General features: G+C 36.5%; 1 protein-coding gene across 1 annotated transcript; it reads left to right on the plus strand.

The window, feature by feature from the left end:
• The first annotated feature begins 10,396 nt into the window (after positions 1 to 10,396).
• On the plus strand, positions 10,397 to 47,385 carry LOC148953181 (uncharacterized). The gene is made up of 4 exons (XM_089088349.1): positions 10,397 to 10,866; positions 36,302 to 36,636; positions 37,281 to 39,820; positions 47,096 to 47,385. The coding sequence occupies exons 1-4, from the start codon at positions 10,821 to 10,823 to the stop codon at positions 47,163 to 47,165; spliced, it is 2,991 nt and encodes a 996-aa protein (XP_088944475.1). The 5' UTR covers positions 10,397 to 10,820; the 3' UTR covers positions 47,166 to 47,385.
• The last annotated feature ends 24,704 nt before the right edge of the window (positions 47,386 to 72,089 follow it).

A 72,089-nucleotide genomic window follows, 5' to 3' on the forward strand; every position in this document is an offset into this window, starting at 1 on the left:
TGGTCTTGCTGTTCCTGTGGGGCATGCCTGGAACTCTATTCCTGTTAGGGTTCGGAATTCCCATACCCTTGGTTCTTTTAAAAAGTACCTAAAAAAATTTCTGTTGGAGAAGAATAGATCATTGAATTATTTTCTAAATATTGTAGTTGTAAATTGAATTTTTTTTTTCGGGGGGGGGGGGGGAGGGGTGGGGGTTGTTCTACCGTCGGTTCTTTATGTGGATGATAAAGTATGATTTGTTGTTTGTGTTAGATGATTTGGAGATCGATTGTCTTCGTGTGACTATTCATATGAACAGTAATTCTTAGTTATTTTTGTCTAGACCTAGTATAGTAACCTGCAAATGATTAATATGTAGTTTTAATTTTTTTTTCTCCCAGTTAACGGACCTCTGGGTCCTTTGGGATTTTTTTGAATTGTAGTGTTTTTTATATTTATTGAATAAAAGAACTTGAACTATTATTTACACATATATCGTTGTTACATAATAGTTTAGGAGATGTAATTGTTTACATATGGAAATTATATGTTTAAAAACCTATGGGCCCTGGTAAAAAAAAAACCTCAAGGCATTTTCCAAGCTGCTAGTGAAGTGAAAAACCCGCGGATGTAAAACAAAAAATGATCTTAGTACCCACTCAAGACGTTTTTTCTTTTTCTTAAAGATGTTTTTCTTCAAGCCAATTTTTCAAGACGTTTTTCAAGACATTTTTCTTCAAGACTTTTTTCAAGACGTTAGTCTAATGTTAGTCTAATGGAAATTAAAGCGACCTTGTCAATTATGTTTAATGTTTAATTGTGCAATTTTAAACCTGGGTTGCGTGTTTTGATTTCCCTTCAAATAATTTCTACGGAAGGGGACATTTCTGGAGTGTTCGAGAAACCGATTAGTGGAAATAAGTTTTGGCACGCAGATGCTATTGTCTACATATGGAAGTTCAAGCGACCCTTTCAATGCCGTGTAATGTCTACAAATGCGGATGATCTAATTTTGAGAGTCAACGAGACTTGTTTTGCTAAGGGCTTGTGAAAGCCTTTGTTTATGTGCAGGGTTTTGACGCATCACAACACAAATGTCTCATGGATACAAGCGCCCAGGTGGGGTTTTCTGCTACAAGGCTTACGCAAGACTTTTTTTGGTCCGAGAACCTTTGTAATCCGACGAGAAAGGGTTTTGACTTCTCCCAAAATGTAAACTGAGACAAAAGACTGGACCAGTCATTCAATTACGAGGAGTTTTTGAGAATGGGCATAAATTTATGAATCTCAAAAGGAAAACCAATTTCACATCCCTTTTTTTGAAATAACACTATAAACTTAAACAAAAATTTGCATAATGTTTCCTCTGACAAAAAATAATCATATAAACTAAAAAAAACGTATAAACTAAAATTACCCGTATAAACTTAAACGAAAATTCCCAATAGCGTTACTTCTGGCAAAAAATAATCGGATAAATTAAATAATGTATAAGCTAAAATTGACCATATAAACTTGAACCAAAATTTCCAAACTAAAATTGACCATATAAACTTAAACAAAAATTCCTAATAGTGCTTATTTTGACAAAAAATAACAGTATAAACTAAAATTGACCGTAGTAACTGAAACAAAAAATCCCCTATCGTTTCTTCGGACAAAAAATAATCGTATAAACTAAAAAAAGTATAAACTAAAATTGACTGTATAAACTTAAACAAAAATTGCCATAACGTTTTTTCTGTCAAAGAATTACCATTTAAACTAAAAAATCACTAACCCAAAGCCCGTCAAGCCAACCTTTGGAGGCCCCCATGCCATCCCTCCAGGGGGGCTTCCAATCTCAATGAATTTTATGCTAGCGAATATTGCTCCCCATGAATCGTATAATATGAATTTTGATAAGGAACATGTGATCCTCCATGCCCCACACGAACCCAGAGCCCCCACACAGCCCAACCTTCAGAGAGATCCCATGTGCTACTCAAGGAACCTCCCCCCCCCCCCAAATGTCAATACATCGCGTGCTAGTGACGGATTTGGAGAGGAAACCTATGATCCTCAATGCCCCTACACGGGCCAATGTTCTGGTCTTGGGAAGGCATAGGGGTTTTGAGCTCTACTCATGTTAATTTCTACTCGTTTTGAGTTTGACTCGGTTATTTATTGTAATTACTGTTCGTTTTGAGTTTCATTTATTTATCGAGGCAGATTTGTGCTAGTTCTGCGCTTGATAGATTATTTTATTTGTTTTTACTCATTTTTGTCAAAAAATATAGTCGTACATGAAAACCAAAGCATTTGATTGAAAAAATCTGGATCCGTTGAGGGAGGGAGGGGGAGAGCTATTAGAGGCAAATTCAGGGGGACATAATACATGTGACTTATTTCCATATCTTAAAAAATTTTCCATATTTTCAATATTTTCCAGGGCTTATTGGTCGAGGTTTTGAGAGTTTTAAGAGATTATTTTCCATATATTAATATTTTTTCATATTTTCGTTATTTTCCAGGGTTTAACAGATCCAAGACTTGAAAAATTTCAACCTCGAGAACAGAGTACCAGAGCGATTGACAGCAGTACCATTTTCACACACATCTTGGGGCCATTTTGACCAAGGACATACTAGCTTTTGAAGCTTTTAAGCGATTATTTTCCATATTTTAACATTTTATTTTAATTTTTGATATTTTCTAGGTTTATGGGTCGAGGCAATGGGAGTTTTGAGAGATTATTTTCCATATTTTGATATTTTTTTCATTTTTTACATTATTTTCTCAGGTTTAATAGATCCAGGGCATAACAAATTTCAACCTCGAGAGCGGAGTGGCACAGCGGTAGACGGCTATACCGTTTTCACACTTATCTGGGGGCCTATTTTACTAACGACATGCTAGATTTTGAGGGTTTTAAGCGATTATTTTCCATATTTTAACATTTGTTTCATAATTTTAATATTTTCTAGGGCTTATGGGTCGAAGTTTTGAAAGTTTTAAGAGGATATTTTCCATATTTAATTTTTTTTTTCATATTTTCATTATTTTTCCAGGTTTAATAGATCCAAGGCAGGAAAAAAAAATTCAACCTCGAGAGCAGAGTGGTACAGCGATTGACAGAGATACCGTTTTGAAACATATCTGGAACCATTTTGACTAAAGACACACCAGCATTGGGGGATTTTAAGCGGTTATTTTCCATATTTTAATATTTTTTTCATATTTTTCATTATTTTCCTTGGTTCAATATATCCAAGGCATGAAAAAACTCAACCTTGAGAGCAGAGATGCACAACAATAGCATTTTCACACACATCTGAGGGCCATTTTGACTAAGGGCATACAAGCTTTTAAAGGTTTTAAGTTATTATTTACCATATTTTAACATTTGTTTCATATTTTTAATATTTTCTAGGCTTATGGGTCGAGGATAAAATTGCCGAGGATCTGGAAGATACAGCTAGATGGCATAATAGTAAAGTATTGTACTAGCATGTTAATAAATTGAGAGGGAGTTGTTAATCCGGACTTGTCCCAGTTAACTTTAGGAACGGGGCCACAATTAGTGATAAGGAAAGTTGAAGAGACATGGGCGGATAATTTTGAGAATGTGCTAAACCGAGATACAGTTGCAAAAAAGAGATAAAGTGGAAAATGAAAAAGTTTTTGATCCCTTGGATGTGAAGGAAGATTTGTTTTGTGAGGAAGAATTAGCGACATCAATAAAAGGATTAAAAAAAAATAAGGCTCCGGGTCCTGATAGTGGGGTAAATGAGTTTTGTAAATATGGTAACTCTGAGGTTAGACATAAGTTACTGAAGATTATGAATAGGAATTTTGAAAAAGCGGAGGTACCTAATGATTTTAAGAAAAACTTAATTGAACCACCTTATAAGAAAGGTGATAAGAGTGAGTGTTGTAATTATCGAGGCATTAGTTTGGTCTCTGTAGGAAGCAAATTTCTTAGTAATATGATACTTTTTAGACTGAGAGATGCTGTAACGAAGTTTTAAAAGAAGAACTGTGCGGCTGTAAAAAGGGTAGATGATGTGTTGACCCAATTTTCACTCTTAGGTTAATAATTGTGAAGTGCCTTAGTTGTCAAACACCTTTGGTCCTCAGTTTTATACATTATGATCAAGCGTTTGATTCTGTTGATAGAAGAACTTTAGCAAATGTCTTATCCTTGTATCGTATACCAGACAAATACATTAAAGTGATTAGTGCTATGCAGGAGAATAGCACTGCTGGGGTTAGTGTAGGAAATGAGGTGAGCAGTTGTTTTTGTATAAAATCAGGATTTAAGCAGGGTTTTGTTCTATCCCTCTTTATATGGATGAATTTGATCGACTTTGTCTTAAGGAGCACAGGAAAGGCAATGGAAGACCACGGAATCAAATGGGGAGGAAAGTCTCCTGGACTTAGATTATGCTGATGATTTAAGCATCGTAGATGAAAGTGTTGAGCAAAATGAATGAACTTTTAGAGGTTTTGCGAGCTCAGGGTGCTAGAATAGGTATGAAAATTAACGTTAAGAAGACTAAGTTACTAAGGCTAGGAATTAGTGAAGATGAAAAGGTGACCTTGGACAACGAAAAGATTGATCAGGTGGCCAGCTTCACTGACCTTGGTAGTATTATTAGTAAAGACGGTGGGAGCACTGAAGATGTTAAAAGTAGAATAGCCACGGCTCAGGGTATTTTTTTTCACAGTTAGAAAAAGTTTGGAAGAACAGGAAGATGAGTCTGCAGACCAGGATTAGAATATTGGAAGGCACAGTGGTCAAATATGGCTATGAAGCATGGGTGGTCCGGAAAGTGGATGAAGATTTACTAGATGTTTTCCAGAGAAATTGCCTATGTATTGTTCGGGGTACCCGGCTGACTGACCGTATTTCAACAGTAGGTTGTACGAAAAATGTAGTTCAATCCCGCTGTTTAGGGCTATAATGAAAGAAGGTTTGAGATGGCTAGGGCACGTTATGCGAAAGAAGGATGACAGAATGATTGCCGAAGATTTTCCTTTTCGACCAACCGTGTAGGGATAACGGGAGGCAGGCCGTCCTCGTCTGGGGTGGGAGGATGTCATAAAGCGGCGTTCACGAGCCTGTCTAGCTAGAATACCATGTCTAGACATGTGTCTAGGCAACGACCGTTCATAAGTTAAATTCGGTGCTTAGCTAAAACTACAAATTTAGTTTCAAATTGTCATTTCTAGCCAATGAAGAGAGCTTATGCGGGCAAAACTTTCAAAATTGTACTCCTTATTTTTACTGTCACAAGATAATGGTTAAGATAAACGAAACAATTGCCTTAGTATGCTTCACTATTATGTCTGGTGTTGCATATTTACCTAAAATAAAAAAAAAATTAATAAGAAAACAAAAATTAAATTTCAGTTTAAAAATGTAAACATAAATGATGAAAATCGTGGAACTTGACACATTCTGATTGGCTGCAATCGAAAATCCTTGACATTGAGTTCTAGAGTCTAGAACTCGATGTCTAGCCAAGCGTCTTGTCTAGCGTGTCTAGCTAAGTGCCGAATTTTACTGCCTAGACATTGAATTCTGGCTGGACACGTGTCTAGACATGGGATTCTTGCTAGACACGCTTGTGAACGCTGCTTAAAAAAAGATTTAAAGGAAATGGGAACTTCCTGGGAGGGTGTAAAGGTTCAAGGTTTAATTTTAAAATATCTGTACAAAATAGACATAAATACAGGGTAAACGCCGGAGACACAAGGTCGAATGACAAAAACCCGGTACATTAATCGGAATAAACCTGTTTGACAACAAAAAAATAAATAAGAGTTATTCCATGACTCACCAATAGACGGACACCCACCCCACAAACCCACCGACATCGGGCAAAGATCCACCGAAAATACCAATAAAAAAAAAAAAACCAACGGGCGAATAAGGGTAACCGATGACCGGCATCTCACAGGGCAAAACACCCAACAAAACAGTATTATCAAATGTACCCAGTTTTTTAATATATTATTGATTCTTAAAATTATTTATAAGGATAGAATGAAGTGGCTTTTTTATATTTGGAAGAGATTTGCTGCAATCAATAAATGGTAGATAAAGACACCATGAACCCGTGATTGAAAATAAGGGCGAGAACCGTGATCTCTCTGTGCTGAATTTTAGGTGCTGAATGTTCCATTTATGACGGGTTTCATAAGAATGGGCATGTTGCACAGGGAAAAAATTATTCGAACGAAAGTACGTAGGTAGTTCCGACCGGTCATATTTTACCTTAAATAAAAAAGAATTGAGGGTGAATATCTGTGAAACAGGCAAAATATTAGTTAGAAGATATAGCTTCAGTTTTACTCTTATTAGGATACGAAGACGGTGATGGTAAATATTTCTTTAAAATTAGAAAGCCCGGTTTTGAAGAATTTGTATCGGTTTCACATGACATCTGAATGTTGCCAAATATTTCAGGGGACAATACGTAAGATGGGAATGAACCAACGCAAAATAAATTAGACGTAGGATTTCATATGGAAAAAAATGCTGAAACCTTCGCATTATACCAACCCCTGAGCAACTTTAACCCGTAATCTATTACAATGTTCTTTATATGACAGATTTTCATCAATAATAATACCCAGATACCGGAACGAAGTTACCCTTTGAATTTGAATATTTGTAGCATGATCAAATATAGTTGAAATTCCTTGTGCATTCTGCCCAATTGTACTATAAATGATAAATTTGGTTTTTGAAGCATATAATGACAAACGATTAGCTTTTAGCCATAGAAGAAGTTATGAAAATACGATTTGCAGATTCTCATTGAGATTTTCTTCCGAATATCTAGTAAGTGATGATCCGGCATCATCAGCAAAAAGAACGTTCAGACCAAGGTTTTTTGTCGCTGATGGAAGGCCATTTATATATATTATAAAAAGCAGTCGTCCCAGGATGGAGCTTTGCGGGACACCAATATTTGACAACAGACATGGATCTGAAACTGTGTCGCTGATTATAGTCACTTGGGAGCAACGACTTAGGTAAGATGCGATAAAATCGTGCGCTGGTCCTCGTATTCCACCGTGGTTTAATTTATACAACAATATTTCATGGCTTAACGAATCAAAGGCCTTCTCAAGTTCCAAAAATATACTCGGTGGGATCCATTTTTTGTCCAGACACTCGTGAATAAATTGTACCATAGTTAATATAGCATCCTGCGTGCTATGCTCTTTTCTAAATCCATATTGTGTTTTTGAAAAATAATCTTTTGAACAGAGAAAATTATATATTCGATTATAAAAACATCGCTCCATTACTTTAGAAAAACCCGAAAGTATAGAAATGGGTCTATAATTTGAGCAATTATTCCGGTCTCCACTTTTATATAGCGGTAACACTTTCGCTTTTTTAAAAGAATCCGGAAAAGTTCCCGATCTAAATGACAGATTTATTAAATGACACATAACTTTATTATTACTAGGTAAAATGGCTTTAACAATATTGGTCGACGACTCATCAATCCCCGGGGAATTTCCATTATTTAAAAGCTTAACAACCTTAGCAAGCTCTTCTTGTGTTACCGGAGTTAAAAACATAGAATTCTCAGAAGGACTTCCTAGGTACGTAGGATAATTACATTGCCCATGGGACTTATTATGTTGGAGCTTATTAGCTATTGACTGCCCGATTGACACGAAATGAAAATTTATGTAATTTGCCATTTCTAGTTCCCTTTCAATTGTATTACCATGGGCATCCCGTATTTTTGATGGTGAAGAAGACGTCTACGATCGATTTAAACATAAGTTGATTAGTTCCCAAATTTTCTTTGGGGATTTACTTACTTCATTAAAAGAATCGAAATAAAATTTTAGTATTGCGTATTATTGTTGAAAGTAGGTTTTTATAATTTTTGAAGGTTCTTCTGTTTTCTTCACTTTCGAAAGATATTAAAGTTTTATAGAGATTTTTTTTTATGTTTTATTGACGTCAAAAGGGCTGGCGATATCCATGGTTGGATGGGTTGATTATATTTCCGTTTTCTTTTTTTTACTCTTGGGCACGACTCATCAAGTGCAGCATGAAATCCCTCTAAAAAATAATCCGTCGCAGAGTTTATTTCATCAGCATCAAATACAGGAGACCAATCAGTTAAATTCAGTTTATCCTTTAAACATACTAGATTTTTTTTTATTAATAATCCGGGTTGCTGTTTCTGGTGATTTTATTTTATGAATCTGGTATCTCACATCAGAAATTAAAAAAAAATGATCAGAGAAATCCGTCAGAACAACCTGTAAAGACGTGGCTGGTGTTGTTAAAAATATGTTGTCAATGAGAGTTGCACTAGTCGATGCAACACGCGTTGGAATTGTACACGAAGGAATTAGGGAATTCGATGACATTAATGTAATAAATTCTGTTGTATGGGTATTTTCATTAAATTCCAGTAGATTTATATTAAAATCCCCCATAACCACAACATCCTTATCGTCCAAAGATGCTAGTAAAGATTTCAGAGATTGCAACAAAAGAGGTATTGGGGCCGACGGGGGCTTATACACAACACAAACTTGAATTTTTTTAGTCCCAAGCCGACATTCAACCGCCAGTATTTCACACACTTTTTCAACATCATATTTTTCTAGTTCTGGCAGTCGCTCAAACTGCGCTACATCATTCAAAAATAACCCAAGACCACCTTTTTCATGGACTAGTCGATTCTTATCAACGAATTTATATCCCGGGATTTTCACAGTATAATGTGTCTTATCATTAATAAATGTTTCACAAATCCCCAAAATGTCAATTTGATTTGCTGGCAATAAATTTGTTAGTTCATCAATAGAACTCATGAGTCCTTGTACATTTACAAACCCCATTCGTAATGAATTATCTTCAAGTCTGTTTATTTCAACAGGAGAAACGTACGATGACGGTTTTATTTTAGAAAAAGTGTTGTTTTCTCTTTGACCGAATACATGAAAAGTTTCAGAAAGTAAAGATAGGTTAAGGGGTTTCCCCTCCAAAGCCACCAGTCTATCGGTCCCCCCCGCACCCGCAAACTTTAAAGTCAACTAAGTAATAATCGAAAGATCCCACCCCGCGCCAGTAAGCCCGCGTGATAAGGAGCCCCTACCACTGCCGAGTCATGAAAACCAACTATGCTTATCATCCTTCGAGAAGACACAAGTTGAGAAGGTATAAGTAGAACAGAAATAACTGGGGTAGAAATAATCAAAATAAACTTGAACCGAACTAGCTTAAATAACACATCAAAATAAAAAATCAACATATCTCAAACACAAAAACGAAACAATTATCAATCTAGAGCGGGATTGATCTAACATCATACACTAGTCGCCTTTAATATTTTTTATGCTTTTGCCCACTGCGACTCAGAATCCGATGTATACTCTAGCCAGAGTTTAGCCCCTTTTTGTTTCACTCGTGTGAGTTGAGCGGATCCATTCTCACGCATTTCCTTACCCTTAGACAGTAACTCGTTTCTAATAGAGTTTAATTTGGGTGGCAAGTCCGTGCAAATCCGGACCCCAGTTCCTTTCAGCTTTGATATTGAACTGAAGATTGATAGAATATCTTTTTCTGTCGACACTGTTACAAAAACTGGAGGGGTGATCGGCTTACGGCTAGACACATTTGACTTCTGAGGCACTCGGTAGCACTGTGGTGATTGGATTTTATCCGTAATTTCCATTTTTGATGTCAGAAACGTAGACACATTCACGAGAACTGACTGTTGGTTTTTCTCTTTCATTAATCCGAAGATGATTAAGTTAAGTTTTCGGTCTTTTACTTCGATTTCTAGCAGTTTCGTTTCGACTGTGTCACACTTTGATTCTTGCTCCTCAAGCTGGCTTTCTAGACAAGCAATCTTCGCATCACGAGGCTTCGATTCATTTTTCAAAGTCTGAACCTCATCCGAAATCGAGGACAATGTAACAGCAAACTCTTTTTGTTGGTTAATTATGAGATCCAGTTTCTGTCCCAGTGCCTTCATTCCATCATCAAACGCTTTTTGGATGACTGACAACATATTTCTTTAGCTATGAAATCCGCTCTCAGGTGAGATTTATGTTCTCATTTAGAATTTCATCAAATACGGATTTGCTGGCAAGTATCAAAGCAGTATCCAAATGATGGAGTCTAAGACCGGTATAACTAGTCAATATAGTTCACTTGTTGAATAATATATTGCTATGTCTCCAATTAAGCGTTCCTGACGACACAGCTATAACAATTCACTAATACACAGTAGTGGTCAAACTTGTTATTTACACAAGCTAAGTTGTTAAGATTTTAAGCATGTGTTTTATCCGACTGAATTGAAACTTATTTAGCTGTTAACTCTATGAACTCTAATTCAATGCTGTAAAGAGGCGTTGAATAAATTGGGATGGAGGAGGAGCGTGTGTAGCCGTGTCAGCCTCAGGTGGCTTGGTGCTGTGGTGAACTGTTAGTAATAGTAGTAGTAGTAGTATCTTACTGCTAAAATAAGTCTCTCAGAAATCTGTTTAAATCTTTTTAAACTTCTTTCTCTGACGGTTGCGTTTTGACGCATAAGTTGAAATATTTTAATACATGCATTTATCTGTCATAATGCAGAAATGGGCATCAGACAACGGACGGAACTTGACGTGTCACGCAAAATGCTCATTTTTGCTTGAAATCTTATCTCTGTGAACCGAGGGTTAAAGTCGGCGCTCATTTGGTAAATCAGCGCCAATATCAGCTACGTGTGTTCAGCCCTTGAAATCTCCATTGACGTGAAGAAGAAATAATAATCTTGGATGAAGATTCAAAGTAAAGCCTGGACATAAGTTATTAGAAAATGAATCAATATCCACCTTTTCAAGGCTTCAGATTCATGCAATCAGGTATGTAAATGTATAAATATGGTGAAATTTTACTGCAAGGTATCTTCTGAACTAAACTTTATGATATCTAAAGATTCCTTGTAGGCTAGCCTACAATGTGGTAGGCTATAATTCTGCTCAACACTGTTTCCAAATATAATGGTTGCTGGGTCAATATCTACCAAATCATATTATTGAGTTAGGACTAAAGTGAATACACCATTCGATGCCTTTTTTTATGCTGATTACGAATATACTAATCATTTTTATCGGAAATGAATTTCAGCCCCCCCTATATAGGCCAATTCAGGGTTAGGTTAGGTATAGCCTATATAGGGGGGGGGGGCTGAAATTCATTTCCAATAGAAATGCTGATTATATTTGTAATCAGCATAAAAAAAAAGCATTGAATGGTGTATTCACTTTATTCCAAACTCAATAATATGATTTGGTAGATATTGACTGGTTGCTGCTCTGATGATTGCTCCCTTTCCTTTTATTAGGACATATCGGTAAATATCTACCAAATCATATTATTGACTTATGTATAAAGTGAATACACCAATCGATGCCTTTTTGGTCAATATCTACCAAATCATATAATTGAGTTAGGAATAAAGTGAATACACCATTCAATGCCTTTTTTATGCTGATTACGATTATAATAAGCATTTCTATCATAAATGAATTTCAGCCCCCCCCTATAGAGGCTACACCTAACCTAACCCTTAATTGGCATATACAGGGGGGGTGGGGCTGAAATTCATTTCTGATAGAAATGCTTATTATATTCATAATTAGCATAAAAAAAGGCATTGAATGGTGTATTCACTTTATTCCTAACTCAATAATATGATTTTGTAGATATTGACCACCTTTTTTAATGCTGATTACAAATATAATAAGCATTTCTATCGGAAATGAATTTCAGCCCCCTCCCCTATACATGCCAATTCAGGGTATATATTTCTACATTAGGGGGGGTGGGGGGGGTGGCAAATTTTGTTTCTGATGTAAATGGGAGGTAAGTTTAAACTTTAAACCCGCCCCCCCCCCTAATGTATAAATATATACCCTGGGTTGGCATTTCTCGGGGGGGGGGGCTGAAATTCATTTCCGATAGAAATGATTATTATATTCGTAATCAGCATAAAAAAGGCATCGAGTGGTATATTCACTTTATGCATAAGTCAATAATATGATTTGGTAGATATTTACCGACATATCCAAGCTTAACTCACTTTGTAAAATTTATTCACTCTGACTAGCCTAGCATATTGGTAAATATCTAGACTAGCAGAGTATTCAGAAAGCTAAAAAACAAACTCACCGGTCAATATTTACCAAATCATATTATTGAGTTAGGAAGAAAGTGAATACACCATTTGATGCCTTTTTTTATGCTGATTACAAATATAATAATCATTTCTATCAGAAATGAATTTCAGCCCCCCCCCCCCCCAACCTAACCAAACCCCCATCCCCAAATGTGCAAATATATATCCTGAATTGACATATATAGGGGGGGGGGCTAAAATTCATTTCCAATAGAAATGATTGTTATATTTTTAATCAGCATAAAAAAAAGGCATAAAATGGTATATTCACTTTAGTTGTTACTCAATAATATGATTTGGTAAATATTGACCAACTCACCTTCATCCTTAATCCAATTATGACATTAACTTTTTTTTGTAAATTCAGTAAATTTTTTGCAGATCATATTATTGACTTGAGAATAAAGTGGTAAATTTTTACCAAATCATATTATTGACTTATTAATAAAGGGAAAATACCATAAAAATTTACCAGAGTGGTAAATTTTTACCAAATCATATTATTGACTTATGCTCTTTCCAAATATAATAATCATTTTTGTCAGAAATGAATTTTACCCCCACCCTTATATACCAATTCAGGGTATATATTTGTACATTCGGGGTACATTCATGTCTAATCAAGGGTGCCACCAGAAAATTTTCCAGGGGGGGGGGGGGCAAACATCAAAATATTAATGGTGGTTGGGTGACAGGGAATATATTTCAGGGATTTTTTTTTGTAAGAATAAGTTTAATTTTGAATACTTTCAGGAAAAAAAACTCCCAAATAAAAAGAACAATTAAATTGCATTCAAAATGAAAAAAAATACAGTAAATTTTAAACGACAAGGATTCCAGGCAAAGGGATCAATTTATTTAACCAAAAATATATTTAATTATTATGCATTTGATCTTAAAAGAAAACCAAACTCAAACCAAAATTACTGAAAGATTTATTGCTTCTGTAGATTATAACAGATATAGACTTGTCTTTATGCAATTTTGTATGCCTTAGAATAGTTTACAGAAGGAGTAGATTTACTCAAAAATCATCCTGCCTGCATAGATACCATGTTTTGATTTTATAACACTCATAAAATGGGGTAAGGTTTACACTAACAGACTAATCAGCTAGATAAAAAAAAAACAACATACCACTAGCATCAGAATTTCATCCTGAGTCCAAATATAACACTCATTTCTGTCGCAAATCATTTTCAAAATTACTTCTAAGCTTCTTTAAGTTTCTTGTTTTTTTCACAGAAATGTCATGGTGGCAATTCAATTTGAAAAATACTAAATTTTGCTGAAAGCTGCAATTTGAATTGAAATATACTAAATCTTGTTGATCAGTGATTTGATATGAAAAATACTAAATCTTGTTGAGCAGTGATTTGATTTGAGAAATACTAAACAGTTTGAATTATTCATTTTTTGGGGAAGAAAAACTTACCACTAGCTTCAGAATTTCATCCTGAATCCAAACATGACATTCATTTCTGTTGCAAATTACTTTCAAAATTGCTTCTAAGCTTCTTTAAAAACAGCAAAACTTCTTTCATCAAAACAAATACTTTATGGCAGCTTCATATACAGTTTTATAAATAGCACTTGCTGCTAACAAACTAATCACTTATACCTAACTCTCATCATCACTTTGTGATGCACTAAGGGTGTTACTTACTGGGGCTCTAGGGGTCCTATCGGTTCCAGGGGGATAGAGCTTTGCAGCTTCAATCAAAAAATTATGAAGTCAGTCTTTTTGCTCAAAATTTTGCAGAAATAAGAAGCATGACACATACTGCTCCATGTATGCTGTTTGCATCCCTGGTCTTTTAGAGTGCTTTTTGAAGCATCTTTACAGACTTTCTATATTTTGAGTATGAATGGAACAGTCCTGTGGTTCAACAAAATTGGCTGAATGACTGATTTGGTGATGAGTATATCCATGGCAGGACAATTTACTATAAGCTCCCCATTTATGACTGTAAATAATGCTTCCAGGCTTAATATATTTTTTTCTATAATAGGAATTAAAGTTTCCTTGTTTCTTTGGAGGCCTTCTTGGCCATCAGTCAGGGCTACAATATATTTTCTTTTGCTCTCTCTCTCTCTATTCCACCAAAAACCCAAACTTGCCATGAAATCCTTCCCCTGTTGTACTTTCTTCTTGCCATTAAAGTTTCATCAATTTCAACTTCAACACCCTGCCCTCCTATAGGTTCTTGGTTTCCTTTCCAAGCCATCAGAACTTCTGAGCAGAAAGACCTCCAGTCACTATTTGTTTTTTTACTTATCTGGAGTTCCTCAATAACCATTTGATGGTCCCAATGATCCAACAGAAAGTGATTTATAAATATCAGGATTTGATGAGGCTTAATCTTGGCCTGATGCAAGAAACTCCCTTTTCTATTGGATACTGAATAGCTGCAAAATCTTCTCTTTTTGGTCTTTGGGATGACATAGCTCTTGCTGCATTTCCACATATTTTCATATGCATAATAGTAGCATGGTGTATTGCAGCTTTTGCACATTACTAGTGATGGTAAGACACCATGAGTCCTGAAAAAGTTGTTGCTTGCTTCATTATTATTTATAAATCTGTTTATTGCAGTATAGTATGACATTTCACATGACTGGCACATAGACATTTTCTAATAACTGGCAATATACAAATCAGAACAGTTGAAAATGATATTTTTCTATCTGAGCAATCTGAATTTTTTCCTAGCTTTCAGCCTAAATATAACCAAAGTCCAAATTCTAAACTGTATCTTAGTTCTGAATCAAGAACAAACTAAACAGGGAAGAACTATTTTGTAAAACTTTGCCCAAAACTAGGTTAAGTTATGACTAGTTCACTTGGATAAAAATCTGATTCTATTGTTGTACCATTGGTATCAAATCTTCAGTTTTTTAGAGTTTTGATTACTATTGAGCTGGGTTGCTCCTTACTTACAGTTTGCTACCACGAACTGTTTGAAACTGGATGCTTTTAGTGCCACACATGTCACATGTGGCGCTCTGGCGGCATTGCAACACTTTGGTGGTGGCACCATGATTGATTGATTTTTGGGGATTTGGGGAACCAAATATTTATTTTGTGTTGGCAGCATTGCGACACTTTGGCGGCAGTCAACTGAGCCTTTTATTGGCAGCGTTCAATTGATGCACTGGCGTGGTGCCAGGGTCTAATGTGCCAAAGCTGCAATACACCATGCAACTATTACGCATCTGAAAATATGTGGAAATGCAGCAAGAGCTATGTCATCCCAAAGGCCAAAAAGAGAAGATCTAGCAGCTATTCAGTATCCAATAAAAAAGGGAGTTTCTTGCATCAGGCCAGGATTAAGCCTCATCAAATCCTGATATTTATAAATCACTTTCTGTTGGATGATTGGGACCATCAAATGGTTATTGAGGAACTCCAGATAAGTAAAAAAACAAGCATTGACTGGAGGTCTTTTTGCTCAGAAGTTCTGATGGCTTGGAAAGGAAACCAAGAACCTATAGGAGGGTAGGGTGTTGAAGTTGAAATCAATGAAACTTTAATGGCAAGAAGAAAGTACAACAGGAGAAGGATTTCACAGCAAGTTTGGGTTTTTGGTGGAATAGAGAGAGAGAGAGAGCAAAAGAAAAGTTATTGTAGCCCTGACTGATGGCCAAGAAGGCCTCCAAGGAAACTTTAATTCCTATTATAAAAAAAATATATTAAGCCTGGAAGCGTTATTGACAGTGATAAATGGGGAGCTTATAGTACATTGTCCAGCCATGGATATACTCATTACCAAATCAATCATTCAGCCAATTTTGTTGATCCACAGGACTGTTCCATTCATACTCAAAATATAGAAAGTATGTGGAGATGCTTCAAAAAGCACTCTAAAAGACCAGGGATGCAAACAGCATACATGGAGCAGTATGTGTCACAATTCTTATTTCTGCAAAATTTTGAGCAAAAAGACCAACTTCATAATTCTTTGATTGAAGCTGCCAAGCTCTATCCCCCTGGAATCAATAGGGCCCCTAGAGCACCAGACAGTGACACCCCTAGTGCATCAGAATGATGAAGAGTTAGATATGAGTGATTAGTTTGTTTACATTAAGTGCTATTTATCTGATATTTATAAAACTGTATATGTAGCTGCCATAAAGTGTTTGTTTGGATGAAAGAAGTTTTGCTGTTTTTAAAGAAGCTTAGAAGCAATTTTGAAAATAATTTGCAATGGAAATGAATGTCAAATTCTGATGCTATTGGTTTTTTTTTTTTTTATCTAGCTGATTAGTCTGTGAATGTAAACTTTACCTGTAAAATGTACCTCTTTCATAACAGGACAATTCTCCCTCCCTCAAATTTAAATCCCTTATATATTCAGACATTAAAAAAAAGAATACCAAAAGAAAAACAAAATTTGAATTTACTATCCAGCTGGCAAATTAACCCTCTTTCTTTTTAGTATCCTATTCAACTAAATAAAACAAACAGGTTAAAAAATCAATTTGTAAGAAGATCCTCTTATCAAATAGTTTTTTAAAAAAAAAAAAAAAACAACTGGAAATAAAAAGTGACTTAAATGAATACTCACCAAAACTAAAAATGAAATTCTCATGGCAATTGCTACACTGGCAGTATTGGCTTCTTATGCTGCCTCTAAATATATAAAATTCTTTCAGTTTATTGTTACCTATGAAAAATCTGAGAGAATTTGCCTGATTTTTGAAAAAACAGGAAATACCCACCCCCAAAAAGCAAGCAATCTTATTGAAAATCCCTTAATTAGATACATCATATCAGAGAACCTTACCATAGAGGTTTTAAGCTCCAATTTTCAAAATGTGGAATTTTGAATTTTTTTCAGAAGAAACATCATCAATGCATGTTTATTTGTTTTGTTTTTCACAGGGGTGATTGTATAAAGCCGAAGGTCCAAGATAATTGGGAGGGAGCTCATTCAAACATGAATTTAAAGCTATTTTTAAGTGACCATACAGATTGGGCCAGGGGGAAGTCTTGTTTTCTTGCTATTTTAGGGCACCAAACTACAACTTTACCCCAAAGAGGACAAATTTCAGCTGCCATCAACCAAAAGGCAATATCTGACATAAACTAAATTTTACAGGAGAACAAAAAAAAAGTTTGAAGCCTTAAAAAACATGATAGGAGGTGCCTTTTTGCCAAAAAAAAGAAATACATCAAATCTAGGTTTCAGAGCAAGACAAATTTGTTTGTTGAAAAAAAATAGACAATCTTTTTTTGTTCTTGAGATAATTGCAGATATTGCCTTTTAACCTACTTTTGAGTCAACAAAAGGCAGTATCTGCAAGAGTGCCAGAGTAAAATTCCATAAGAAAAAAAAGATTACTGTTTTACAAAACAATTTTAAATCAAAGCAAAATGCAGTTTCCAATGACCACATTTGCTTGCCAACAACATCAGCTATGTCATGGTGTAGAACAACCTTGTTTTCAGGCTGTAGTTTGGTCTTGGTCTTCAATGGTTTCTACTGCAGGAGAAAGTGCATCTCAGAGGAGCACATCAATATCAAGTCAAACTACAGCACAAGTGTCTCCACAACATTGAATTTGTTTATTTTATAAAGGTAACAAAGATGATATTCATTTATGTTATAAAAAAAAGTCTATGTGTTTTTACTCATCTTCTGGTTCACTGCCCTCAAATTTGTCAACCAAGTCTTGCACATTGGCTGTAGGAAGGTTCTTCCAGAAAGACCTTTTCTGTGTGTCTGCAGTGTGGGGTACAAGTTTTGTCAGGATTTTTCGTTTTTTGTCCCTTGAAGTCCCCCTTGGGACCAGTAGCTTCTTTAGGCAAACCTTTGCCTAGAGCACTTTTGGCTTTCACTGTAAAAAAATCTGCAGCTTTCAGTTTGTCATCAAAATCATATCAATAATATAGTTTTGAGTCTTTTTTCATGAAACTTGCCTGAATAATCTTTCCAAGTTGTATATCAACTGACTTTTTCCCAGACTTCTTATTCTTCCATTTGTAGAAATCACTTATTTGAGTCTCTTTAACTCAGGTATTTTCTCTGGAATCCTGCATAACCTTTTTCAACTTGGGAAAGTCCTCAACAACCTGCTTGACATGGATTTTCTTCTCTATCACGTCATGCAAGCTGTCAGCTGCCATGTGTGTGTGTCCCTTTGTTGGGACTTGATGGAGATCTTCTCTGGACCCCATGCTTTGTTTACAATGTGTGCAAACATGGAAAAGATCATCCAGTTCTTGTTCTGTGATGAGCAGTTATTGGCCCAGAATGTAAATTCTTTTGTATCCTGTAATTCATCCACAAGACCAAAAACAGCAGAGGTGACAGCATCCCTGGTTCTACCATATGTTGCTTTGTGCCATACTACACAGTATGCCACTTCTGGTGATGAGCAAGTAAAAGCACTAGAAACCAGTGGAACAAAAGTTTCATTGAAACACACTAGCCTGCTTGTGAAATGGAATTCTTTAGCTGCTGGCTGTATGGGAAGAATTAGGACTTTTTGCATATCAACTGTGAACACTGCCTTCTCCTTGCTGTGGGGGTGCTCAGTATCTTTGTCAAGTTCTCACCTAGCTTTTTCTGCCTGATTTCTATGCTCCTGTTGCTTCTCCCTTTCTTTGTCTGGCACACCTTGCCTGGATTCCTTTATTTTGAACAAGTCACAGATTTCACATACATCTGACCTTGGCATTTTTTTTTATATGTTTATTTCTTGCAAAACTTGAAGGTAAGAACTCTGAATACAATGCTGCTCAGGAAACTTCTCAAAAGTCAGTAAACATAGCTTCAAACGTAATATCTTCTGGGATATATCTCACATGCAGACTTATATCTCCTGTAGTGGGGCTGACATGGCTTGAACGATTCTATATGCATACATATACGAGGGCTATTCAGAAACTAGGGAACGTTTCCGTCTGACGCCACTAGACACACGGCAATCACGTATGTTTTTGTATGCGCGTGCTCGTAGCTTTAGTCGACATCCAGCCGTGAGAACAAGAAAATCTCCGCACTGCCCGTTTTCCCAATATTCCAATTTAAAATGTGCGCTGCAATTGCAAATCCCGCCAGTTGTGAAGTGCGGTCCGTAATAAGGTTTTTGTTAGCAAAAAACCGATAGAAATTCATCAGCAACTGTGCTAAATGTATGGCAACAAAGTAATGAATGAAAGTTCTGTGCGAAAATGGTGTATCCGGTTTAAAAATGGCCAAACCAACGTGCATGATGAAGAGAGGAGTGGACGCCCGACCATTGTGACTGACAATCTTCTCGCCAAAGTTGATGAGAGGATTTGTGAGACTCATTCAAATGGGAGATTTTCCCACATCCACCCTACATTCCTGACCTAGCACCAAATGATTTTCACTTTTTCCCGAAGACGAAGAACTGGCTAGCAACACAGCGTTTTGATGACGACGACGAGCTCCGAGCGTGCGTCACTGAGTGGCTGAGATCGCAGGCGGCGGATTTCTATGATGAAGAAATTTCGAAGCCTGTTCACCACTACGATAAGTGCCTTAATTTGTTTGGTGACTATGTAGAAAAGTAGCATTTTAGTCACTCTTTCGGATGCATATAATATAATATTTTTCCTGTACCTAGTTTTTGTTTTATAACAAAACGTTCCCTACTTTCTGAATAGCCCTCATAGCTTCACAGGCCACATCCACCTTTCTAGCACCTCCTCTTTTTTTCTGAAGGGGAAAATCCAACACCCTTGGTCTTTAGCTTTTCAATATCACCTTGATGACTTTCAGACTGGTGTAACCCAAAGTTGAAAGAAATGTCTTTTGGCCCACTACCAACATGAGTTCTCCAGCAGTAACAGGTAGATAATACACAAAACTGTAGTCTGTACAATTCGTATGTTTTGAGTCTTTCATGATGATCCTTTTTTTGCATGTCACTAACAAAACGACTTGATGTATGCAATTCTTTCTCCCTGGCTTAATTCTTGGAACTTGTCATAGATCTGTCTCTTCTGATTAATTGCAAGTTCTTTGCACTTTGTCTTACACTTTTTGGGGTTGCACCCATTCTTTATGAATGGATGTTTTTGCTTTTTCTTTTCAATCTGCTTTCTCCTTTTTTCTAAGATTGTCCTTTTCTTTGTCACAAAAGCAGGTTCTTCAACATCTAGTATTTTTTGTCATTCAGCACTGGCAATAGAGACTTTACTCACAGGTAATAATGAGATAAGCTCACCTTGTACATCAGTACTTTGTCTTGCTGCTGTTCAAATACTACCACCTGTAGAATCAGAATCCTTTGATTCTCCATCTGGTTGATACTCATTTGCTGAGTTGGTCTCCAAGTCTTTGTCTGAATCAAGTAAATTTTGATGTAGGCTTTGTCTGGTGTCTTTGTTACTAGCTGCATGATGGTTAGATTGGGCTGACAAGCCTAAAACTATTTCACCATCTCTGTTACTAAATTTACTCTTATCTGCATACATATCTTCTGTAGTGGTCTCATTGTTTTCCACACACATCAACAAGAAATTGCCATGGCTCATGATTCTGCTCTTCAGTTTTACAGAATCTTGTCTTCTAAATAACCATGACTGTGACAAAAAAATTGGCCTTATTTGGCAATATCTGCTCTTGCATTGGGAGTAAAAGCAAGATCTAAAAGGCAATATATGCTTGTGCAGATATTGCATTTTGAGTCAAAAGAGAATGGAAGTTTTCCAGATAACGCCAAATAAAACTACCATATATCTTGGCTATTTTTGCAGATATTGCGTTTTTGACTCGACCAATCAATAGAGTGGAGTGTCTTTACTTGGGATATGCAGAATCTCAATTTCACTTGTCATATCAGATATTGCCTTTTGATTGATGGCAGCTGATTTGCAATCAATTTAGAATTATGAGAAGCTAATTGATTTAAAAGTATCAATAACTATATTTTAGGCTTCCCAGTTGCAAAAGGAGTAATGCCACACAGTGGCAGTACTAGATTCAACCAAGCTGATTTGCTTTATTTGTAATGAAAATAGCCTACATTTGGTGATCTATAATTGCGTATCAGCTATAATGAGGGGGGGGGGGGAGAGTCATTTTATAGGTGGGGGTAGGGTAGATGCCTAAAAAGGTACGTTTTAATGGAGAAACTGCTTACTCTTCATGATGCTTCAGGTAAATGTTGAAAGAGGTAGGGGGAGTAGGAATTAATTAAATTGTTTCTCTCTACAGCTAAAATGTTAGATTCCCATATCTACCAGCACAGAGGTGGAAAATGCAAGGCAGGTTATCATCAGCCCCACTAGGAAATTTCTTTGGGATGGCAAATACTGCTAGGAGCTTAGTTTTCAGCATTTTGAAATGGTGTTATTTTCTTTTTCTATTTATATGAAGTACTTGAATGTATTCTAAAAAATGTATGTAATGTATTTATCAATAAGAAATCTTATTGTAGAGGTTGTAATGGGTTCAGTTATGTAGAAGATCAAAGGTCTCACAGAATTTCAATCCATACAAACAATAATACTCCTTTTCATCCAACAAAAATTCTTTTGTAATAATATTAACAAGCACTTTTTACCAGAATTACTATTCATTGCCAATTTTTTAATTATATTCAAATTTTATCCAAAATTGATATTGCAAATTTAAACATAGGATTGTACTAATCAATTTACAATTACACTGGGTAACAGACAAAAAATTGTCAGTGGTTTTTCATCTGATTTAGACTAATTTTTGTGTTTTGAGTCCAAATATCACATTCATTTTGCTCTATCAGGTCAACTTTTTGAGATACAGTCATAGGCCTACCTGATGAGTGGTACATATGCTAATATCAAGGGTTTTTATTTCAATCATATTTTGCTTGTAGAATATATTGAATTACAACATTAGTTTATTTATCTAAATTATATGCATTTGTGTATGCATGAGTGCAAGGCTATTTAGTTAACCCTTAGCCAATCAAATTGATTCTAAATTTCACTGCCTGAAATTAACCTGCATGTTTCTATTTCTTTCACTTGATTGATATAACTTCAGCGTGATGGTCATGCAGGAATGATCCTGACATTTTCTGCTAAATCTGCAGAGATTACACACTGTCAATGGACAGGAGAAACATCATAGGATTTGTAAAGTGAGCCTACAAGGCTTACTTTCAAGTCAAACTGGGTGACTAAGATAAGTCCTGGGCACCGCACATGGCATTCAAGACGTGCATGGAATACCTCCAGCAGTGGACAAATGGTGCAAAAACTTCATTGAAGGTTGGGATTCCAATGGTTTTGAGGGAGCTGTTAGACTATGCATTGGATTGTTGCTTCTGTGCCATTAATACTACTGGCATCATCTGGAAGAACTGACACAGCCTCCAGTATTCTGACCTTCCATCTGCCCACTGTCCAGTTGCTCATTGTAAAAAATTTCTATACCAGCATTCACAGACTTCCCAACAGTGACAATAAGGCCACCACTGCAGGTGAGGGAGGATATACAGAAGAGGAATATAAGGCACAAGATAGTCTTCAGCCCTTTTCGCAATGTGAGCTTAATGATTTGGTTTGGGATCTCAACTTGTCAAAGACTTTCTCAGAGCTGTTGGCCTCCAGACTCAAAGAGAAAATCTGTTTGATGAAGACACACATGTCACTTTCTTTCATAGAAGGCATGAGGACTATATGGGATACTTCTGCCACGAGTAAGACCTTGTGTACTGCGAAGATGTTGCCAGTCTTCTTGGTAAACTTGTTGCTCCTCAACACAATCCAAGGCATTGGCATCTATTCATTGACAGCAACAAGCGCTCTGTAAAGTGTGTGCTCCTCCACAACAGGAACCAATTCACCTCAATCCCTCTTGTGCACTCCACAACTCTCAAATAAAAGTATGAAGCAGTGAAGTACGTGCTCGACAAAATCCAATATGAGCATCACCAATGGATCATCTGTGTTGACTTCATGACTATGAATTTTTTACTTGGTCAGCAGTCCGGGTTCATGAAGTAACCATGCTTTATATGCATGTTAAACAGTCATGACAGATCCCAGCACTATTTAAAGAAAGGGTGACTGGCACCAGAGCAGTTAGTAACTGGGGCGAGAAACATCATAAACGAATCTCTTGTTGACTGGGAGAAGATATTGATCGCACCGCTACACACGAAGCTTGGATTAATGAAGCAGTTCACGCGCGCTCTGGACAAGGATGGAAGGTGCTTCACCTACCTGTGCTGAGCCTTTCCTTGACTGACCATTGAGAAGCTGAAGGCCAGCATTATAGATGGCCCTCAGACTCTGCAGCTCCTGTAGGACACAAATTTCGAAAATTCAATGAAAACGCTAGAGTGTGGTGCATGGAAATCGGTTGTGCAGATGGTGAACAACTTATTGGGGAACACAAAGGCAGCAAACCATGCCATACTCATAAGAAGCATGATAGAAGTCTTCCAAAAACTCGGGTGTTTGATGAGTATAAAGGTGCACTTACTGTTCTCACACATAGAAAAGTTTCCTGAAATCCTTGGGGTGATGAGCAGCAAGCAGGGAGAAAGGTTCCACCAGGACATGCGCTAAATGAAGGAGAGGTATGAGGGAAGATGGGATGCAGTCATGATGGCGGACTACTGCTGGTTGCTGAAGATAGACAACCCAGCAGCTGCTCACACACGGGAATCAAAGAAACACCAATTTATGCTGTGAACTCTAAAATTTCGTGTCATGTAGTGCTCATTCTATTATTATTATTATGAAATATGCTTATCAATTTTGATGGAGTAAATAAAAATTAAATCTAAATATGTTGACGGTTATTTTTTTAGGAAAACGGAACGAATCGTCAGGGGCTTCTCAGCTAATGATCTGCTGAAATTTGTTTTTTTTTCACAAAATTAATTTTTTTTAAAATTTTCGTAGCAAAAAATTCTGACCTGATTGAAAAAAACAAGGTCATTTCAGACTTAGAGCATCAAAATTAGTCTAATTCAGCTGGAAAACCCTGGACGATTTTCAAAAAGTATATTTTGTTACCCTGTGTTATTGATTTGTACATTTTAAAAGTACTTAACCAGGAATTTAAGGGACCAGTACCTCAAATCATATCCTGGTTAGGCCTGGGTATGATTTGGAGAACAATCAGAAATTAAATAAAAAAAAAGAGCTTTTCAAATGAAAACAAGGAATAGATTGGAAACCTATTTGAACAAATTATTCTTTATACGAAGGGAGTTTTCTTATCCTTAGCTCCTTACTCTTTATTGTCAAGTTTGGTTTTTTTCAAATTTTCAAAGAAATGGTGCAGTTGGAAAAGAAAAATTTTCCAAAGCACTAAAAAGCTTTGTTTAATGAGCAAGGTGTTGAGAAGGGGGCAATCCCCGTTATATACAGAACAATTTATATTAGTTTTAGGTTTTAAACTTGCTGCTTACTTCAGTTGAAAGACCCTTTCTATTTGTTTAATTACATTTCATGAAACTGTAAAATTTTATGAATACAATATTTTTGGTAACACAAAAAAGATCAATATTTCAATGATCTCTGTTTGAATTTTGAGTGGTAAACAAACAGTTTGCGGTAACAAGCTGTAAGTAAGGAGTGATCAGGCTCAATAGTAACCAAAACTCTATAAAACAAATTTTTATACCAATAGGTATATCAAAAGAATTGGCTTATTATGCTGATTCCAAATACATAAGTTTCATTAAGTTTAGTCTTACCCATCCAAAGCTACAAGCCTGAGAAAATTCGGCCGATTTTCGAAAAAAAGGAGAAAGACCCCCTTGAAGTTATAGAATTTTAAGGAAAATCATACCATTGGATTCACCATATCAAAGAACCCTACTATATAGGTTTGAAGCTCATGTCAGCAAAAATGTAGAATTTGTATTTTTTGCCAGAAGATAGATCATGGATGTGTGTTTATTTGTTTCTTTTTTTTTTCTATGGATGATCATATTAATCCAGCGGGCCTAAAACGTCAAGAGAGGGCTGATTCTAACGGAAATGAAAAGTTCTAGTACCCTTTTTAAGTGACCAAAAAATTGGAGGGCAACTAGGCCTCCTCCCACGCCGGTTTTTTCACAAAATCGTCTAATCAAAATTTTGAGATAGCTTTTTTCTTCAACATAGTGGAAAGGTCCAATAACTATGTTTTTAGAGATAAAATGACTCTCTACAGCCCCTGGGGAAAGGTTTTTAAGTTATAAAATTTACCTATTGTTTTATATGTTGTTGGAAAGTATGCATACGTTTTTGAGTAGGGAGGGGAGGACAAATTTTTGGCTGGAAGCATTTTGCACGGGGAGAATTTTCCATGGAGATGGAAGTTTCCAGGGGGTGAAATTTTCAGGGAAAATTTTACACTGGGTGAATTAGCCAGAATTCCTATATGAAATTTCTTTATACATCTTGCTTTTTCTTTACAAATTCAATTTTAGCAGTGGAGATGTTAAGGGTAATTCTCCGGGGTAAATTTTCGCCAGGATTGAATTGCCCAGAGGATATTTCTATGGGAAAGGGGATTTTTCCGTGGAGGAGGAGCCAGGTAACCTGGCGTTATTTAAAAACGATCAGAAATTAAATAAAAAAAAGTTTTTCAACTGAAAGTAAGGAGCAACATTAAAACTTTAAACAAACAGAAATTGTTACGTATATCAGGGGAGTTACCTCCTCAGCACCTCGCTTAACGTTTAAATGTTGTCCCAATTCTTTAAAAACAACTCCTGAAACACAGGAGTTGTTTGATTAGAACAATAAGTAACTTTTTTTAAAGGACCAAAAAAGTAGCAGGAAGAGCAAGGTGTTGAGGAGGGGGCAACCTCCCTAATATATGTAGTAATTTCTGTTCGTTTTCAGTTTCAATGTTGCTCCTTACTTTCAGTTGAAAAAACTTGTTTTTCTTAATTTAATGAAGCCTAGAGAAAAAGATTTTTCTAAAGGTAATGGAAAAAATATGTCATTTAAAGTAAAAGTATATAAAAAAACAACAACAAAAAAACAATTAATTACAAAAAATACAGAAAGCAATTGCCTACTTACAAAAACTCAATTCAATTTTTCAATTCAATTGGGTAAAAAACAAATAGAAATAAATAAACTTCTCTATGCAAAAAAAACGCATGTTGAGTCCCTTAAAAAAGTAATGATCCTCTTAATCATGCTTTACGACTCTTGCTTTACTCTTCAGCGCAACCACATCCCTCATCCATACATTTCATTATCTAATAGATTCCTCCCCCCCCCCTCCCTCCCCGAAAGCACAGCTACCTTAACCTTACAAAATAATAAATAAATAAATAAAAAACAAAAAAAAACAAACTGATATAATGCTAATAATAAAAAAATCTTAATTATTAATTAACTCTATTTTTTGAAATTCAATAAGATATTTTTTAAAAGACCCAAGGGAGTTCCTACATCTCAGCTCTTGTGGAAGCAGGTTTCACACTTTCGCGCGCGCCACATCTGGTACAAAATCCGACTGTACTATAGGTGTTTGTCTCACCAAAAGGTTTGAGGCGGACCTCGTGTTCCTAGGATGTTATTCCAATACCAACTGGAATAGACTGTGGAATGCTGATAGAAGTAATCTGAACAAAAATTTGGAAACGATAACTGAGCATGATAAAGTGATTCACGGGAAAGAAAATCGTCCATATTTCCGATTATTTTCAGGGCAGGTTTGTGGATTGAATCAAGCCTTTCCAGTGGGATGTAAATGTTGACTGCCAAATTGATGCACAATACTGCAGATGAGGCTTGATAAGTCCATTATAAAGTAGACAAAGGATTTTTTGAGGGAATGTGTGTTTCAGTTTCCTGATAATCCCAAGACTGCGGGAGAGCTTCAGCTCCACAGCGTGGATGTGATGTGCAAAGGATAAGTTTTCGTCAAGGAGTACACCTAGGTACCTGGCATAGCCAGTTTTTGGTCGTCTGATTGTTCCTCAAGAAGTCGTTATTTCTGATACTTCTGGGCGAAGAGTTCCAATCCTTGAGAAGAAGAGAACACAAGATTTTTCAAAATTTATAACAAATCAATTGGCATCCATCCAAATGTAAGTTTCTTCTAAGCTGACCTCAAGTTTACTCTGGAGCGCTGACATGTCAGTGTCACAGGAGGCCATTGTAGTGTCATCCCCGAACGCCACAAGTTCATCCAATTCATTATTGTTGCTCAAAATTTCTAGGTCGCAACATAATTTGCAGCACCGTGAAGTCCTTGAGTTAGGGCTTATTACGAGACTTAGGTCATTCACATGAGTGCCATCGACTTGACACACGCTGGGCCCATAAAGTCCTTGTAGGACTTTCTGGGGGGTAGGACTGTGTTAGCTGTTTTTTCTCCAATTTTGGCGAAGAAGGTACCAAGAGCTTTTGCAACTTGTGCTGGTTCAGTCAAGGTTCCCCATCAACCGTAATTCTGGATGGTAGTTCAGGCTGTTGGTTATTCGGTCATAATGCTGAATTAACTGTCTTCCACACTTTCCTTCCATACTTCCCACTTTCGGCTAGCCTTTGATTAAAGTAATCCCTTTTAGCTTTTCTGAGAACAGACCATAGGCATTTCTTAAATTTCATAGGTATGCAGGCTAGCTAGATTACAATATTCTGCCCAAAGATAATTCTTTTGATTGATACACCTGAGTAAACTTTCTGTAACCCACGGGCAAATTGATGCGTTGTTTCTTCCACGTTCTTTATTTTTTCTTTAAAACAACATGCCTCATATATTGTTGTAAATGTAGGCTACTGTAAAAATTTCAATTCCTTCATTGAGATCTTCCTTCTCCATAACGATATCCCAGGTCGTTCTCTCCAATTCCTTTTTAAGTAACCGTAAGTTTTCTTCATTCAGATCTACAACCGGAATATCATCCCTAGTTTTTGAAAATGACCTTGTTGCCTTTGATGTTTCGAAAACGGTACACAAGGGGAAGTGGTCCGACATGTCACTGATGATTACTGAAGCCGAGAGTGGAGGTAGAGTAGAAAAGTATTATCAATTAGTGAACGAGTACTCTCAGTTACTCTCGTTGGGATAGTTGTCAAGGGGTAAAGATTAGATCCAGACATAAGAGTGACAAGTTCTTTAGCGGTATTAGTTAGGGGATAGGGTAGGTTGATGTTGAAATCACCCATGATGACCACATCATGATTCTTTTTTTCAAGCATTTGGAGTGTTTCCAATAAATATTCCATAAACAAAGAAATAGAACCTGATGGTGATCGGTAAATTTCTCCAATGATTAACTTCCATTGTGAAGGAAGTGACATATCAAGAACAAATGACTCAAAAATACCTTCTACATTTCGAGTCAGTTGGCCATTAACACAGACTGGGTATTCGCTCTTTGTGTAGATTGCCAATCCTCCTCGTGATGACTTTTCTATGTACGAAATTAGATGGATACCCGGGGATATCTACCAGGATGTCAGTCTGTCTTGACAGGAATGTTTCACACAGTCCGGGAACGCCAGGCCGTATTTGTCGGCACATGGTCATTATGTCTGTCAGTGATGAACATAATCCTTGGCAGTTGAGCGTAGATCCAGAGTATTGCTGGGGCATACTCATATACTGAATATATTTACTTCGAGGAAATTCATTTTCACTAAAAAAAAAGAACGATCATTTTCATTACCAATTACTCTATCAAAAATTTCTTCCAAATTTAAAAACAACTTTTCTAACTGTTTTAGCTTTTTTTTAGCTACTGGTAAGGTAGTGGGAGTTTTAACTAAGATATAAACTCCCAGCAATCAGTTCTGCTGAGCAATGCAAAAGTGTTTACAGATATTTTTTTAAACTATTGACAGTTTTGAACTTGGTTACCAAACACCAATTTATTTAATGCCTTTAGACTCAATTGTTTATAAAAAGTAACCCATTATCAAAGTAGTTTGTTCAAAGTAATTCAATATTTTTGAATACCAAATACCAAACACCTTTATGCTTCAGAAGTGTAAAAAATTAAATCTTTTTCAAAGTGGCAGCTAGATAAATACAATCAATCCAGGAAAAAATTTATAATATAACACAAAAAACGTCTCCATTCAAGGGGAGAATACAAAAATTTCCAGCATTCCATTCAGGAGAAACATTTCTGGTTATAGTGGCTTCATATATCAGCTCATGGGTACTCTTGCAATGCAAGCAAAAGTGGACGGCATATTTTTACCCAAATTGTCCCATATTAAGTTGTTTTCCTTGTGTTTTCTATAATTAGACGAACTTTCTTGTGTATATACTAATAGCTGCACTAATTACTAATAAACAAATAAATATTTAGGATCGCCATAAAATGTTGATTCTTTGATTGAATGTTATCAATAGTTAGGCTCTTACACTTTCGTTATTGACAAGGATTGTTATTTACTTACTATTCATTACAATGAAGAATCCGATTTTTTTTTTTTTTTACTCAAAACCAAATCATATAGAAAAAATGTTTGTGGAAAACTGAAAACAGGTCACTCAGTCAGAAATTGAGCTTAAATTTTCGTTATCAAGGGTCAAAATCTGTTGTGGGGCAACACACATTTTGTCAATGTTTTTTCCCTATTCTGCTCTTTTCCCTTTGGTTTCCTTATAATTACTTTATAGTCCCAAATTTCCAGCTTAGTTCAAACTCCCCTCAACCTTTTTAAAACCAATTTAGTTCAAAACTCCCCTCAACCTTTATTTTTAGAGTGAGTCGGTAATTTTTTTTCACTTTTGTACACTGAGTAGACAATAATAAGTGTCTTTCTTTTTACTGTGCCTATATATTTTTCATAGCATAGATTTCAGGTATTGGATGGTTTTGACATGACTTTTGCTTTAGGAAAATTATTTCACCTGTATTGGTATTAAGGAAATATGTCAAAGAAATATATTCAGGATGTGGCTTATTTTTGAGCATAGGTAAAAGCTACCTGCTTGGTTTTATCTCGTAAGGTACCTTTCCAATAGCCTAGTATTGAGCGTGTCGGCCAGAAGTGGCAATTGAGTTGGAGCGTCTTCTTCTTCTATTTGACAGCAGGCGGGCTTTTCAGTGATACTATTTAGCCCTTTTCCTTTTGCTTCACTCTGTGGGCTACAGAGCAAATGGCTTCATTGGCTCATGATTATTAGCTATTTTCAGATATCTTTCAGTAGATCTTTCAACTCTATGATTTCAATTATGAGTTGATAGATGTCGATTTCTATGCTCTGTGTGCAGGTATAGTTGGCTCTTGGCTGATAGTGAGATTTTGTGGTGTTTAAAGCATTTTAACAGTTTGCAAAGCAAGGTATGTTGTGTAGACGTCAGCATATTACATTCAAATAGGCAATGGTCAATTGTTTCATTATTCATATTGCAATGCCTACAAAGAGGGGACAGGGGAACTGAACCACTTGAATTAGAAAACTTATACGAGAATGCAAGAAAATTTAGTCCATTTGTTCCAGAGCGAATTCTATGAAAAATTTTAGAAAGTTACTTATTGGGAAAGGGGGAAAGGATAGGATTAATCTTATTAAAATCAATATCTGATAGCCTCCATTGGTAAATATCTCTACTCGGGATTGGGCTCCCACTTGGCTTGTCAATATTTATAGCATTTTTTGCTATTTCATCAACCTGATGATTACCACTTCTGCCAGAGTGGCTAGGAATATACTGAAAATAAATTTTTATGCCACTTGAAGCAAGATTATCTATAATACTGAGACAATGATAAGTGTCAATGTCCAACTTATACTGAGGAGCTGAGGCCAGCAACTCAAGGCTGGATAAAGAGTCGGAATATACAATAATATTATTTGAATTTGCAATCAAAGGTTGCTTTTCCTTAATGTGTTATAATGCCATGATTATGGCATTTAACTCAGCAGACATTATAGATAAATTATTATATAATCTCTCGCCAATTACTATTTTCAGGTGAGGAAGGAAAGCGCCACTTGCTACCTTCTCATTCATTTTTGACCCGTCAACAAATATTTGGAAGTGATTTTTATAGGTAATTGTATTAAGTTCAGCAAATTTTTTCTGGACAAAAGCGATGGGGGTTAAATCTTTAGTCCACTTTGAGAAATCAGTATTTATTATGGGACTTGACCAATTCCATGGAGGGAATTGGGGGAAAGTGGATGCAATAGACTTTGCTGGTACGGGGAACTTCTTCTGAATGCTGGCATACTCATCTGCAATGCCTTTATACATGCCTGGATTTCTTAACCAATTATGTAGGGTGTGTGAGCTGTTTGATTCAATTTTTGTAAGATGTTTTGTCAAGAGAAAGCTACGTCTCTACCTTATTGTTGTTAATCCACTCTCCATCAGCAGAAACTTGGTGCTTGTGGGTTTCCTAAGACCAAATATGAGACTTATTATATCATTTTGTATTGTTTAATTTTTTTGCATCTGGGCCTCTGCACATGCACCATAGACGATGAGCCCATAGACACTATGGGGTCTTATATGTGATTTATAAAAATGGAGTAAGGTTTTCTCCTTACATCCCCAGGGTGTGGAAAGAAGTCTTCTTAGTATATTTGTTTTTCTATAGCATTTTTTTTATTTTGTTTGAAATGTGAAGGTGGAAATTAAATTTTTGGTCGAGCATGAGACCTAGGTAATTAATATGATTATCTTCTGGAATAGTTGTTTTATTTAGAGTTAGTCTTACATTAACATGGTTTCAATTCCGGTGAAATTGGATTATTTTTGACTTGGTAGGTGCAATGGGTAAATCTGAATGTTGAGAGAATTTTTCAAATTGGAAAAGTGACTTTTGCAGATTTGACTGTGCTATCTCAAAGGTGTTGCCAGATGACCATAGCACCATATCGTCAGCAAATTGTAGATTCGTGTTGGGTAGGTTCATGTCCCAGAGATAAAGGGAAAACAGGAGGCAACTGAGGACTGCTCCCTGAGGTGGGCCTTTGGTTGTTGTCTTTTGGGGTGAAGAGGCTGAACCAACACAAACAATGAAACTTCGCACTTCTATGAAGGATTTTATAAAAGATACTAGCACAGGGGGTAGTCCAAGGTTTGCATGTTTATTTAAAAGGATTTGGTGGTTCACATTGTCATATACCCCTTCAAAATCTAGGAAACCTGCGACTAGGACATTATTTTTTGAGAATGATTCATTTATTGCATTTTTTAGCAAAATGAAAGCATCTGTTGAGGAGTGGTGTTTCCTGAATCCAGTTTGAGTGTGAGGGATCATATTGTTTTTTTCAACAAACCAGAGGAGTCTGTGATAGATCATTTTCTCCATTATTTTCCCCATCACAGGAGTAATGATTATAGGCCTATATGACTCAGGGTTCTCTTTGGGTTTATTTTTCTTTAGGATTGGTAGGAGGGACGAACATTTCCATATATTGGGGAAATTAGAAGATGCCCAAGCGTGATTATAACAATTTAGCAGTTCCTGTTTGTGTGAAGGGGTGAGATTCTTTATCCATGTAGGGTGTATATTGTCATAGCTGCCGCTAGTATTGGTCCTAGTATGATGTATTGCATTAATCAGTTCCTGGATTGAAAATAGAATACTTATATGCTCGGATCCAGGGCGCGGTTGGTAACTTGGGTTGGTAGAAATTGGGGACATTTTGCTTCGATTATTTGATGTTAGCTTATTAACAAAACGAGTTGCAAATAGCTTAGCTTTTTCATTATCATTGACATAGTGGGTATTATTATGTATAAGCTCATACAGGAGTGGGTTGGGGGAAATCTTTTTCCCACAGATGTGGCTTATGACTTTATGTATAATTGGCTCACGTGTTTCTCTGGAGAGATTATTTGCAAAATTATTCCAGTAATTATATTTAGCATCTATTATAGTTTTTTTAGGTTAGATTCTGCTTGTAATTTTTTTAAATATGTAGTAGGTGATGGTTTTTTTTATGAATTCTGTCCTAGCTGCCTTTTTTATTCTCCATTTATTTTGGAACTCATTTGTCCACCATGCTTTAGGAATGCGTTTAGGGTATGTTTTCTTAGGCGTTGTCCTGGGGATAGCATGATTAGCTGTATTTAATAATAATGATGTCAATACTTCAGCATGTGTGTCAACTGTTGTGTTTGAAATGTATGAATTTTGGGGTGAAACTTGTGATTTCATCATTTAGCTTATTTTGGAACATAGACCAATTTGCTTTAGTGTTGATATATTTGGAGGTATGTGATAGAGATCCAGGAGGTTCATTTAAGGAACAAACTACAGCAAAGTGGTCATTACATACACTATCAATGTTATTTATGTACATTTTATTCAAAATATTTAATGACACAATTGTAGTTCAATTGTGGCGAATCTGTTACTTTTGGCGTTGAAATATGTATTCAGGTTTTGAGGGGTAGCAACAGCTAATTCATTATTATTTGAAGTCATATACTCAATCAATTTGCCAGCTTCATTTGCTGGTCTATTCCCCCACAAAAGGCTGTGGGCATTGAAATATCCACAAATAATGATATTTTTTAACATATTAGAATTACTTATATAATTAAAGAAATCCATGGCATCTGTAGTTTGGCCATTAGGGTTATAAAAGCTTATTATGTAGGTTTTTATATTATTCAGCCAAACACTGATACCAATTGCATCAACATCATTAGCAAAATCTGGAAAATTGATGCCACAGAATTTTATATTATTTTTAACTAATAGAGCTACTCCACCTCCTTTTCTCTCTGACGATCTATCCTTTCTCAGGATAGTATATCCCAGAGACTTAATTTGTTGATTTTGGGTTAAATGAGTTTCCCGGAGGCAAGCAATATTAATGAAATTATTATTCATAAAAGATATTAGTTCATTTAGCTTATTTTCTGTGAGTGATCTTATGTTCCACTGGAGTATTGATATGTGTTGTGTTGGTGATTTATTTTTCATATGACTGTGTATCAATGTTCAGCTTTGTTAAAAGTAAAGCAAGATTTTTTTTGCTTGAATGAGCATATCATCAGGGATGTAGATTTTTGCCAATTCTGCAATGATTTTTGTTTTCTGTTGTTGATGTATGTTCATGGCCTGAACTGCATTACAGTTTAGAATGAATTAGCATATATTTGGGGATTGCATTTTTGGTTGTGCATCCTGTTTGTCAGTTAAGGGATTAATTCCTGGTAGTGTTTCTGGTTTATTTCTTCTGGGGCGGGGGGGGGCAGGCTGACCTCATCTCACCGGACAAGGAGGCTTGTTGACTTGGTGATTCCTTCTGATAGGGATGTGAGCTAGGGGGCTTAGAAGATGGTGTTTTATACGGGGTACTTGATGCATTGGGGGTTTTGGTTGGTTTTATTATGGGCTTTATTTGGTATTGTTGGGCAGCATTTGCTTCCATTGCTGCAAAGGGGTATGGGATGGCCTTCTCTGTTACTATTTGGAGTATTAGAGCTCTTTTCTTATATGCAGGGCATAGTGATTTATTTGTAGATTCATGTGGGCCTTTGCAATTGATACATGTAGGCTGAGTGTTGTTGCAAGTTGTCAACTCATTAGGATGGTATGCTTTACAATTACTACACTCTAGGAGAATTTCATTGCATTTGTTTGTTGTGTGTCCCAGTTTGAGACACTTCTGACACTGGCTAGGCTTAGGTTTGTATTCCTTGTGTGGTTTGATTTGCCCAAATAGGAATAACTTCTGGGATATTAATTTTTTCCTTCAGTGTGAATAAGAAGGATCTACTAGTTTTTAGGCCAATAGAGTTAGGTTTGCCAAGTTGGGTAACATCTTCAACTGGGATTGTGTTGCCAGCCATATCTGAGAGTCCTTCTTTTAACTCCTGAATGAATATCTCTGGGGGAACATTATAACTCCTATTTTTGTTGCTGATTGTTTTGGGTTCCATTTACATGCATTAATTGGGGTATTCAGATGGGATTTTAGGTTCAAAATTGTTTCTGCTGATTTCTGATCTTGGACAGCTATTAGCAGAGATCCATCACGATTAATATTAAGAGAGAACATTGATTTTAGCAATTTAAAAATTGCAACTCTTATTGCAGTAATCTGTTTTATTTCGAAGGGTGTAATAGGAGAAATTTTTAGGTAATGTCCTAAGTTCTGGGAGGGAGGATCTTGAGCAGGGAGAGGGGAAATGCTTTTGGTTGGGGATATTTTTTTACTTTTTTTAGAGCTTCTAGAAAGGATCTCTTGAAACTCATTATCATCATTTATGGTGACATTAGCCCCTACACTTATCATTGTCCTATTCTCAGAATTGGAGCTATCATTTGAACTTTGAGATAGTGTGCTTGACCAGCCAAAATGGGTATCACTTTCACTGGCATTTGAGGTGGGATCTGGGGAGACTTTTTTTTTGGAGGACTTCTAATCATTGCCTATTGGAAAAAGCTTTAAACAAAAACAAAACTAAAAACAAGAAGGGATAATAGAATGATATCAAACCGTCTGCACTATACTATGGGGAGGAGAAACACCACAGTATAGCCTTGAAGATGAATTGAGCAGGATTGGGTTGGTACAACTGCTGATTAAATGCGATAATATTTCACAAGAAAATTTATTTTAAATTTCTTATAAAGTTGCTGCTGTGTTATGTCAAATGGAAAAATGGAAATTGTCAAATGGAAAATGGAAAATTCCAAATGAAAGGTTTTCTTCTTATCCGGGACGGTTTTTCTTTGGGTTATATGGATATAACCGTACAAGTCGTAATCTGATAGGTTGTTTTGCACAGGGAGCGGAGTAAAGCTGTCTTGTTTGTCTTGTTAGTCTTGCTACTGCTGTGTTCGATTATCAAGCTAACATCAAACCCACTGCGCTACTACCAATCGATGAAAAACAAATTCCAAGGAAATTTGGAATATTTTCGCTCAAAAGATAGCTTGTTTGTATATAGACATAAAATGAGTTTCGTTTTGAAACTTTTTCTCATGAAACTCGTAGAAACTAACTTTTTTTTTTACTCATGAAACTTTTAAGGATTTTTTTCAGGCAAATTATCATTTTCTAAGCATTGTTGTTCAAAATTTAAACTTTGGCTTGAAGAGTGAAGGGTTGAGTGGAATGACAGCCCCCTCATGTTTTTGATAACCCTGGACTAAGATTTACTTATCTTGTTTTGCCTCTGTTATTGTTTTTTGTCATAGTCCTCACTCTCTGTCTCGGAATTGATAATGAGGTTAAAAATTTCTCATTTAGAAAGATCTGGAGGCTCTCAACAAAGAACTGCTGCTTCTCATAGAGAAATTCCCATAAATCCTGATCAACTTGTACCACCACCTCCTCCTTCTCTAAGTGGAACTGGAAGGCAAAAAGCACCTTACAGAGCAGACATGGATGACTTCTATAGGAATAGAAGTAATGAAATGGTGGCTCCTGTCCAAAGAAATTTATATCAACGAGAAGAGAGACCGTATCAAAGAGAAGAAAGAATGAATATAGGTCAGAGAGAAGAAAGAATAAATGAAGACCGAATAATGCAAGAAATTTTTCAGCTTAAAAAGGAAATGAGTCGAGTTTCTGTTGAACTGCTGGTGAGCTTGTTTTTTTTTCATTTTGTATGCTTGTTTTCCTTTAAAAATTTTATTTTGGAACTGATTGATTGGAAATACCAATACAAAAAATAATTTGTGCTAGTTCCTTAGTGTGACTCTTATTATTTGATTTCAATTGCTTAATTTCCTACTGTGTTCTTACCTCTCCTTGAAATAACAAAATACTGATCAGCTTAAGATGTTGCATATCTATATAGTTTATATTTCCTTGTGAAAGGAAGTGATTCATTATAAGCGATGTGATATTTTTATATTTATTACATTTTATATTGATACTATCAAGGCTCATAAAACTGAGAGAAAAGACTGGCAATCGTAACGAACCTTTTTCTTTGTGAATTGGTAAATATCTTATGCAATATTTAACGATATAGTGTTTGTTTTTTCTTTCTTCTTTTAGTTTGCTTCATAAAGGTTGAAAACGTTGTGTAAAATTTGTTCATGCTTCTTATGGATAACAAGTGTCTTATTAGTGATGTGTTGTGTGCAATATGTTCAAAGAAGAAAACTCCAGAAAATTTGCTAACAACTGCAGAACTAATAATTTGCTTTAATTCTTTTTCGTGCATTTTGCATGAATACTTTGAACTGTTTAAAGACATACTTTTTTTTTATATTTTTAGGCTGTAAAGCAACAAAATGAAAGTCAAGAGGCAGTGAATAGTTTGAGAAAAGATGTTTCAACCTTGCAAGGTGAAATGCAGATGCTCATTGCTGGGATGAGTGAAATATCGGGGAAAGAAGATCGTTTTGAAAAAATGCTCGAAAGATATTCTGAAAAACATGATCAGCTAAAAAACGAAATCAGGTTTCTAGATAAGGAATTCAAAAGTATGAAAGAAAACCAGAAGGGCCTTGGTAAAGATTTCAAAGCTTTGTGGGTGGATACAAAATCTATGACTGCTGTACATGGGGACTTTATTGGCCTTGAGAAAAAGTTTGAATCATACAAGGCTATGGAAGCTAGAATGGTGTCTAAGTTTGAAACAATGTCAAAGCTTAAGGCGGACGTGGATCTTGCTTCACGTGACATCTATTCGTTACGGGAATCTCTCAATAAGAAGTTTGTAGCTTTTTATGAATTGGAACAAAGATTGACTAAGCTCTCTGCAGTTGACCACCGTATTAAAAGATCAACTTCTCCTGAAATTTTTTCATTACGTTTAAGGAAAGTGGAGGAAGCATTTTCCAAAAAAATCGCACGTCTTGAAAGCTACTTTGATGAGAGCAAACGGTCGAGAGAAAAGACGTTAATCAACGATTCAAACAACTTTTCTAAAGAAAGCATGGCAGCGCAAGAGGAGCTGCCTGAGAGGACTACAGACGCACCAACTGAAAGAATTGTCAAACTGCTTGATAGAAAAGCCAATGAACCCGTTGCTGCGAAACTGGAGAGCGTTGTCAAGATTGTAAAAAACAAAGCAAATGAAACTACCACTAAGGAACCAGAGAAGGCTGCCAAGATGGTAAAAAATAATGGAAATCCGCCTGCGGGTGGAGATACGAGTAATATTGTCAAAACAGTGAAAAGAAAAGCAAATGACCTTGCGGTTGAAGAAGCGGAGAAGAAAAGACAGAGGAAGCAAGACCAGGGTCAAATCCAGATAGAACACAACTTAGCAGCAATTACTAACATCAAGCCATACAGCTCGGCAAGCTCGGACAAGTCACATCAGCTGACAAGAGATTTTAAATACAAGCTCCTATCAGATACAAAAATGCAAATTTTTGGCAAGATTGGCATTTGCAGAAAAACGTTGATATTACCAGTTGGGAAAGTCTATTGCAAGCAATGGTTGTCATTCCCAATTGAAGCTGTTGGGGACATTCACTGCATGTTGCACTCATGTAAAAAAGGAGATGAAGTCATAGAAACCGTTCTGTTTGGTTGGATTGGTAAAAAACCCCTGATGCTGTCATCTAACAGTATTGTTTATGCAAAAACTCCCTTTCGTTCACTTGGTTTTGAGCTTGTGAATGACAAAATCGCAAAAGTTAATTTTATTATTGATAAACAACCTGTTTGGCTTGAACTGAAAGTTGAAATGTTGAAATTTGAAAGTTGTATTGGAAAGAAAGCATGTTCCAACCTGAATACAATTCCGATGTTGGCCTTGAAACGAGTAAAATATGTCCTTGATCTAGATGAACGCCAAAAACCTCATATTATAAAAGCAACTTTAGGTGAGCATGAATTCAAGAGAGAAAGTTTGCGTCCGGGGGTGTTGGAAATAGAAAATTCTCTATCGGTCACGGAATTGGAAAGGACATCTAATAGTTTGGCTGCTGAAGTAACTGACAATTTGAATCCGAATGAAATGATAGTTTTGGATGCAATTTATGAAAGTGAGATGAGCCAGAAAGATGACAGTACTTCAATTAACGCTTCAATTGAAGATGAAGTGAATTTGAAAAATAATCTACCCGTAGCACCCGAAAGTGTTTCGCCGATAAAAGATTCCGTTTCGAAGAATCCAAAACAGCCTGAAGCCAGAGGACAAGAACCTTTTAAAGCTGGTAATTTGAAAAGTTCAATGAAGTGGCGCCCAAAGAGTCTGGACAAGTCTGGAGATGTATTCCATTCCTATGTAGGTGCCCCTCAAAAGTACGAAGATCCTTCTGATAAGGAATCCGTACCTCATGGAAAAGTTGCAGTTGAGTCACATCTACCAGCACCTTCAATGGATGAAGTGAGTCCTAAATCAATGAGCCAATTCGCAATTACAAGCGACGATATCGAGATAATTGATGAAAATATACCTCCTAAAAATCTGTCGAGTCTGACAAATATTCCTGGCCAAGAACCAAGTGAAATATCAGTTTTACAGAATACCGCAATTACAAGTGACGATATCGAGATAATTGATGAACACAAGTCTCTTAAAAATCTCTCGAGTCCGAAGAATTTTCCTGACCAAGAACCAAGTGAAATATCAATTATACAGAATACCGCAGTTACAAGTGACGATATCGAGATAATTGATGAAAATATACATCTTAAAAATCTCTCGAGTCTGAAAAATTTTCCTGACAAAGAGCCAAGTGAAATATCAATTATACAGAATGATTCTGCCTCTGAAAAGTTGCTTGTGGATTCTGCACAAGAAAGCTGTGGTGACAAAGTCCTGCATGCTACTTTATCAGAGACAACAGAACAGCAAAGGTATAGTACATAGTATATTATGTCTTTTTTACGGGTTAAATAAATTTAGTGACAAGCAAATACTTTTTATATGAGATAGTTCTACTGTCTTTTTAACTTTGCATTAAGAGATAAATTGGAAGTTAATTTGCTGGAAGGATCTGATCTAACTAATCCCGAAATAAATATTTAAGATTAGTCCTTATAAAAGAGAAAAAACAACTGATATCTTCAGTCATTTTCGAGATTTCGAGACACATTATGTTACTCCACTGTTTATATATATTGTACAGTGGGTTACAAATAAACTATTATAATTCCATCTGCATATATTTACTAATATTTCTCGACTATAACGGTTCAAATATCTTTTCTATCCAAGGTTGCTTAGCCTTTTGCTTCTTAGGGTAAATAATTACATTTTGGACGTGACCGAATTCCAAAAACTAGTGTGATCATGAAGATGCATTTTGATGGCTTTTTTTATTGATGTGATCGCAGTTTATGCAATGGCAGACAAAGGAGTGATTTTATATATTAGAAACATCGATACACTTCAAGAGTATCAATCCACTGATATGATATTGTTGAGCATTAATATTTTTAGGATTAATGAAAAAAAAACTTTTCCCACACAACAGGTTTTTCAAAGAAAGGTAAAGGGCTCCACTAAGCCAAAAATGAGCAGAAATAAAGTCAAATAACCTTCAAAGTGTAAAACTACCTCAAATTATTATCAATGAATAAATGAAACAAATAGAAATTACAATAAATAACCAAGTTAAACTCAAAACGAGTGAAAATTAACATTAGTATGGTGAGAACCCCCATGCTTACCAAAGACCATAGCATAATTTGCACTTTGCTGAAAAAAAAAATGACCGTGGATTGTCAGTTTAACTTACAGTTTCTGATATATATTCCTTAGAGTTTTAACAATTCTTTTTTTTATTAAAGTAAAACAATTGAAAACATTTTAAATTATTTTGTTTTCAGTAAAGTGCAAATTATGGTCTGGTCTTGAGAAGGCATGGGGATTGTCAGCCCTACTCATGGGAATTTTTACTCGTGTTGAGTTTGACTCGGTTATTTATTGCAGTTTCTGTTCGGTTTTGAGCTACATTTATTCATTGATGATGATTTTGGTAGTTTTACACCTGGAAGGTTATTTGACTTTATTTCTGCTCATTTTTGGCTTAGATGAGCTCTTTACTTTTCTTTGAAAAACTTGTTTTGTGGGAAAAGTCTCTTAAATTAATTTCTGTTCGTTTCATGGAAAAAAAAATCGTTTTTTTTTCTATTAGAATCCAGTTTGGCTTGCGATCTGTATTTTAGAGAAGCTTTTTTAACGATTTTTGCTAATGCTTTTCACCGGTCTTTTGCTGATATATCCTTTTGATAACCTGTATATTTACATACCTTTCTGATTTTCATCTTAATGCTATTAGCCTTACAAGTAGTTGCAATAGAGGTAGTAGTTGAAGTAGGAGCAGTAGTAGTAGTAATAAATGTAGTAACATTAGTAGTAGCACGCACATATTGCCTTTTGGTCTATTGATCTTCCCATTTAAGTATTTTCTGAAAGTTCCAACTTAATACTCAAATACATTCTTGATATACGCTCTTTTGACATAGCGCATAGTGTCTGTGATCGCACATAGTGTATTTTGATTTAGTTCAAACTTTCCCTTAGCATTGTAAACGGAGTACTGTGGTCGTAGTAGTAGTGGTAGCGTACAAATATTACCTTTTTTGTCAATTGATCATCTCCCTTGTCATTTCCCTAAAAGTTCCAAATAATATACTCAGTCCAGAGTTACGCCCTTTTGATAGCCCGCATACTCGTAAAATGTTTTGATTTAGTTCAAAACTCCCCTCAACCTTTTCTGAAAGGCTCACCTGAATGCCCTTTGTCTTTTTGAAAAGTAAAGGTCAGACATTCATACCTTTTTCAATAACATACTATACGTAAACAGTGAGCGAATTGCCTAACTTACAGCTCTTGTTCTGGAGACTGTGAGGGGGTTGTCGTCCCCAAAGGCATAATTACAGGATCTTTGAACAATGCTGAAGAAACCAGACGTCTAAAAATTTTGATTGGGTGTTTTTTTTTGGAAAATGATGGTCATGGGAGGGGAGGGGGGCTGGTTTTCCTCAATTCACTTTTGACTTTTAAAAAAGAGCACTATAACTTCCAATCAAATGAGCCTTATTCAAAGTTTATACAACCACCCATTGCATAAAAACCTCATATGCCTTGGGAGCATAATTTGTAGACTTTGCTCCCAGGTTCTGAGGGGCTATTTCACACCTAAGGCCTTAATTATGATCTTTAGACTATTTTGAACAAAATGGCTATCTCAAAATTTATATTGGATGCATTTGGGGAAAAGAAGACGTGGGGCGGGGCTAACAGCCCTCCTTTCACTTTTGACTCTCAAAAAGGACACTAGGCCCTTTTGACAACCTACATATAGACGGCGTTATGTGATATAGCGGGCACATATTGCCTTTTGGTTAATTGATCTTTTCCTTTAAGCATTCTCTGAAAGTTCCAACTTATTATTCAAATCCATTCTTGAGATAAGCTCTTTTGACAATTTGCATGCACGTAGTGTCTTTTGATTCAATTCAAAATTTATGCTCAATTTTTTAAATGTAGTAGCGTGGTAGTAGTAGTAGTAGAAGTAGTATTGGTGGTGGTAGTTTTAGTAGTATTAGTAGCATGCAAATATTACCTATTTGGTCTATTGGTTATCTCCCTTATCATTTCCTGAAAGTTCCAAATTCTTAGTCATTCCCGAGTTAAGCCCTTTTAACGACCCGTATAGCCTACACATGACGTGTTTTGATTTAGTTCAATACTCCCTTCAACCATTCTCTGAAAGGCTCACTTGAATGTCCTCGGTCTTTTTGGAAAGTAATAATAATCTCTATGTCATTAACATATGCTATATGTAAACAATGAACGAATTGCCTAACTTACAACACTTGCCCTGAGGGCTGTGAGGGGTTGACATCCCCAAAGGCATAATTTCTAGACCTGTCAACAATGCTGAAGAAAATAGATGTCTCAAAATTTAGATTGAATTTTTATTTTGGGAAATGATGGGCGCGGGGTGGGGAGGGGGTAGTTGCCCTCAAATAACTTTTGACCCTTAAATAAGGCATTATAACTTCCAATTTACTATCAAATGCCCCATCTGAAGTTTATAGGACCATCTATTCCATAAAAGCCTTAGATGCCCTAGGACATAACTTACAAGCTTTGCCCCAGGGATTTGGTGGGTTGCGTCAAACCTGGAGGCATTGTTATATATCCTTTGGATTATTTTGAACAAGATGGCCATGTCACAATTTTGATTAGATACGCTTGGGGAAAAGAGGTTGTCTGGGGGGGGACTAGTCTCCCTCCATTACTTTTGACTCTTAAAAGGGAACCAAAACTTTGAATTTCTAATTAAAAGAGCTTCCTCTAAACTTTATATAACCACCCATCCGAAAAAAACTTACAATCCTTGCCCCCAGGCTCTGAAGGGTTGTTTCAACTCCCAAGGCCTTGTTATATGATCTAGAGACTATTTTGAATAAATGACCATCTCAAAACTTTTTTCAGATGCATTTGGGGAAAAGAGGACTTGAGGGGGGAGAGGGATAGTTGGCCTCAGATCACTTTGATTCTTATAACGCCACTAGAATTTCTGATTCCCAGTCCAATCAGCCCCCTTTGAAGTTTATACAACCACCTTTCCATATAAACCTTATATGCCTCCGGGGCATAACTTACAACCCTTGCCCCGAGGGCTGTGGGGGAGAGTTATCATCCTCAAAGACATAATTTCTGGACCTTTCAAAAATCGAATGAGCCTCTTTCGTAGTTTATACGACCACCATTTCCCATGAAAAAATACCTTATATGCCCCCGGGACATAACTTAGAACCCTTGATCTGAGGCCTCAGGGGGGGGGGGGCGTCATCCTCAAAAAGATAATTTCCGGACCTTTCAACTACGTTGAACAAAATGGCTATCTCAAAATTTTGAGTGGATGTGCTTGGGGAAATAGTTGGCCTGGGGGGGGGCCGGTTGCCCTCCAATCACTTTTGACTATTAAAAAGGGCACTAGCCCTTTCAATTTCCAATCGAATTAGCCCCTTTCGAAGTTTCTAAGACAAATCCCTCTATACGAAGTGGCCTGGTCAAAAAATAAATAAATAATACAGTGCCCACATTGCTCTTTATTTAGGCAACGCTATTGCGCTGCCCATGATTGTATCAATTGTCGGTAGCATTCTGTTTAATCGATAGTAGCCGCCCTATACACAGTATACATTTGTCAGTTGTTGTTAATTTCAAGCGTGGGGGGTTGTCATCCTCAAATACATAATTTCCGGACCTTTCAACTACGTTGAACAAAATGGTTATCTCAAAATTTGGAGTGGATGTGTTTGGGGAAATAGTTGGCATGGGGAGGGCTGGTTGCCCTCCAATCACTTTTGACTATTAAAAAGGGCACTAGCCCTTTCAATTTCCAATCGAATGAGCCCCTTTCGAAGTTTCTACGACGAATCCCTCTATACGAAGTGGCCTGGTCTAAAAATAAATAAATAATACAGTACCCACATCGCTCTTTACTTAGGCAACGCTATTGCGCTGCCCATTATCGTATCGATTGTCAGTAGCATTCTGTTTAGCCGATAGTAGCCGCCTTATACACAGTATACATTTGTCAGTTGTTGTTAATTTCAAGGGTGGTTTCATTTGCTTAAAGTTTCGGAGGTGAACATTGTGTCATTATAGCGAATATTAGAGGCAATAGTGCGGAATCGTTTGTAAAAAAAAAAAAATCCCCATTCATTTTCTTTGGTTTGCTACATGAATTTGATAAAATATTAAAGAAAGTGTTGTCAGTGATAGAAGGGGCTAGGTGTATCCATCAAAATAGCATGAGAGGCATATTTTGAAAATAATGGAAATTACAGGGTAGAACATAAAATATCCAGACGGTCGAGCGCTTCTTTCTTCAAATACCTGCCTGCCCTATTTCATGAGTTGTTACTCTGAAATTAAAAAATAGGGCCATCTACAGACATTCCATAATGAGACCAACAAGGGAGGTTTTTCTCTGCTGGGAAAAAATATCTATTAAAACCACTGCCAAATTTTAGATTTTATGGGAAATTTTGGTCTTTCCTGGGAATATTGGAGGGGATTACAACAAAACTACTTTCAAACGACCTATATCTTTTTTATTCATCTTAATTTATATAATGTTTTGCTTTCGCCATGTTTGGTGATTCTACCGATTCTTGACCTTTACAGTTAATCCGGCTTGGGAAGGTTTTTCTATTTCACATTTGGTTAACAGGCAAATTCTAGTGATTATTTTCCTTAAGTAATTACCCGTATGGCAGTACTTTTTTGTCTGGATCGATTGAGATAAAACCCACAATCTTCAGTTTATAGAGGACTGATCGAATATCGAACATACTACTTCTTCAACTAATCTGCAAAATGGCGTAGATGATGTTTATCCGACCTCATCGACATCAGGTTATTTAGGTGTTGAAAACAGAGGGTTTTTTTTTAAATTAAGGAATCGAAAATATTCTTTTGTGATTGGCTCGAAAACAGGAAAAAGGAGATTGTGGCTTTTTAATGCCAGTCAACTTATGTATAGCCATGATTCTTGATCGATAAATCAAGTAGAACTTGTGTGTAATAGCAGTTTTTGTCGGTTTCTTCAGCTAAGATCTGATTTTTAAACAAGCGAAATGATAGGTTAGGTTCGGCCCTGACTCACAGTGATAGATAGCGATTGACATCACCTTGATGGAGTCATACCTACCTGTTGGTAAGTGTGTGAATTTAGAATATTTGGTAATATCTGTATTTCCCTCAATAATTGCTGTAAAATTTGTTAAGTTCTTTTTTTTGGGGGGGGGGAATGAAAATTCTATATTCTTAGAAGGGGGTAGAGAGCAAATTTCTTGAATAGGCAGGGTAGCAAGACTGAGGGAAATTCGCATTGCTGTCCGCTCCAATCACATTTTTTTTCTGGGGGGAGGGGGAAGGCCAAAGTTTAAACCTTAGGTGGCATATGCCTTCCTCTGTGGTGCTCCTGCTCAATTTTCAAGTTAACTCCAAATTTGAAATGGATTGGCCTCCGGATGACGCTAGATTTTTGTTTTGATTTTCGTTTTCAGAGTGAGATACTTCTTAGAGAAGCAGGATTTCATCTTAGAGAAGCAGGAATTCAGTATTTTGCAAACAGACTTTGAGTAAAGCTGAAAAATCTGATTTTGATCGCATGTGAAAATTCGCGATGCGTCTAAAAAAGTTTTGCAAAGATTGCGATGTTTTTTTTTTTATGAGTGTGAATATTGCATTGTGATTGCAAATTTTGATTCTGATGAGAACCAGGAATTATTTATAGTTCGTTATTTTAATCTTTGCGACACTTGTCCGATTACAAAAAAAAAATCGTTTAATGATTGACATTTGTCGTTTGCTTCTAGAAGTTGAGATCCTGGATAACAGTGAAAGCTGGGATAATAATCCAAGCATTGAATCAGGTTAAATTGTGAGTGTTTAGACTGTTTCAAAGACAGGTTTGTAGGTTTTTTCTAACTTTTTTTTGGGGGGGGGGGGCTTGCTTTCTCTTAAATTAATTCTAACTTTTTGACTCATGTTTCAACTATATCCATTATAGTGATGACTGTTAAAAAAAAAAAATAAAAAAAAAATCACCGTTAAGCTTAATGCCATGAAATGTTTTTAAAGTACTTTATACTTTGTTGTTTTACTCCAAGTCTCGAACTTCTTACTGCACTTATTCTTGAAATAATAACGATCTCTTAATTGCTTTTTGTATGCATGCAGGAGGTGTGCTGTAGTTTTTAAAAAATTGAGATAAGGTTATGTGAAGCCATAACTTCAGGTTCAAGTGGTAGCACCAAAAACGAATGCGTGTGTCTCATACAGGACAATAATTATTGTCCTGTCTATTACAATAGAATGTAACTTCACTAAGTGCTGTTTGTTATTGTAATGGAATACATTCCCTATTACGGAAGCCACAAAAAGTATCAATTATTGAGGCAAAATTTGGCAAGATGACAGATGTAAAGAAGTTTTTCCAAAGCTCTTGTGATTTGTTGATTGAGGTATTGTAAATGTAAAAATTATACGGAAATGACTATTTTGAAGCATTCCAATGAATGACACTTTACTGTTATTATCAGCTTTCTGCTACATTGTGCCTTCCATTTGACCTTAGATTGGATTTCTTTTTGCAGTTTCAACTCAGATTTGGGCAAAAAGGAAGAAACCCAGAGCGATGACACATCCGTCAAAGTCATAGATTAGACCATGGTTTGGAATATTCCTTATCAGATTTACAGATTATCATGCCTGAAAAGTTGTCAGATATAAATGGACAAGTTTCTATGGTTCACGAAGGTTGGCTCTTGAAAGAATGGCATATTCATTTTTTGAAAAAAATCCCTTAGATATTTGTGTACTTTGAATTTCAACTCTTTGCAGTGTTGTATAATTATATAGAAATAATAAATGTCTTGTACTCCCACATGTTTGGTCGCCTCATAATTGAAATCTTTAGTAAGTGCAGTTCATAAAATGGATGAAGCTAATCTTATTTTACTCTTTTAATCTATAATCTAGGGGTGGAGACTTTTTTAATGAAATGCCAAAAAAGATATTTTCCAAAATCTAGCAACTAACCTCCCCCCTCCCCCTCACGTACCTGGTCTATATAGAAACGCTTTTTTATATTTGAATCTAACCAAGTAAGGGCCAAAATATAAGGTTATCATTTGAAAAAGGGCGGTCTGAAAACTGAAAAACCTGCTACCAGGTACGCTCCTAACCATCACGGGGTGGAAGGGCAGCAGATGATGTAAATAGTTCATTCAAAAAAGAGGATTAAAAGACGCACTTGGTAGAAAATTAAATTAAAAAACAAGTTTTTTCAACTGAAAGGAAGGAGCGACATTAAAACTTAAAACGAACAGAAATCATTCCGTATATGAAAGGGACTGTCCCCTCCTCAACTCCTAGCTGTTTACGCTAAATTTGACTCTGTCTCACGACTTTATTTTTTAAAACAATAAAAAACTTTAGCGTAAAGACCGAGGCGTTGAGGAGGGGACAGTCCCTTTCATATATGGAATAATTTCTGTTCGTTTTAAGTCTTAATGTCGCTCCTTACTTTCAGTTCAAAAAACTTGTTTTTTTTAATTTAATTTTTTAACGTTTTTAAATTGATGCAGGTTTTGATTTTGGCTCACCGTACATGAATAATTAAAACAAAAATTGCATATTAGTTTTACTTTTATTTGGTTAAATGGCTTCCTCGAAAGTTGTTTAATTTTATTTACGAACGTTTTTATTCGCAATAAATATACATAACTTACGTAACGAACTTCTATATTCATATATTTTTAATACGTATATCAGGGGGTTCGCCGCCTAGTCAATACCGCTCTTTACGCTAAAGTTCGAATTTTTTTCCAATTCTTTAAAAATGACCCCTTAATCACAAAGACCGTTAATTAGAATAAACAGCTCTCATGAAAGTACTAAAAATCTTTGGCGTAAAGAGTAAGGTATTGACTAGGGGGCGAACCCAGATCATATACATACTAATTTCTGTTCGGTTTAAGTTTTGATGTTGCTCCTTGCTTTCAGTTGAAAAACTTGTTTGTTTTTCTTAATTTAATTTCTGATCGTTTTTTTAAATAATGCTGGGAAATCCGGCGCCTCCTTCATAGCAATGTCCCTTCCCCCCATGGAAAGATCCTCCCATGTAACGCCAACCCCTCCTCCCAACTACCAGAAAAAATCCCTCCTGAAAACGTCTATATACTTCCTAATAACCAATACTATATGTAAACATTGGGTGAAGTTCATACCTTTCAACCCTTCCCCCGGGGACTGTGGGGGATTAAGTCATACTAGAAGACATAGATATTATATTTTCGACCATGCTGAACAAAATGGCTATCCCAAAATTTTGAGCGGGTGACTGGGGGAAAATGAGCGGGGGCGGGGGCCGAGTTGCCATCCATTTTTTTTTTGTCACTTAAAAAGGGCACTATAACTTTTAATTTCCGTCCGAATGAGCCCTCCCACGATTTTCTAGGACCACTGGGTCGATGCGAACATCCCGGAAAAAAAAAAAAATAAACACGCAACCGTGATCTTTATTCTGGCAAAAAAAAAAAAAAAAAAAAATTCCAAATTTTTTCATTTCGGAGATTGAAACCTTTACGGTAGGATTCTATGATACGCTGAATCTAATGGTGTGATTTTCATTAAGGTTCTATATCTTTTAGGGGCTGCACCCTCCTAAATCCCTTGCACATTAAACTTACGTCTCTATTGCTTTGACAAAGCTTTTTATTCTAATTAAACGGTGAAAGAAGTCAAACTTTAGTGTAAAGAGAGAGGGGCGTAAGAGGTGGAAGCCCCCTCATATATAGAACAAGTTTGTTATTTAAAGTTTTAATACAGGTCCTTTCTTTTAGTCTTGTTTTTTCTGTTTAATTTCATAAAAAGGTTACTGTATTGAAATAAACGACACATCATTTGCACAGGAATCTGATTAATGGATAATTTTTCTGGGCTTGGTCTGTTTTGGTGGGCGTTTTCGGGCTGAAAAATCTCTTCCTAGCTAATTTATCTACTATGGGTTGTCTCCCCGTAGCAGCAGAATATTTGTAGACATGAATATATGTCTGTGCAGGATTTCGACTCCTGTTGATAGAAGAGCATCGTCAATTACTGAAAGCCATGTTGTGACAAAGAATGGGCCAAGGATTGCGCAAAGCTTTGATTCATACTGAAGGTCCCAGGGACTTCTCGGTGTCACGTCCTAAGCCGGCTTAAACGCTTTGGCGTAGACTTGAGAAGAGTGTTGGTCCCCGTCCTGCGCTGGTATCCGGATATATAAAATATATATATATATATATATATATATATATATATATATATATATATATATATATATATAAATATATTTGTATGCTTTTCCTTGGGCCAAAATAATTTCAATGATTTAAAGAACATGAAAATTGGAACTTGAAATGTTTCGAGGTTAAAAAATAACTATCGTATTGACATTTTGAAATGACGAATTCCGACAATTCGGACTGGACTTTTTAGAAGTTTCAGAAACTCATATAGGGGTAGGAAGCATGACATTAGGTGATATAGAATTTGTTTACTCAGGCAGGAAGGATGGGGCACATAGACAGGGAGTAGGGCTGATGATGAATAAAGAAGCTTCTAAGTCTTGTTAGATTGGGAAGGTATTAATAATAGAATACTAATTGGTCATTTTATGGCTTAAGGAGTTCAGGGTATCAGTTATAGTATTTTGTAGGTATAACAATGTAGTTATAACCAATACGGTACCTGATCAGTAAATGGCCCATAATTTAGCACGGTGTTGACCACAGTAGAGAGAATATAATACAGTACCGACAAAGGCTATACTCTCCGTTAAAAAAAAGAGGGAAACACATTTAAAACCACACACGATTCAAACTTCGCCTTCGCGTACGTGCGATTCCGATGTACGCATCACGAGAAGCCTATGGAAAAACCTTTTTTTTTTTTTTTTGGCCGACCACTAGCAACTAAAGTAAGGCTGTGACGACATGGCTCAGAGCCTTGTGACGCGGTATCAAATGTGTTTCATGTTTGGAAAGCTACAGTTCTACAGTGGTAAGTGGTATTGACGTGATGTTAAGACAACAAACCTTATTGATTATGTTATGTTAAACCGAAGACTGGCAGGATCAATACAAGATACTAGAGTATATAGGAGTGCAGCCATTGATGCTGAAAGACGTTGAAATTGAAAGATCAATTTGATCAGCATCTGAAGTGTCTAGGGTTATTTTGAAGCTGAAATTTCGGAAAGGTAACTCCTTTCCGGGAAGTTATGATGTTAGTAGGCTGCAAGATCAGAATTTGAGAGAAACTTTTCAGGAACAGTTGAATACTAAACTAAAGAGTTTAAAATTTGAGAAGGTGGAAGATGGATAGAATAACTTTAGGAAAACAATTTGTGAAGTCGCTGATGCTGTCTTAGGGAAGAAAATTAAGATCGCATCTAGCACTATTATTGAAAAGGCTTTATGTTTAATTGAAATGAGAAGGGGATTGTACAAGAACTATCTGAGTGATAGATCATACGAAAACAAAAGGAGTGTAAAGAAAGTGGAGAAAGCATTAAAATATGAACTAAGGAGATGCGAAGTCGATGCCGTGGATAAAATTGCCGAGGATCTAGAAGATGCAGCTAGACGGCATATTGGTAAAATATTGTACTGGTGTGTTAATAAATTGAAAGGGAGTAGTCAATCTGGACTTGCCCCAGTTAGAGATAGGAACGGGGCTACAATTAGTGATAAGGAAAGAGTTAAAGAGAGATGGGTAGAACATTTTGAGAGTGTGCTAAACCGAGATAGAGTTGCAGGAAAAGATATAGAAGAAAATGAAAACGTTTTTGATACCTTAGATGTGAAGGAATATTTGTTTTTTGAGGAAGAATTAGCGACAGTACTGAAAGGATTAAAAAATAATAAAGCTCCAGGTGCTGATAGTGTGGAAAATGAGTTTCATAAATACGGTGGCTTTAAGGTTAGAAATAAGTTACTGAGGATTATGAATATGATTTTTGAAAAAGGGGAACTACCAAGCGATTTTAGGAAAACCTTAATTAAACCACTGTATAAGAAAGGTGATAAGAGCGAGTGTGGTAATTATCGAGGCATCAGTCTGGTCTCTGTAGGTAGCAGATTACTTAGTAATATGATACTACTTAGACTGAGAAATGCTGTAGACAAAGTTATAGTCCTCGGGTATAATCCTTGTATGGTATCCCCCTTTATATGGATCATTTCGATGGATTTTGTCATACGAAGCACAGGAAAGGCAATGGAACACCACGGAATCAAATGGGGAGGATAAAAATCTCGTGGAATTTAATTACGCTGATGATTTAAGCACCCTAGATGAAAATGTGAGCAAAATGAATGAGCGTTTAGAGGTTTTGTGAGTTCAGGATGCTAGAATAGGTTTGAAGATAAATGATAAGAAGACTAATTCACTAAGGCTAGGAATAAGTGAAAATGAAAAGATGATGTTTGGTAACGAAAAGATTGATCAAGTGGACAGCTTCATTTACCATGGCAGTATCAAACAGTTCGTGGTAACGAACTGTAACTAATGAGCGACCCGGCTCAATAGTAACCGAGACTCTAAAAAACGGTATTTCGATACCAATAGATATATCAAAAGAATTGTCTTTTTATACTGATTTTGAATTTATAAATTTCAATAATTTCAGTCTTGCCCATTAACGGTTACGAGCCTGAGAAAATTTTCCTGATTTTCGAAAAAAGAAGGAAACACCCCCTAAAAGTCAAGTGATCTTAATGAAAATCACTCCATCAGATTCAGCGTATCCAAGATCCCTATTGTAGAGGTTTCAAGCTTCTATCTGCAAAAATGTGGAATTTTGTATTTTGTGCCAGAAGAAAGATCAGGGATGCGTGTTTATTTGTTGTTGTTTTTTCCAGGGGTGTTCGTATCGACCCAGTCATCCAGGAATATCGGGAAAAGGCTCATTCAAACGAAAATTAAAAGTTATAGGGCTCTTCTTAAGTAACCAAAAATTGGAGGGCCACTAGGCTCCCTCCCCCGCCCCTTTTTTCCCCAAAATCGTCCGATCAAAATTTTGAGATAGGCATATGTTCATCATAGTTGAAAGGCCCAATAAGTATGCCATAAGGTACAACAAGACACCAGTAGAGTAAGAGGTACCATTTTGCTTGCGTATATAGCAATTTCAACGTTATTTGCTTGCGTCTCTACACCTTTTCAAAGAGATTCAGAGCTCCCTCACATAATGGAATTTGAGGGTCGATAAAGTAAAATTATGTCACTATTCTAGTTTCTCTAAACCAGTATTGCCTATAACTTAATTTACGTAGACAATGAACGATATTAATTAATGTTTTGAATAATAGGAGTGTGAATGATTCTAATTAGTGATTGGATTGTATGAAGGTGGAGAAAAAAAGGATTATGAAATTATGTCACTATTCTAGTTTCTCTAAACCAGTATTGCCTATAACTTAATTTACGTTTACAATGAACAATATTAATTAAGGTTTTTACTAATCTGAGTGAGAATTATTTTAATTAGCGATGAGATTGTGTCAGTGGATACAAAAGAAGATTAAACTGATTAGCAGTTAAGGTAAGTCCGAAGGAGTTGTAAACTCATTTAGTTTATTATAAATTTGAAACATCATCAGCCTATGAAAAATGCCTAATAACGAATCGGAAATGTTTGATTAACATTTGCAAAAAAAAGGGGTAATGAGATTTGCAAATTGGAGAAGATTGGGTGATAGTGTACTGTATAATACACAAGTGAATTTTTGGAGAGTATTGTCAATTTAAAATAGTTTAGAAATAAAAAAAAATAACAAGAAATGGCTGAAAAGTGTTTTGAGGGAGAGGGGTTGCGTGGTGGGTTGAGTTGCATGAGGTTTCAGTTAAAGGAGGTACAGTTACACGGGGGTTTAGTTAAATTGGGTCGAGTTGCAGGAGGGTTCAGTAGCACGAGTGTTCAGTAGCACGGGGGTTCAGTTGTACAGTGTTTCGGTTATACAGGGGTTCAGTTACATGGGGGGTTCAGTTGCACGGGGGGTTGAGTTAAATGGGGCTTGAGGTGCACGAGGGTTCAGTTAATGGGGTACAGTTACACGGTGGTTTAGTTAAATTGGGCCGTGTTGCACGAGGGTTCAGTAGCAAGAGGGTTCAGTAGCACGAGGGTTCAGTTGTACAGGGTTTCGGTTATACAGGGGTTCAGTTACATGGAGGGTTCAGTTGCACGGGGGTTGAGTTAAATGGGGCTTGAGTTCCACGAGAGTCGACTATAAATAAGGCTTTTGCGTCTTTCTGAACTTTCTGTGAGAGGCGGGGGTAAGTTTTTAGGTTAAATAATTCCAAGAGTAAATCTAACGTTCCCTTCGTTCCCCCATTTCGGAAGGCTGGGTTGGGAGAGGTAAATTGTTAAGGGACAGCAAAACATACTCAGAATTGACAATAACTATGGTCCCACCCAAAGGGAAAACTCAGCGATCATTCGGATCTCCCTTTATGTGGGGCCAGAGTAGTGGGGGGTCAATTTCGGAAGTAATACCGAAATCAATCAGAAAGTTCGTTTTGAATTTCTTTCATTGAAATGCTAGAGTTGGAATACTTCAGTAGTGTTTTGTTGTGCTTTACCTTGTCACAGTTACATTCTGTTGGTTTTCATAGCTAATTTTGAATTCCTTTCATTGAAATGCAAGAGTTGGAATATTTCAGTAGTGTTTTGTTGGGCTTCAACTTGTCTCAGTTACATTCTCTTGATTTTTCGAAGTTCATTTTGAATTTCTGTCGTGAAATGCATGGGTTTGAATATTTCAATAGTGTTTTGTTGTACTTTTCCTTGTTAAAGTTACATTCTCTTGATTTTCATAGTTCATTTTTAATTTCTTTCGTTGAAATGCAAGAATTGGATTATTTCAGTAGTGTTTTGTTGTGCTTTACCTTGTCACAGTTACATTCTCTTAATTTTTCAAAGTTCATTTTGAATTTCTTTCGTTGAAATGAAAGAGTTGGAATATTTCAGTTGTGACTTGTTGTGGTTTACCTTGTCACAGTTACATTCTCTGGATTTCTCGAAGTTCATTTTGAATTTCTGTCGTGAAATGAAAGAGTTGGAATATTTCAGTAGTCTTTTGTTGTGCTTTACCTTGTCACAGTTACATTCTGTTTATTTTCTTAGTTTATTTTGAATTTCTTTCATTGAAATGCAAGAGTTGGAATATTTCAGTAGTGTTTTGTTGTGCTTTACCTTGTCACAGTTACATTCTCTTAATTTTTCAAAGTTCATTTTGAATTTCTTTCGTGAAATGCAAGAATTGGAATATGTCAGTAGTGTCTTGTCGTGGTTTACCTTGTCACAGCTACATTCTCATGGTTTTTCAAAGTTCATTTTGAATTTCTGTCGTGAAATGCAAGAGTTGGAATATTTCAGTAGTGACTTGTTGTGCTTTACCTTGTCACAGTTACATTCTCTTGATTTTTCGAAATTAAATAAAATTAAAGAAAGTATATAGGCTAAAGGGGGTTGCCCCCTCCTCGACAGCTTGCTCTTTATGCTAAAGATGCAAAAGAATTTCGTCCCATTTCTTGAAGAATTACTCCTGAAACACAAGGGCCGTTTAATTAGAACAATAAGACGCTTTTTTAAATGTACTAAAAAACTTTAGCGTAAAGAGCGAGGTTTTGAGGAGGGGGCAAGCCCCTTTATATACGCAATCATTTCTGTTCATTTTAGGTTTTGATGTTGCTCCTCACTTTCAGTTGAAAATACTTGTTTTTTTATTTAATCATAGGCAGCGCAATAGCGCTGCCTAAGTAAAGAACGATGTGGGCACAATGTATTCTAGTTTTTTTGGTTTTAGACCAGGGCACTTCGTATCGAAGGGGTTATCGTAGAAACTTTGAAAAAGGCTCATTTGATTGGAAATTGGAATGGTTAGTGCCCTTTTTAATAGTTAAAAGTGATTGGAAGGCAACTAACACCCCTTCCACGCCCACCATTTACCCAAACAAATCCAATAAAAATTTTGAGATAGCCATTTTGTTCAGTGTAGTTGATTTCCAGATAGAAACTATATTTTTGAGGAGGACTCTCCCCCACAACCCTCAGGGCAAGGGTTGTAAGTTATGCCCTGGGGGCATATAAGATTTTTATAGAAAGCGGTGTCGTAGAAACTTCAAAAAGGACTCATTCGATTGGAAATTCAAATGGCTAGTGTCATTTTGAATAGTCGAAAATTATTGGAGGGCAAATAACCCCCCTCTCACGCCCTCCTTTTCCCCAGACACTTTCAATCAAAATTTTGAGATACCTATTTTGTTAAGGTAGGTGAAAGTTCTGAAAATTAGGTGAAAAAAACCCAGAGCCCTCAGGGCAGGGGTTGTAAGTTATGCCCTGGGGGCATTTAGGTTTTTCATAGAAAGTGTTGTCGTAGAAACTTCAAAAAGGGCTCATTCAATTAGAAATTGAAATGGCTAGTGTTCTTTTTAATAGTCGAAAGTGATTGGAAGGCAACTAACACCCCTTCCACGCCCACTATTTCCCCAAACACATCCGATCAAAATTTTGAGATAGCCATTTGGTTCGATGTAGTTGAAAGTTCTGGAAATTATGTCTTTGAGCAGGACACTCCCCTCCCCCCCCCACACGGTCTTCAGGGCAAGGGTTATAAGTTATGCTCTGGGGGCATATAAGGTTTTTATTGAAAGCTTTGTCGTAGAAACTTCAAAAAGAGCTCATTCGATTGGAAATTCAAAGGGCTAGTGCTCTTTTTAATTGTCGAAAGTAATTGGAGGGCAACTAACCCCCCTCTCACGTCGAACTTTTCCCCAAACACATCCAATAAAAATTTTGATAGCCATTTTGTTCAACATAGTTGAAAGTTTTGGAAATTAGGTCTTTAAGGATGAGAACCCCCTCCCCCACAGTCCTCAGGGCAAGGTTTATAAATTATGCCCTGGGGGTATATAATGTTTTTATAGAAAGCGTTGTCGTAGAAACTTCAAAAAGGGCTTATTCGATTGAAAATTGAAATGGCTAGTGCCCTTTTTAATAGTCAAAAGTAATTGGAGGGCAACTAACCCCCCTCTCACGCCCACCATTTCAACAAACACAAAATCAAAATTTTGAGATAGCTATTTTTTTTTCAAACCCTATGCTTTCTAAAAGCCAGAATTTAATTTGTACTTTTCTGAAAAAATTCTTTTATATGTTTTCACTTTTATAACTTTAAGAAATCAAAAATTAATTAAGATTTTAAGTAATAAATATCAGCCATCTTGTTTTATTAGAAAGTTCGAGCATTTTAGAAAATTGGGGCTTAGTTTTCTGAAATAAAAAAGCACACGGTTAATATAATCTGATTTTATTAATAATACTTGGTCACTGAAGAAACTTGGGTCTTTTAGTTTTCATAAAAGAAGGCAAACCCATAATATACATCTTATTTTAATAAAAATATTTGAGTATTTAAGGAACTCGGGTTTTAGTCTTCAGAAATATGAACACACATGGTGAATATTTTATTAAAAATATTTGAGCATTTAAGAAACTTGGGTTTTAGTTTTCAGAAATATGAACACACACGGTTAAAATACATCTGATTTTAATAAAAATAATTGATCACTTAAGAAACTAGAGTTTTAGTTTTCATATAAAGGAATGCTCAAGGCTAAAAAACATTTAATTTTATTGAAAATATTTGAGTATATTGTTAAAGTTAAAGTTCTCAGAAATAAGAATACAGACGGATAAAATTCATTTGATTTTCATGAATAATATTTGATCATTTAAGAAACTTGGGGTTTATTTTTCATGAAAAGAAACGCAAACGGTTAAAATATATGCTGTTGAAAAGAAACAAAACAATTCGGCTTTAGCATTGTTATTTTTGGAAAAAAAGGTCAAACAACCCTGGTTGAAATAAAAGAATGAGAAAAGAAACAAAAGTAATTCCGCTTTGGTAATGTTCTTTTTGGAAAAAGTCAAACAACCATTTTTGAAAATTAAGAGTGAGAAAAGAAACAAAATCAATTCCGCTTTGGTATTGTTATTTTTTGAAAAAAGTCAAACAACCCTGGTTGAATAAGAACGAGAAAAGAAACAAAGCAATTCGGCTTTAGTATTGCTCTTTTCGGGAAAAAGTAGAACAACTCTGGTTGGAACATAAGAATGAGAAAAGAAACAAAAGCAGGTCCACTCTGGTATTGCTATTTTCTGGAAAAAAGAGTGAAAAAAAACCTTGTTTAAGTAATGGAATGAGAAAAGAAACAAAGCAATACCGCTTTAGTATTGTTATCAGAGGCAACGCTATAGCGTCGCCTATAGTAAAGGCCATACGGCTCCAATGTTTTATTATTATTAATTAAATAAAAATTCCGACAAATAGCTTTTTCAAAGGAAAATAAAGGCCATTTTAAAGTTAAGATCAGCAGATACAGATACTTTTTAAAATTAAAACTAAAAACGACCAGAAATTACTATCAAAGAATAAATGAAACCTAGAACGAAATGAAATTAAATAAACAATCATGGCAAAAACATACAACAAGTAATAATATAAATGAATAAATAGATCTTAAAGCAAGTAATGCTTAGATTGAATATAAAAATCAAGCTTAAAACGACAAAAAATATTTTCCTATTGAAGCATAAATGAAACTTAAAACGAACAGAAATTAAATAAACAATCAATGCAAACAAACATACAATAGATATTAATGTCCATTAATAAATAAATCCTAAAACGAGTGAAACTTAAATTGAATATGGAAATCAAGCTTGAAACGAACAAAAATCACTACAAACAAGAGTTTGGGTTTGACCTCCTTCTCTCACTCTAAAAGTCTGAAACCTACTGCGTCATTGGCGTTTTACTGAAAACCAATTTTATGACAAATATTTTTTGTGTGCTTAATATTGAAAATAAACATTAAATTATAGTAACATTTTGAACTGATGAGCTTTCAGCAATTAATATCATTATTCATCAAATATTCAGTTTAATTTATTAGCTCTTTAAAGTTGTTAAAGACGAATATAGTTTCACTACAAACAATTGTTTGGATACTGTCCCCTTTCCTATCTGTAAATAAAAACCATAAGCTACTGCGTCATTGGCGCTTAACTGAAAACGAATTATATTACAAATATTTTGTTTTCCAGTTCTGACAGCATTGAAAAATAAAAATACAATTACAGTGAAATAAATTCTTGAACTGATGGATCTTTCAACAATTAATACCATTATACATCAAATATTGAAGTTGGTGTTTGTTTATACTTTCCAAGACTGTTCAAGACGCATATAGTTTTCAGTAAAGCGCCAATGACGCAGTAGGTTTTAGACTTTTACAGTGAGAGAAGGAGGTCATACCATATGGTGGATGGAGTTCTCATATTAAAGAAGTGTTAAATCGGGGAAGAGCTGCAACATTTTCACTTTTCAGGAATAAAATTAGTGGAATAAAGAATTTGTCCTTGCATAAGAGGGTTTTTTTTTTATCTAAGATTATGCCGATTCTCCATTACGGGGCAGAGATCTGGGGACATGAGAACGCTGCCCAATTAGAAAGCGTTCAGCTAGGTTATTTTAAGAGATTGTACGGGTTGCATATAATGACCCATACCCAGTTTCTTAAAGGAGACCTTGGACTGTGGTCTCTTAAAAATCATAGGACAGTCCAAATGATAAAATTTTGGCTAAGGGTTGTACAGTTACCCAGTGATAGGTTACTGAAGGCTGCATATGATGAGTTACTTCAGCTGCATAGGAAAAGATCTTGGCCTTTTAAAGTTAAAGAGGATTGGATAAGATAGGTTTTTCTTTCGATGGAATGATGGCCTTGGACCAACTAGTTAATAATTAAAGTTGGACAAGGAAATTAAGAGGGTGTTGGAGGACCAGACGATATAGAAATGGGTCGAGGAGATTGAGAATTCTGCAAATTTAAGGTATTATAATGAGGTTAAAATAATTTTTGGTCAGGAATTTTACTTTAAGTTAAATTTACCGTCTAGATACCTTACATATTGGATGCAGCTATGATCTAATTGCCTTCTGATTCGTTCGAGATTGAAAGTTTTTGAGAGAAGGAAAAGTGTCCCAGATGGCAGGTTTGCTTGCCCTCTTTGCCAAGAAGAGGGAGAAGAATTTGGAGCATTGTCTGAGTCGTTGTCGATGTCTTTTGGGGGTAAGGGAAAATTTATTTGGGAATTTTGGAGTGCTGCTTCCTGATGCCTTGAAAAGTACGTCGTCACAATTTATTTGTCTAGTGGGAAGATATCTTGATGAGTATGTTGCAAAAAGAAGAGAGTAGTCTTTATTTTATTTTTCTTTATTCTTGTGACGAGTGCTGTAATTTGTTAATCTTGTATGGTATTTGTGTACATGGCCACATTTTGGCTTGAAATACACGTTATCTTATCTTATCTTACCCAAACTCTTGTTTATAGTGACTTTTGTTCGTTTCAAGCTTGCTTTGCATATTCAATTTAAGTTTCACTCGTTTTAAGATTTATTTATTAATATACATTAATATCTATTGTATGTTTGTTTGCATTGATTGTTTATTTAATTTCTGTTCGTTTTAAGTTTCATTTATAATTCAATAGAAAAATATTTTTTTTCGTTTTAAGCTTGATTTTCATATTCAATCTAAGCATTACTCGCTTTAAGATCCATTTATTCATTTATATTATTACTTGTTGTATGTTTTTGCTATGATTGTTTATTTAATTTCTGTTCGTTTTGGGTTTCAATTATTCTTTAATAGTAATTTCTGGTCGTTTTGAGTTTGAATTTTAACATGTGTTTCTATCTGCTGAGCGTATGTTTAAAATGACCTTTACTTTTCTTTGAAAAAATTATTTTTTGATTTTTTTTTATTTAATTTTTGTTGGGTTTTGATTGTAAAAAAATTCAAGTTTTTAAAAATTCCCTGTTTCAAAATCAAACTTTTCTTTAAAAAATCAAATTTTCATCAAAGTATCAAAAGTTGTATCAAAGTAACAATATCAAAGTGAAACAATGAGTTTGTGTCAACCTCGGAGTTTTATTATCTGATGTTTAAACTATTTTTTACAAAATTGCTATCTCAAAATTTTTATCGGATGGGTTTGCGGAAAAAGGGAGTGTGGGGACTAATTAAGCTTCCGCCTCTTTTGAGTCTTTAAAAGTAAACTAGAATTTTTTATTTTCAGTCAAATGAGCCCTCTTTGAAGTTTATACGAGCATTCCCTCAATAAGGACAATAAATACCCCCAGACCAGAGATTACAACATCGGTCCCTGGGCCCTGGGGGGTTGTGTCGACACCGGAGTCTCATTGCCTGATAGGTAACTCATTTTTTAACCAAAAAGTCTCTCCAAGTTAGGGCCGGGTTAATTTGCCCAATTGATAAACAGAAGGATGTGGAGGGCGGGAGGGGCTAGTTGCCATCTTTTTTTTCTGAGAAAATGAACTGCAACTTTTAATTTCCATACAAATGAGCCCTCTCGGAAGTTTCTACCAGCATCCCTTTCATAAGAACCACATACGGCCCCAGGACATAGCTTACAATGCCTGCCCCTTGGGCCCTGAGGGACTGTGTCGACACCGGAGTTTTTGTTATCTGACCTTTGAACTATTTTGAAAAAATGGCTCTCAAAGTTCTTATCGGATGGGTTTGAGGAAAATAAGCGTGGATAGGAGGGCTTGTTGCCCTCCGATCTCTTTTGACTCTTAAAAAGCTCAAGAACCATATATGCCCCCAGAGCAATAATTACAACCTCTTTCACGGGCCCTGGGGGGGGGGGGTGTCGACACAGGAGTTTTTCTTATCTGACGTCTGAAGTATTTTAATGAAATGGCCATACGCAAAGGAGTTTTTGTTATATGATCTTTGAACTATTTTTAACAAAATGGCTACCTCAATTTTTTTTTATCAGATGTATTTGGGGAAAAAGGGCTTGGGGGGCAGTTGCCCTCTGATCACTTTTTACTCTTATAAAGGGTACTAGAGCTCTCGATTTCCAGTCGAATGAGCCCCCTTTGAAGTTTATACGACGACCCCTTCTATATGAAGTGCCTCTGGGAAAAAATAAATGGAGTGTGGGGGGAGGCTAGCTGTCCTCCAATCGCTTTTGACTCTTAAAAACTGAATCAAAACTTTCAATTTTCAATCAAATGAGCCCTCTAGAAAGTTTATACGAGCATCCATTCCATAACAACCATATATGCCCCCAGGGCATAACTTACAACGCCTACCCCCGGGTTCTGGAGGGTTGTGTCGACACCGGTGTTTTTGGTTATCAGAACTTTGAACTATTTTTAACAAAATATCCATCTCAAAATTTTTATCTGATGCATTTAGGGCGTGGAGGAGGGGAGGGCTAGTTGCCCTCCGATCTCTTTTGACTCTTAAAAAGTGAACAAGAACTTTCAATTTCCAATCAAATAAGCCCTCTCCGAAGTATATACGAGCACCATTTCCAAAAGAACTATATTTGCCCCTAGAGCCTTACTCATAACGCCTGCCTCCGGGCCCAGGCGGGTTCCGTCGACACATGATTTTTTCTTATCTGACCTTTGAGCTATTTTTAATGAAATGGCTATTATAAAAATTTTATCGGATGGGCTTGGGGAAAAAGGGTGTGTGGGGGGTTAGTTGCCCTCGGATATCTTTTGACTCTTAAAAATTGAACTAGAACTTTCAATTTTCAATCAAATGAGCCCTCTCTGAAGTTTATACGAGAATCCCTTTTATAAGAACCATATATGCCCCCAGGACAACACTTACAACGCCTATCCCCCGGGCCCTGGGGGGAGTTTTCGTTATCTTTCTGAAAATTTCCAAAAAACTGGCTATATCAAAATTTTTAGCAGATGGGTTTGGGGAAAAAGCTTGGGGGGGGGGGTAGTTGCATTTAGCTCTCTTGACTCTTAAAAAGTGAACTAGAACTTTCAATTTCCAAAAAAGTGAGCCCTCTATGAAGTTTATACGAGCATCTCTTTCATAAGAACCAAACATGCCCTTAGGGCATAACTTAAAACGCCCCCCCCCCTGGGCCCTGAGGGGTTATATTGACACCGGATTTTTCTTATCCGACCTTTGAACTATTTTAAACAAAATGTCTACCTCAAATTCTTCATCGGGTGGGTTTGGAAAAAGAAGGCGTGGGGGGGGGGGGGGCTAGTGGCCCACGGATATCTTTTTAATATTAAAAAGTGAGCTTGAACTTTCAATTTCCAATCAAATGAGCCGTCTCTGAAGTTTATACGAGCATCCCATACATACAATCCGAACATGCCCCAAAGTAAAACTTGCAACGACCGCCCCCAGGCCCTGGGGAGTAATGTTAACACCTAAAATTCTGTTATCTGACTTTTGTACAATTTCCAACTTAATGGTTATCTCAAAGTTTTTGGCGGATGCATTTGAGGAAAAAGGGGCGTGGGGGAGTGCTATTTGCCCTTCAATCTCTTTTGAATCTCAAAAAAACTGAATTAGAACTTTCAATTTCCAATCAAATGAGCCATCTCTGAAGTTTTGACGAGCATCCCTTCAATAAGAACCATATACTCCCCCAGGGCATAACTTACAACACCTGCCCTCGGGCCCTGGGGGGCTGTGTCGACCCCGGAGTTTTCGTTATATGTTCTTTGAACTATTTTAAAAAAGCTATCTCAAAGTTCTTATCGGAAGGGTTTGAGCAATAAGAGGCGTGCACCTCGCCCCCCTAGGGGGGGGGGGCGAGGTGCCTAATCTCTAATCTCTTTTGCCTCTTAAAAAGTGAACTAGAACTTTCAATTTCCAATCAAATGAGCCCTCTTTGAAGTTAAGACGAGCATCCCTTCCATAAGACCCATATATGCCCCCAGGCATAACTTACAATGCCTGTCCCTGGACCCTGGGGGGAGGGGGTGTGTCGACACCGGAACTTTTGTTGTATGATCTTTGAGCTATTTTTAACAAAATAGCTATCTAAAATTTTTATTGGATGCATTTGGGAGAAAGAGGTTGGGGGGGGGGGGGGGGGAGCTGGCTACCGTCTAATATATTTTTACGCTTAAAAAGGGAACTAAAACTTTCATTTTCCAATCAAATGAGCCGTCTCTGAAGTTTATATGAGCATTCCTTCCATAGGAACCATGTATGCCTCCAGGGTATAACTTATAACCCTTGCCCCTGAAGACTGTGGGGGGAATGTCCTGCTCAAACATATAATTTCCAGAACTGTCAACTACGTTGAACAAAATGGTTATATAAAAATTTTGATTGGATGTGTTTTTGGAAATGATGGACGTGGAAGGGATCACTTTCGACTATTAAAAAAGGAACTAGCCATTTAAATTTCCAATCGAATGAGCCCTTTCTGAAGTTTCTACGACAACGCTGTCCATACAAAACCTTATATGCCCCCAGGGCATAACGTACAAACCTTGCCCTGAGGGCTGTGGGGGGGGGTTTCATCCTCAAAGATCTAATTTTCAGAACTTAAAACTGTGCTTAATAAAATGGCTATATCAAAATTTTGATTGGATGTGTTTGGGAAAAGGTGGGCGTGAGAGGGGGGTTAGTTGCCCTCTAGTCACTTTTGACTATTAAAAAGGGCACTAGCTCTTAGAATTTCCAATTGAATGAGCGTTTTTTGAAGTTTCTACGACAACGCCTTCTATAAAAACCATATATGCCCCCAGGGCATAACTTACTACCCTGAAGGCTGTAGGTTTGTGTCCTCCTCAAAAACATAATTTCTATCTGGAAATCAAAACCCTGAACAAAATGGCTATCCCAAAATTTTGATCGGGTGACTGGGGGAAAATGAGCGTGGGAGGGGGCCTAGTTGCCATCCATTTTTTTTTGGTCACTTAAAAAGGGCACTACAACTTTTGATTTCCGCTCGAATGAGCCCTCTCACGATATTCTAGGACCAATGGGTCTATACGATCACCCCTTAAAAAAAAAAAAATAAACACGCAGCCGTGATCTTTCTTCTGGAAAAAAAAAAAAAAAAAAAAATTCCATATTTTTTCATATAGGAGCTTGAAAACTCTACAGTAGGGTTCTATGATACGCTGAATCTAATGGTGTGATTTTCATTAAGGTTCTATATCTTTTAGGGGCTGCACCCTCCTAAATCCCTTGCACATTAAACTTACGTCTCTATTGCTTTGACAAAGCTTTTTATTCTAATTAAACGGTGAAAGAAGTCAAACTTTAGTGTAAAGAGAGAGGGGCGTAAGAGGTGGAAGCCCCCTCATATATAGAACAAGTTTGTTATTTAAAGTTTTAATACAGGTCCTTTCTTTTAGTCTTTCTTGTTTTTTCTGTTTAATTTCATAAAAAGGTTACTGTATTGAAATAAACGACACAACATTCGCACGGGAAACTGATTAATGGATAATTTTTCTGGGCTTGGTCTGTTTTAGGGCGTTTTCGGGCTAAAAATCTCTTCCTAGCTAATTTATCTACTGTGGATTGTCTCCCCGTAGCAGCAGAATATTTGTAGACATGAATATATGTCTGTGCAGGATTTCGACTCCTGTTGATAGAAGAGCATCGTCAATTACTGAAAGCCATGTTGTGACAAAGAATGGGCCAAGGATTGCGCAAAGCTTTGATTCATACTGAAGGTCCCAGGGACTTCTCGGTGTCACGTCCTAAGCCGGCTTAAGCGCTTTGGCGTAGACTTGAGAAGATGTGTTGGTCCCCGTCCTGCGCTGGTATCCGGATATATAAATATATATATATATATATATATATATATATATATATATATATATATATATATATATAAATATATTTGTATGCTTTTCCTTGGGCCAAAATAATTTCAATGATTTAAAGAACATGAAAATTGGAACTTGAAATGTTTCGAGGTTAAAAAATAACTATCGTATTGACATTTTGAAATGACGAATTCCGACAATTCGGACTGGACTTTTTAGAAGTTTCAGAAACTCATATAGGGGTAGGATGCATGACATTAGGTGATATAGAATTTGTTTACTCAGGCAGGAAGGATGGGGCACATAGACAGGGAGTAGGGCTGATGATGAATAAAGAAGCTTCTAAGTCTTGTTAGATTGGGAAGGTATTAATAATAGAATACTAATTGGTCATTTTATGGCTTAAGGAGCTCAGGGTATCAGTTATAGTATTTTGTAGGTATAACAATGTAGTTATAACCAATACGGTACCTGATCAGTAAATGGCCCATAATTTAACACGGTGTTGACCACAGTAGAGAGAATATAATACAGTACCGACAAAGGCTATACTCTCCGTTAAAAAAAAGAGGGAAACACATTTAAAACCACACAAGATTCATACTTCGCCTTCGCGTACGTGCGATTCCGATGTACGCATCACGAGAAGCCTATGGAAAAACCTGTTTTTTTTTTTTTTGGCCGACCACAAGCAACTAAAGTAAGGCTGTGACGACATGGCTCAGAGCCTTGTGACGATAAGAGGCGTGCTAAGAGCCTTGTGACGATAAGAGGCGTGCGATAAGAGGTGTGCCGATAAGGGTTTGAGCAATAAGAGGCGTGCACCCCGCCCCCCTAGGGGGGGGGGCGAGGTGCCTAATCTCTAATCTCTTTTGCCTCTTAAAAAGTGAACTAGAACTTTCAATTTCCAATCAAATGAGCCCTCTTTGAAGTTAAGACGAGCATCCCTTCCATAAGACCCATATATGCCCCCAGGCATAACTTACAATGCCTGTCCCTGGACCCTGGGGGGAGGGGGTGTGTCGACACCGGAACTTTTGTTGTATGATCTTTGAGCTATTTTTAACAAAATAGCTATCTAAAATTTTTATTGGATGCATTTGGGAGAAAGAGGTTGGGGGGGGGAGCTGGCTACCGTCTAATATCTTTTGACGCTTAAAAAGGGAACTAAAACTTTCATTTTCCAATCAAATGAGCCGTCTCTGAAGTTTATATGAGCATTCCTTCCATAGGAACCATGTATGCCTCCAGGGTATAACTTATAACCCTTGCCCCTGAAGACTGTGGGGGGAATGTCCTGCTCAAACATATAATTTCCAGAACTGTCAACTACGTTGAACAAAATGGTTATATAAAAATTTTGATTGGATGTGTTTTTGGAAATGATGGACGTGGAAGGGATCACTTTCGACTATTAAAAAAAGAACTAGCCATTTAAACTTCCAATCGAATGAGCCCTTTCTGAAGTTTCTACGACAACGCTGTCCATACTAAACCTTATATGCCCCCAGGGCATAACTTAAAACCCTTGCCCTGAGGCCTGTGGGGGGGGGGGGTTCATCCTCAAAGATCTAATTTTCAGAACTTAAAACTGTGCTTAATAAAATGGCTATATCAAAATTTTGATTGGATGGGTTGGGGAACAGGTGGGCGTGAGAGGGGGGTTAGTTGCCCTCTAGTCACTTTTGACTATTAAAAAGGGCACTAGCTCTTAGAATTTCCAATTGAATGAGCGTTTTTTGAAGTTTCTACGACAACGCCTTCTATAAAAACCATATATGCCCCCAGGGCATAACTTACTACCCTGAAGGCTGTAGGTTTGTGTCCTCCTCAAAAACATAATTTCTATCTTGAAATCAAAACGCTGAACAAAATGGCTATCTCAAAATTTTGATGGGATGTGTTCCGGGAATTAGTGGGCGTGGACTGGGTGTTAATCGCCTTCCGATCATTTTCGACTACCGAAAAAGGAACAAATCAATCCAATTTCCAATTGAATGAGCCCTTTTCGAAGTTTCTGGAATAAATTTTTTAATACCAAGGGATTTGCTTTATAGGAAAATCAAATAATAAATGATACATTGTGCCAACTTCATTCTTATATGGCCATCGGGCATAAGTTAAAATCCTTGCCCTGAGGGTTTTGGAGGAGTGTCCTCCTCAGAAACATATTTTCTATCTGGAAATCAATTACGCTGAACAAAATGGCTATCTCAAAATTTTGATTGGATGTGTTTGGGCGAATGATGGGCGTGGGGGGCCAGTTGCCCTCCAATCACTTTTGACCCTTAAAAAAGGCATTAGAACTCTCGATTTCAATTCGAATGAGCCCCCTTTGAAGTTTCTACAAAGACCCTTTCCATATGAAGTGCCTCTGGGAAAAAAATATAAATAATAAATAATCATAGGCAGCGCTATAGCGTTGCCTATAGTAAAGCCCATACGGCTCCAATGTTTTATTATTATTATTTATTTTTCTTTTCCCAGAGGCACTTCATATGGAAGGGGCCGTAGTAGAAACTTCAAAAGGGGCTCATTCGAATGGAAATCGAGAGTTATATTGCCGTTTTTAAGGGTCAAAAGTGATTGGAGGGCAACTAGCCCCCCAATCGAAATTGAAAGTTTTAGTTCAGTTTTTAAGAGTCAAGAGAGTTAAGGGCAACTAGCCCCCCCCCCTGCTCTTTCTTCCCCAAACCAATCCGCTACAAATTTTGAGATAGCCATTTTTTGGAAATTGTTCAAAAATTAGATAAAAAAAACTCCCCCTAGGCCCCGGGGTATAGGCGTTTTAAGTGTTGTCCTGGGGGCGTATATGGTCCTTATGAAAGAGGTGCTCGTATAAACTTCAGAGGAGGCTCATTTGATTGGAAATTGAAAGTGCTAGTTCAATTTTTAAGAGTCAAAAGATATCTGAGTTCAACTAGCCCCCCCCCTCCCCACACACCCTTTTATCTCCAAGCCCATCCGATAAAATTTTTATAATAGTCATTTCATTAAAAATAGTTCAAAGGTCAGATAAGAAAAAATTCTGTGTCGATGGAACCCGCCAGGGCCCGGAGGCAGGCGTTATGAGTAATGCTCTAGGGGAATATATAGTTCTTATGGAAGGGATGCTCGTACAAACTTCGAAGAAGGCTCATTTTATTGGAAATTGAAAGTTCGTGTTCACTTTTTAAGAGTCAAAAGAGATCGGAGGCAACAAGCCCCCCCCCTCCTCCATGCCCTTAAATGCATCAGATAAATTATTTGAGATAGACATTTTGCTAAAAATAGTTCAAAGTCCTCATAACAAAAAACTCCGGTTTCAATACAGCCCCCCAGGGCCCGGGGGTAGGCGTTGTAAGTTATGCCCCGCAGGCATATATGGTTGTTATGGAAGGGATGCTCTTAAAAAATTCATAGAGGGCTTATTTAATTGGAAATTGAAAGTTGTAATTCACTTTTTAAGAGTAAAAAGTGATCGGAGGCAGCTAGCCTCCCTCCACATTCCATTTGTTTTTCCCAGAGGCACTTCATATACAAGGGGTCGTCGTATAAATTCAAAGAAGGCTCATTCGATTGGAAATCGAGAGTTCTAGTGCCCTTTTTAAGAGTCAAAAGTTATTGGAGGGCATCTGCGCCCCCCCCCATGAATACTAGTACTAAACCTTCCAATCAACTTAGACCCTCTGGATACCACAGATATTTGTACGACGGCAAATTAATTGAAAAATGGACGATCCCCAGGCAAAGACAGAATCTCAGCAGAAATGCTTAAAACGACTGTCATTCCTTGCATGACCTTGTGGAGCAAATTCTTCAAGACAATTTGGGAGTTGGAAAAGGTGCCTAAAGATTGGACCAGAAGCACTCTTGTAAAACTTTTCAAAAAAGGAGATGCCAAAAAGTGTGAAAACTGGCGGTGTATCTGCCTCCTTTTAATCCCAGGAAAGTTGTTCACTCTCATAATCCTCAACAAAATAAAACGACATCTTGACAGACACTTACGCGAGCAGCAACATGGATTCCGTACAAACTGCTCCTGTAATGACCTCCTGTATAAAACAAAAAGCATGGCAATCAGTGGGTCTCCTCTTGATATTAAATTTGGAGTTGACTAAATAGAGCAGGTGGTTGAGTTCAGATACCTGGGCAGTACAGTCAAAAACACTGGCTGAAACGCAAGTGAAGTCCAACTTAGATTGGGACAAGCACACGGGGCGTTTAACCATCTCAAACGAGTTTGGAAATCTCAAAAATACTCCTTCAGGCTGAAGATACGACTTTTCCAAAGCAATGTTCTGTCAGTATGGCTTTACGGATCTGAGACCTGACACCTCAATCAGCAACAAGAGAGAAAAATACAATCATTTGAAAACACTTGCCTCAGAAGAATCCTAAATATAAACTGGACCCAGAGGATAAGAAATGACAACATCAGGCAACAGGTCCAGCTACCTTTAATAACAAACGTTTTCCGTCAACGTAGGAGGCGTTATCTCGGGCATGTCATCAGGATGGGTAGAAATTGCTTACCAAACTTCATCCTCTTCTTGTAACCAGAAGGATCAAGAAACGAGGCCGTTTTAGAAACACCCGGAGACGTTCACATAGAAGAGACTTGTCAAATGTACATGCTTCCCTAAAGCCCGATTGGGAAGACGTACTTGCTGCAGCACACCTCCGAGATGACTGGAGACTTTTTGTGGATGCCCTAGGCGCCTCTGAAGGCACAGGAGAAACTACAGTCTAAGGTAAGGGCTTCTCAAAACTTCCTGTTATCAATTTACACCAAACTTTTTTTAATCAAGGTGACATGAGGTAAGTGGGGTGGGGTTATACATGGAGTAGGGCTTTACCTATGATCTAGCAGTACTCATAACTTTCTTTCGATTTTCTTTTTTTTAAGTTTGTGGTACTTCAAGACGTAGAATTTAATTTTATTAAGAACTTGTTTCCAATGACAATGTATTGGGATATAATGGAGTCCTGACGGCATTGCATTGGAGTGTGGGGGGGGGGGCAAGGAGAGATCTAGAATAAAGAGGAATATGTAATAAAGCTTTACCGAATTTTATTATTTTCGGATTGACCAATCTCAGATTCCATGTTTTTATTTTCTTTAATATAATGATTTTTGCGATTTTATTATTTTTGAAGTGATAGAGAGCCCTTCGCTTTCACTTAATTTCAGAAGGCTTTTAAGTTTGGATTTCTTTGAATTAGGCCTTTTTGCTTTATATTTTGTAATTCCAAGTTTTAATATTTTATGTTTTATTTTCAGGTTTTTTTTATTCCTTATTTTATCTTTGTCAAGAATTGTATGTTCAATATTGAGTATACGGACAATGTTTTGCATATTTGAACTCATAAACCTGAACTTTTCTATTTCAGCGAGCTCCTTCCTCACAGGGTATTTCACAAGGGTTATTCGAGGCCCGTTCCATTTCACTAAATTTCAGAAGGGTTTTAAGACGGGAACCCTAGTTTAGGTTTCTTTGAACTAGGCCTTATTGCTTTACATTTTGCAATTCCAACTTTTAATGTTTTATGTTTTATTTTCAGCTCCTTCCATTCTTTATTTTTATCTTTTTCAAGAATTTTATGCTCTATATTGAGTAAACACACAAGTTAATATAATTATTTTTTTATGGTTTTGTAGTGTTATATAGTTTTATATTTCGTTACCGCTCATAATGTAATATAATATTAGTAATAAACTTCAAATAAAGTGCAACCGTTGTCAATAATAACCAAAACTGTAGAAGTGAGCTTTTGATTAAAGTATTTGTGAAGTTAAAAGAACATCTATTATTCATGATGACTCTCAACTTGAAAAATGAATTAGTTTCATAATTGCTCATCAAAATTTATTAGTACATGAAAATTTATTAGCACATGAGAATTTGCGTGATTATAGAAATTAAAATGAAACTTCCTCAAAAAATGTGAAATCCTGATGGAAATTATTTAATAATACTCTCATACATGCAGAATAGACCACATTCCTTTGCTAAATGCTGAACATTATAGATCGCAGCGTTGACCTTAGCAGGGAGACTGGAAGGAATGTTATAGAAGTTGAAAGGGTTAGTAATGTACTCATTTTGCATTGAAGCGCATGCCCTCCCAGGATTTCAAGCGTATGCCCTATTTCAATGATACAGCTGGCAGGATTCTGAGCGCATGCCCTCCCGGGATTCCGAGCGCATGCCCTGTTTCTGTGACCAGGTGTTATGACGCAATCTTCTTTCAGTATAAAGAAAAACCTTTGATTTACCATAAAAACCTTCATTTTCATTTAAAAACCTATGATTTCCCTTAAAAACCTTTTTCCATTTAAAATTCTATGACTTCCCCTAAAAACCTTCTTTATCTATTTAAAAACTTGTGATTTCCCCTAAAAACCTTCTTTTCAATTAAAACGAATATTAGCCTAAAATTAGCCTAATATATCTGAGAGTCTAGACGCCTATTATTTTCTGGAAGACACCCAGACCCCCTCTATTATCCTTCCATTATCCCAAGGGCACTATAAATAGAAGTCCCTTGCAATGTATTCGTGCCTGGGGCACTATAAATAGATACCGGAAAGGAGATTCTACATCAGTTATTTCGAAAGTAACCCTATTTTTCTATACCCCCTTCTCCCCTCCTAGAAACATTATGATGATTGTGCTAATTTTTTTTAGCTTATGTTATCCCTTATTTAGCATGTAAAAACCCCAATACCCCTTTTACCATCAGTAAGATTAATCTATTCAGAAAAATTATTCGCTAATAAATATCGTTATTCGAAATAGCAGCCTTGTTGCCTCACGCGCTTGAACCTTGGCATATGATCCATCAAATATGTCGAATACATCATGCTCTCTTTTTCTAAAATTGGCAAAACATTTGTTGTGAG

The sequence above is a fragment of the Artemia sp. Qi Xiang Cuo genome, chromosome 4, assembly GCF_049724085.1.
Source record: "Artemia sp. Qi Xiang Cuo chromosome 4, ASM4972408v1, whole genome shotgun sequence".
Classification (NCBI taxonomy): Eukaryota; Metazoa; Arthropoda; class Branchiopoda; order Anostraca; family Artemiidae; genus Artemia; species Artemia sp. Qi Xiang Cuo.

Excerpts from the sequence above, each read along its gene's own strand:
- LOC148953181 (XM_089088349.1), top strand. The coding sequence starts at position 10,821 with ATGAATCAATATCCACCTTTTCAAGGCTTCAGATTCATGCAATCAG. Across the intron at positions 10,867-36,301 it reads CTTCAGATTCATGCAATCAG|AAAGATCTGGAGGCTCTCAA; the intron begins GTATGTAAATGT and ends TTTCTCATTTAG. Across the intron at positions 36,637-37,280 it reads GAGTTTCTGTTGAACTGCTG|GCTGTAAAGCAACAAAATGA; the intron begins GTGAGCTTGTTT and ends TTATATTTTTAG.